The sequence below is a fragment of the Schistocerca nitens genome, chromosome 1 (assembly GCF_023898315.1).
Source record: "Schistocerca nitens isolate TAMUIC-IGC-003100 chromosome 1, iqSchNite1.1, whole genome shotgun sequence".
Taxonomy (NCBI): domain Eukaryota; kingdom Metazoa; phylum Arthropoda; class Insecta; order Orthoptera; family Acrididae; genus Schistocerca; species Schistocerca nitens.
In genome coordinates, this window is record NC_064614.1 from 120015638 (window position 1) to 120087726 (window position 72089).

Below are 72089 nucleotides of genomic sequence, written 5' to 3' on the forward strand. Positions count from 1 at the left end.
GGCGTTACAGTCTCACTACAGTATCCATGGTTACTTCAACGATTTTGCTTGTGTTAGAGAGTGTTTTCAGCCGTGTCATGGTGCGGCATTAAATGTAAAACATGTTGTATTTCGTAGCTGCACTGGATGGTGGATCCTTACGAAGTACGAGAGCGAGACAAAGTTGAAGGTTTTACGTGCTGTGACTTGTTTACGCCAGGTGTTCACACGCTGTCACGCTCGTGACCCTCAGAGCGCCTGCCGCATCTTCCGGAAGGAAGGGGCGCCGGCCAGCGCACGCCGGCACGCGAAGCGCTTTCACTGAGCGGAGAAAACAACGGCAGGGGCTCGGCTGCCAGCTGGAGGGCCGCGACGCCAAACGTCACGTCTCCAGGGCGTGGCCGGCGCCCGAGCAGGCGCTCCACGCTCCGCGCTCCTTCCGCGTTCCCGCCAGACAGCCCCGCGACCTTCCAGCACCTCTGGAGAGTGAGTCCAGCAGTTTAGTGTATGTCTGCCTGGGTTTCTCCTCCCACATCTCGCCAAGGTGCTCACTACATCAGCAGCATGTGACCAAATGTATCAGGTCACCGATTACTGGTGTGTGTGTGTGTGTGTGTGTGTGTGTGTGTGTGTGTGTGCATGTAGTGTCCCTCAAGGATCCGTCTTGGGTTCGTTGTTTCTTCTTGTGTACGTGAATCACCTCTTGTCTGTTACATTGCCAGATGCTAAGTTTATTTTGTTTGCAGATGACACAAACACTGCAATAAGTAGCAAGTCAAAACAGATTAGAAATAGCTGCTAATCAAATTTTCACTGACATTAATAAATGATTTAAAGTTACTTCACTGTCATTAAACTTTGAAAAGACTCACTATATGCAGTTCAGAACTTGATAGAGATTTCCTTCCATTACGTGTAACATATGAAGACATACAGATCGAAGAGGTTGACAGTGTTAAATTTCTGGGATTACAACTCGATAATAAATTCAATTGGGAAAAGCATGCCACACAGTTGCTGAAGCGCCTTAACAAGTCTGTATCTGCAGGTAGAAAGATAACAAAAAAATGGCTCTGAGCACTATGGGGCCGGGCGCAGTGGCCGAGCGGTTCTAGGCGTTTCAGTCTGGAACCGCGCGACCGCTACGGTCGCAGGGTCGAATCCTGCCTCGGGCATGGATGTGTGTGATCTCCTTAGGTTAGTTACGCTTAAGTAGTTCTAAGTTCTAGGGGACTGATGACCTCAGAAGTTAAGTCCCATAGTGCTCAGAGCCATTTGAACCATTTTTTTTTTTTTTTTGAGCACTATGGGACTTAACATCTGAGGTCATCAGTACCCTAGAACTTAGAACTATTTAAACCTAACTAACCTAAGGACATCACACACATCCATGCACGAGGCACGATTCGAACCTGCGACCGTAGCAGTCGAGAATGATAACACATGTAGGAGATATAAATATAAAGAAAACTTGTTTATTTTGCTCACTTTCATTCATCACATGGGATCATATTCAGGGGTAACTCGTTAAAAGTTTTGAGGAAGCAAAAGCGTGTAATACGACTCATTTGTGGTGTAAATTCAAGAACCTCATGTAGAAACCTGTTCAAGGAACTTTGTACTCTAACCACTGGTCCTCATTGTGTTATTCCTTAATGAAATTTATTGCGGGTAATGTACCTCTATTTCCACCCAGTAGTTCAATGCATAGTGTCAATACCAGGAGTAAGAACAATCTACATAAAGATATAAAATCGCTTACCTTGGTCCAAAAAGAGGTCCAATATTCAGGAACACACGTTTTCAATAAATTGTCAGCAACCCTTAAATTCTTGCTTCCAGAAGGACAGCTTAAGCAGTTTGAAAGGCCTTTTTGATAAGCAACTCCTTCCACTCTATAGATGAATATCTTAATAGAGACTGTTACACCAGATTAAGCAAAAGTGTCTGTTAGATTTCGATTTTGACAGCACCTGATGACAACACTCATGATGAGATCTTTTTTGTGTATGATAAATTAATTAAAAGTGCATAACTACAAGGGCGTCCAAAAAGTTTTGCACAGTCATCTCTAAGTTTTTTTTATTATTTGCAGGAGGAGAATGAAAATTTTTGTGAACATAGTTGTAACATTTAGCTATAAGTTGGTATATACAAGTATTTTCTTTTATTTATAGGTGAGCCGCAATGGACTGTGAAGTAGATGTCAGAATGCGACAATGTTCGGTGATGGAGTTCCTCTTTTAAATTGGCGAAGACTCTGCCTCATCGATTCACACGAAGTTGCTCCCTCTTTATGGGGAGAACACAGTGGATCGCAGCAGTATCCATCGGTGGTTGCAGAGGTTATCTCTACTGGACAATCCACGATGCGGTAGACCATCGACGGCAGTGAATAATGTGAATAAAGAGATCATTGATCAAATCATTCAAAATGAAAGATGTGTGACGACACGACAGCTTGTTGAAATGACTCGTTTGTCATTGGGTAGTGTGGTATCACCGGTACAGTCACTAGAGTACAGAAAAATATGTGCACGTCGGGCGCCTAGATTATTGGCAAGAGAAATGAAAACGATGAGGAAGAATGTGAGCGAGGGTTTCATGAAGACCTTTACTGAAGAGTGGAAACAGTGTTTTGACGGCATCATTATCCAGGATGAAACATGGTAGTTTTTGTCCGAACCTGGGAGCAAAACCCAATCCATGGAGTGGCATCATCCGGGTTCCCCTAGGAAGAAGAAACCAAGACTTTCACGAACAGCAGGCCGAATGGTAATAGCCTCCTCCTTCTGGAATCACTGTGGTGTAATTTTCATTGACTTTGTGGGACCTGACTCAACAATTAACCGGGACCGTTGTAAGTAGCGTGAATAAAAGGACGCTATGTGCAAGAAGCATGAAGCGCCCTTTGAATGTATCCTGATAGCTAAAAGAGCCACGCGCACTTTGAATAAGAAAATGCTATTTGACACTGAAATCAATATAAAAGATAGGGTCGCCACCATCTCTAGCCACACGACAAAGAAGAGGTAGCACTGAGTCGGAAAATTACTTAATTTATTAATAAGAAAAACTCACAAAAGAACATTCATTGTAAAGTCATTGATAAAGAATGGGATGTAGTTATTAATATGATCCAGGCATTCTTCCCGTGAATCAAATATTGAGTAAAGTAAATAGGGCGTGAACACCATGCGTAAGTGCAGCCTGCAGCAAGATTCGTGAAAACACGATCTATTCCAGAGCATTTGTTTCAGATAAAAAAGGGACACTAATCACTACACCTGTGCACATGGAAACGCTATAGGTGGGCCAACAAGGAAAACTACAAGGTAAAATGGCGAAGGTAACGGCGACGTAACATCGGTACACAAGATAAGATTGAAGGCAAAATTATTTATTCCTTAAAACATTGATGTAGTGCATCTATAGACTGCTGTTGCATGCTAACTATGTACAATTGCTTGTGAAATACTATACGTTTCATAACAGACTCGCGTGCCCACTCGGTCCGCGGAGACAATTTCTATGGACCGTGGCCAAATTTTAATCACATGAGACAAAGAAAATTCACAAATACACAAAAATTACCAAGATCCGGAAAAGATTAGAAGCATACACACACAGTTGTAGGCCATAAACATTCACACTGAACCGAGGGCACTTCAACATATGCGACTCCTTTGTGCTGCGTTCCTCTCACGGATCAAAGTCAAGACTGCATTGGGAATCAAACTGAAAGTCTACAAAAGCCTTGCATTCCCTGCTGCAACCCAGCAAGTAAATCTTTATAAGACGAAATTCGAGACCAAAAGCTAAAAGCTCCCCTCTCTATTGACAACGCGCCACGCGGTCAGTCCAACTCACCCTTCTTCGACTGGAGCACAGCTGTGTACGCTTCCCGTACCGGCGGCAGACTGCCTCCCGCTTCTCCAGCCTCTTCCACGCTCCGCGTGGACCGGAAAACCCCAGGATGCCATTTCCGCCACCAACCTAACGCAGGTGGATTTCTCACAAGTAGCGGAAACCTCTTTGCCGACTTGACCACTACGAGAGTTGGCAATGAAAGGTGGCTACAGGACCCTTTCACCGTTACTGTTTGTCACTGGAAAAGCTGCGACGTGCCATCAAGACCCACAGACCACACCTTCAGCGTCAGCTCATCAGTCTACACCATGACAATGCTGAACCCCATACAGCCCTTGTGGCGCAGGATAAAATCAGGAAAATGGGTTGGAAAATTGTTCCTCATCCTCCCTACAGTCCGCACTTGGCTCCGTCTGGTTTTTACCTCTTTCGTCGTCTGAAGGCCCACCTGCGCGGTGAAACATTTGATAGTGAGAAATACCTTATTTCCTGTGTCAAACTATGGTATAAAGTCACTCCCCACAATTTATCAAAGTGCATTTACATCCTGGAAAGAACGTTGGGCCAGGTGCGTCACAGCCGATGGAGGCTACATTGAGTAGGCTCAATGTATAGCGAAATGTTCCAAGTATGTTCACAAAAAATTTCATTCTCCACCTGTAAAAAATAAAAAAAAATGGAGACGACTGTGCAAAACTTTTTGAACGCCGTTTGTATGTTTCAATCTGACAATATAATAATTCTGAAAGAATTGCAGTTCACTGTAGCGTAATCACCTAGCCCGCAGTCGTGGTCTCGCGGTTGCGTTCTCGTTTCCCGAGCACGGGGTCAGAGATTTTCACCTGCCTCTGGATGACTGGGTGTTTGTGTTGCCCTCACCATTTTATCTTCATTCATGAAAGTGGCGAGACTGGACTGAGCAAAGGTTGGGAATTTGTACGGGCGCTGGAAACCGCGCAGTTGAGCGCCCTACAAACCAAACATCATCGTATTCACGTATTTTGACAATTTTCTGACAAATGACCAGCGCTGTGAGTATTACATTGAAATGTTTTTTGTTTTTAATGTTGTTATTTCTGCCTTGTTCAGCAACCACAAGAATCATCTCATTTTTGGATCTATGGACCAAAAACTGAATCTAATCTGCAGTGACTGCTTGTGTACTCTTTAGAATCGTTACCCTTCAAATGATGATGATGGAGATGATAGAGAGTTTTGTATGGGCGCACGACGGCAAGATCTTCAGCGCCCGCTCAATAACAGATTGAGACGGGTGTCAAGAAAATACCCAGAACACTAAGATAAAACAGAACGAAAAACACAGGTAACAAAGGTTGGAAAACTATGTGCGTACCCACACCGAAGCATGGGATGAAGTATGGCATCAGTAGTAAAACAAGAACAATACAGGGAGAGAGTGGTAGAAGGAGCTAGGACAATACAGCAGATGGAAGTGGCTGGCTGACCGCAAGGAAAAAAAGGGAGGAGCCAGCCACTCTGCAATACACTAAAACCTCCAGCCTAAAAGTTTAGGCCAGAGTCGAGACACATAGCAAAACTTTAAAACCCTAGTTACACTCGTCTCATCATCAGCTAAATTAGAGGGCAGATCCCCATCAACTTAGTGCTTCTGTCCCTGCATCACGGTATAAAATGCAGTCTGTTAAAATGTCGCGGGCAGAGATGTGCACACCACAAGCATCACAAATCGAAGGATCCTCCCGCCGTGATAGAAAACTATGTGTGAGAGGACAGTGCCCAATCCGAAGACGCGTGAGGGTCACTTCATCCTGCCTGACCAACCGGCAGGAGGAACGCCACGACCGAGTTGTTGACATCACCAATCGCAGCTTATTGGCCGTCACCGCCAGCCATTCTTCATCCCACAACAGCATGCACTTCCTGTGAAGTGTAGAAATGACAGACTGCAAGGGAACAGGACACTGGACCACATCCTGCCCTCTGCAGGCCTCCTTGGCAGCCCGATAGGCGTGTTCATTGCCCCATATTCCTACATGACCAGGCACCCAGCAGAAGGAAACCTCATTACCCCGCCGTTGGAGCAAGCACATTTGGTTATATATCACCTGGACAAGCTGCTCAGCTGAGTACAGATTCTGCAACGATTGTGAGGCACTGAGGGAATCGGAGCAGATGAGAAACCGATTGCCCCGAACACGAGTCACCTGCTAAAATGCCTTCAGCATCGCGTGGAGCTCCACTGAGAAAACGGTATATTCAACAGGCAGCCGAATCCTGGTGACATGATCAGGTGATGATGATGATGATGATGATTTATGATGGAGGACGCTAAACAGCTAGGTCATCAGCGCCCTTACATTAATGGAAAACTACGTTTGATCCCACCACAGGAAACGTAAAGCAACAACAGGAAGGTGAGGTTCAGAAAAGCTCGTAATAAGACCCCAGCGAGACACAGCTGCATAACTAAATAAAATCATGGAGAAAATACCTGTGGCCGGATGACGACTTAGAAATAATACGTGACCAAGCCACTTTGTCATACATTAAGATTGCACCCCAAGTATTTTGGGAAAAATTCCGGACACCGCACAAAATTTCAAGACACGAACAACACTCGCCTCGTTATTAGTTAAAATAGGGGGAAGATCCTGTGGGAAACCCAGTTCAATCCTCACGTCGTCATATAAAACGCACTCATTTCAAATACGTCGTATTGACAGCTGTGTCCCGCATCTCTGCCATACTGGCGGCTCCTCCCGACGTAACAGGAAGCCGTGTGTCAGTGGGCAAAGTCCCACTGTAAGCCGAGTAAGTGCTACTTCTTCACACCGTCGCAAGCGAAAGGAGGTGATCCATGGTCGCACTGAAGCCTTGATGGAACGTAGTCTATTGTTTCTCACTTCCAGCCACTGAGACTCCCACCAACATATGGCCTTCCTGGTCACAAATGAAGTGTGAGCCCGCAGAGGGATTGAACAGCTGACAGGAGGAGGAAGGGAGCAGCCTCCTTAGCAGCAGCAGCAGCGAGTTCGTTTCCCCGGATGACTATGTGCCCTGGAACCCAGCAAAACATGATTTCGTTGTTTTTCCTGTGCAAGAGAAGAAGAGCGTACTGTATCTGTTGCACCATCCGATCTATTGGGTACATCTGTCCAACAGCGAGAAGGGCACTTTGTGAATCAGAGCAGATGCTAAATTTTTTGTCACGATGCCTTCTCATCTGCTCCATTGCCCCCCAGGATAGCAAAAAATTCCTCGTAATAATCTGAAAACTGCTCTGGGAGCCCTTTCCTGAGGACAGTGTCGGGGAACACGACAGAACAACCGAAAACATCTCCCTTCTTAGAACCATCCGTGTAGACGGTAGTAAAATCTAGATGGCTACGTAAAATTTCATTAAATTTAATTTCAAAACATGGTCTGGGGTACAATGCTTCTTGTAAGCAGCCAGTTCTAAAAGCAATCTAGGCCTTGGCAGTAGCCAGGGGGAGGCCCTACTCACCCCTGGCTTTTAATGCCCCCCACCTGTAATAACTCAAGGCTCTCCTTTGCACGGATCCCGAACGGCCGTGTTGCTTGCGGTCGATGATCAAACAACCGTTCCAGTGGCGGCTGAACAACGTAACTGGATGCTGGGGATGTAGGGATGGACAATGTCATATATGGTTGGCGTACCAAGAGAAGAAGACGTCGAACAGACATGATAAGGGAAGACTGTAGAACAGCCAAGGAAATACCCGTGAAACACCGAATGTACACAACTGCAAAAGCTTACAGATGATGTGTGATGGATGGAGAGGGTTTTATGGGTGCACGACGGCAAGGTCTTCAGCGCCCGCTCAGTAACAGACTGAGACGGGTGTCAAGAAAAGACTCAGAACAATAAGATAAAACAGAACGTAAGGCACAGGAAACAAGCTTGGAAAACTATGTGCCTGCCCACACCGAAGCGTGGGACGAAGCATGCCGCCAGCAGTAGAACATGGACAACATAGGAAGAAAGTGGTAGAGGGAGCAAAAGCAATATAGTAGATGGTAGTGACTGGCTGACCGCAAGGAAAAGGGGAGGAGCCAGTCACTGTGCAATACACTAAAACCTCCAGCCTAAAAGCTTAGGACAGAGTCCAGACACATCATAAAACTTTAAAACCCTAAACACACACGTCTCATCATTAGCTAAAACACATGGCAGATCCCCATCAACGTGTGCTTCTGTCCTTGCATCATGGTATAAAATGCAGTCTGTTAAAATGTGCCGGACAGATATGTGCACACCACAAGCATCACAAATCGGGGGATCCTCCCGCCGTAATAGAAAGTTATGTGTGAGAGGACAGTGCCCAAGCCGAAGACGCGTGAGGATCACTTCTTCCCGCCTGAGCAACCGGCAGGAGGAACGCCACGGCCGAGTTGTTGACTTCACCAACCGCAGTTTATTGGCCGTCACCGCCAGCCATTCTTCCTCCCACAACTCCATGCACTTCTTGTGGAGTGCAGAAATTACTGCTTGCATATGATGACCTTGATGGCTTTTAGAACAGAGACATCTTCGTATTTTAAAGTCATTTGATTCGGGATTAGCCGTTCCAGCTGGACTAGTTTCCTTGATTGTGTGGTTTACAGGTTGTTACATTTCCCTTTGTAGGCAGTTGGTGCGCTGGTTTCCACCTACACTTCAGGAAGACAACACGCCAATGCAGAACTAAACTGAGATGGTTCACAGACTTGTGGGACACACAGTGTAGCTTGAGGTGGCATTTTTATCACAGTGGTGGAATCTAGAGAAACAAAGTAGCGATAAGTTGGAGATGAAACACTTCCCATCAAAGTTGAATCTAAGAAAGATTCGATAAATAGCTGTGAATGACACAACCAGCCACAAATACTTTTTAAACGTTTTTGGCAACCGTGTCCATCTTCAGATTGTTAATCAGCAGCAAGTCGTCTGCTCCTACACTGCACAATAATATTTGAATATTTAGTGTCATATCATAAGTTGTTTAGTTAAAAAAATACGCTTTAGATATAATATGATATACTTGTATTCACTTACAGAAGTTTCAGTAGACGCCGATTTATTTTGTTGTGGTCCATGTGGTTTCCCCCAGGTCGATGTTTATGTTGGTGAATTGCAAACAGCACACATGTAGCAAAAAATGACTGTAGCAGACTTCATAATATTGTTAATGTCAGTGTTAAGCATCAAAAATGTGCTACACAACTGATGTTTCTGCTTACACTGCTAATATTATCATTACCCAAAGATACAAAGATATCGTTCATCTTCTATTGACCAAGCATGTAAACAGAGCAAAGGTGTTGAGTGGAATGTGCAAAATGCAGTATGTTAATACGAGAAAAATGTTTCCACTTTAAGATTAAACTTATTTTAAAAGATAATAGGATAAACTCTTTTTAGTATGTCAGTGTTTTTACTGTAATTATTAGCGAAAATTTTGACGAAACACTTAAAGCCAACTGATTTCTGATATTTTCCATATATTTGTGTCCTTTTGTGGTAAGTAGTCCCATTGATGACATCTGTTCCGGGACATACTCCTCTTTCCTAGCCAGGACTTCCACCTCAGACCATCCTTCCCTTTGGTCCCTCCCTCTTTCTCCACATCACTGACTTTTAGTCGCTACCTGCAGTTCCACAGCGTCCCACAGTCGTACTCATCGTTCGTTCGACCTCCATCATCACCGTGCTCATTTTCATGCATTACCAGACCAACATCACCATTATATCCTAGCAACATTATCATTACCATCAGTGATTTCATTTTTAATGTCAAGTAAAATCATCTAAAATATTTTACTAATCATAAGTCCTGTCCATGTTTTTTATTTTTTATTTATTTACTTTTTAACGTCAATTGTTTTCATCTGTATTTACTGTAACTTAAAGCAAATTTTAAATATTGGTCCGCACCCCTGCACGGGGAATTGAGATAACCATTAACACTAGATGCAGGCAAAGTACTCAAATAGGGATGTGCATTTGCAAACTGCGAAGTGTTGTTGACTTTTTTCCGCCATTGAATGGCCGTGATTTCTTTCAACTGTTAGAGCAATGAAGCGGAGAATGGAGCGGCGACCACTGAAGCGTGCTGAGTCAGAAGGAAGGCGGAACGAAAGCGTTGCACGCGAAATGATTGTCAGGAACTCTGGAGCACGGTCGGCGCTGCACTTCAAGGCCAGCTGACGCATTCTGGGCAAGAAATTAAAAGTTTTCACCAACGCATTGTTCATCCTGCGGTAGTGGCTTAACTGGTCATTCTGTATCTACGCTATTACAAAACATTAAAGAGTTGCAATCTTTAACTACAGGATTAATGGATTACAAATAGGGTAGGGCACGTAATACAGATATTCAGGAGTGACAATGTAAAGGCGAATCTGATTGCTTGCAAGTGAAGAAAATGGCAGGTTACACTTCTTCGGTAGGATATTGAGAAACTGTAGTTTGTCTACAGAACATTTGCATGGTCATTACTTTGGTAACACTCGAACGTATGCGGCCCTTATCACGCGAGGGACATCGCGATGGCGTGAATGGTCATAGCCTTGTTTCAGTGGTGGGACGGCCGAACGGAAATGTTTAAAAAAATGTTAACCTGGTGGACATTTGAAGAACGGTGTCGTAGATGCTGGGAAAATTTTGATCAGAAAACTCCAAGAACCGTGTTTCAGGCAATCAACTCTAATCAGTCTTCAGCCTCCTATTCACCTGTACAGTAGAATAGAAATCGTGCGGATAAAATTAGGCGAATAGTAGTACACGCAGGGACTCATCAAAACATCCTGAGGAAGACCATTTGCAACAGTGGTCGAAAAGTCGGAATATTTGACTTACTAACAATTCGGTCTGATACCCTGCAGAATTTTATTGACAGTGACGAAGGCAGCGGAAGCCCACGCTTTGTGGGCCTTGTATATCTGCCTACTTGTTCCTCTGCAGTCTTTACTGAATCATCTTTCAAAGCTACCAATTTGCCTTCTATTCTGTTCCTTTTCCTTCAGTCAATATTTGCATAGTTTTCCCTTCGAAACTTCAGTTTATTCAACTCCAGTCTCCTTAATTTCTTACTTTTCTGTTATTTCTTCAGTTCTAGTCTGCAGTTCATAACCAATAAATTCTGATCACGGTCCACTTCTGCTCTAGAAATGTTTTACAGTTTACAATCTGTTTTCTAAAGCTCTATCTTTTCGTTACAGTATCTAACAAATCATCCTGTGTCTTCAGGTCTCTTCTACATGTACAAACGTGTTTCATAAATCTTAAATCAGTGATTACATTGTGCTCTATACAAAATTCTATCAGGCAGCTTTCCTCCAGGGCATGTTCTACTAATTTCTGCTATTTCTCCTTATCTTTATTTTTCCTTTCTTCTTTTTTCTCCATAGAAAACCAACTCTCTTGTCAAAATTAAATTTTGTTTCCTTTAACAGTCTGAATAGTTTCTTTCATCTTATTATACATTCCAGAATCTATTACTCATTTGTGGATCTACTGATCTTGTGTAAGCTTGTATTACTGTGATGGATGTTGGCTTTGTATCTACCTTGGCTTAGATAATGCGTGCACTTTGTCGTTCACAGATGCTTATCCATAAGTACCTTATTAACTGTATTGTGATGAAAGAGATTTTCCGATTTGGTTTCTGTTTCATAATGCGTGTCTTCGGATTTTTAGCTACGTATTACATAATTTCTGTGTGCCACTTATGCTATAATTAACATTTACCGTCCACTGTTGCTACATTTTGTTCGAGAGTCATTCTTGATTAGTACTGCAAGTCGCTGTACACTACTTACCGACAGGAACCTAATACCAGTCACAGTCACTACTTATCCTGTTCCATGCACAAATGATCGTGAAGGTGATAGAGAGTGGGGAGTTAAAATCATCCTCATAATCTTCCTTTCACGATTGCTGCCTGAAATATGCCATTCACGCAGCCAAACAGATGGGCAGTATACTCCGAATATTGATCTTTCAAATTTATTTAACAGTCTTGGCCGAGAAATACTCTACGTTGCTTCAAATGATTCCCATTTAACTATCCTGAATATCTGTGTTATGTTACTGTTCCACAAGAACTATATCGGTCAGCTGGAAAACTCTGAAGAAATACATCTTAATGCAACATACCTGATTCATTATCGTTTGCAGGATGATATTTGTATTACTTAACCCTATGAAATATTAATTGCAAAAGTTATGGAAGAACTTAATAAAGCAAATTTATAAGTGGGCCTAAAATCAATTTTAACGAAACAAAAATAATGTGTGAGCAACCTATGGAGCAGAAAGTGGTATAAATTATAACTGAAGCCAAAGAACCAGTTAAGGTTTTGTATTTACTGCAGTTAAATACAAAGACTGGATGGGTTTCTAAAGAAATAAAAAGTGGCCTGAAGTGTTTTTACTATTCTTCGCCATCTTTACTCAGAATGCTAGGCTCCTTGTCATATAGCAAATTTCTCCTGCCATCTTTTCATTGGTCGACTTAACAATTTTATAACGTTGCGGTGCTCCTCTAGCATAGATTTTAGACTCCCCTCAATGTTGTAAATGTTTTCTCCAATTGTTTTGGTATGTAATGAGTGATGAGTTCCATTTTAAGTTCGTTCCACATATCGTGACCTTCTGATCCCATCTGGTGTAACCAGCTGTTTGTGTCAAGAACATCATTTTGCAGGCTGTTAATCTTTTGACATCTGCCGCATTTATTGTTGAGGACAAACTGTCATGGCACAGCTCAGGTATTAATAAAGTCTTACAAAGACGTATTCTTGTCTGAGTCTAGACTACGAAGCTGCTGTAATAATATAATACTGTTGACTACTGTTTTGTTTGTTTATCACCGAACATTTATACTCAGAATTTCTAAAATCTTGGAACATATTGCATTGCCGAACGCTTTCTCGAGATCGACAGTTTCTACGAACGTGCCTCCACTATCAGTTAGAATGTCAGAAGTGCCCCTCTGGTACCTTTATCCTTACGACAGCCAAACATCGTCATCTAACAGATCCTGAGTTTTGTTTTCCATTCTGCTATATATTATTCTTGTTACCAACTTGGATTACTGGATAGCTCTCGCACTTATTTGGCTTTGCTACCTTAGCGATTGTATTGGATGGTATCTTTTCGAAAGTCTGATGGTACGTCTCCAGACTCATACAAATCTGTTACTCACGACACACTCTGGTGCCAAAGTTGTTAATGTTTGGCAGCTGGAGCGACAATAGCGCTCCAAACTGTAAGAAAGCAGACAGTCACATGCACCGTAAGGATCATAGTAATTTTTCATTATATGGTTGGTTGAGTTGGGGAATGAAGGGATCCAAACTACAGGCTCATCAGAACTTTTTTGCCGACGCAAACAAGGCGCAGGGTAAGTGAGAAAGTAAACGGGGTTAAGAGGAAAAGGGAAACGCAACGAAAGAGAAACCGAAAGAAATAAACAAGAAAGGGGGAAAACGTACACCACAAGGAAAAGTAGATGAAAGTATGAAAACCAGAAAGGAGTTAGTTTGCGCTAGCTGATCACAAAAATGAAAGAGGATGACCCAGCCTCTCTGCAACACACTAAGATGTCCACCAAAAAACACAAAGCGAGGCGAACACACATAGGGAAAATACGAATACCAAGGCAAATAAATGCAAAGAAAGAGTGACAGAGAATTAAACTGGAGGGAGGGTAGAGGCCTCGGAAAGAAAACCAGACGCCCACCCTTGGATGGTACGATAAAACCCCCCTCACGAATAAAACGTGAAACTAAATCTGCTGCGGAGGCATCGTCGCCAAACACCATAGGTAGTGGACAGTCCAATAAGATGTGGACGGCAGTCATAGGGGAGCCTTAGTGACACCGAGGTGGGTCTTCGCGACGGAGGACGTGAGGCACGTATGACCAATGCGGAACCAGCAAACGACAAAAGATTCCCTGCGAGTGGCTCGCCTGGATGACTGCCACACGTTTGTCGTCTCATTGATAACAAGGAGGTTATTTGGTGTACTCAGCGTGCGCCATTCAGCATCCCAGATCGCGAAAACTTTGCGGCGGAAAATGGATCACAGATCGGTCTCCGGCAGGCCAATCTTCAGTGATGTTTTACTTGTAGCCTGTTTGGGCAGGCAGTCAACAAGTTCGTTGCCTCGTATCCCGACAAGTCCTAGGTCCCAAATGAAGGTCACGGAATGTCCACTGTTGCAGAGGACATAAAGACACTCATAGATGGTCATTGCCAAAGGATGCCGATGGAAGCTCTGGTCAACAGCTTGTAGGCTGCTTAAGAAGTCACTACAGATGGCAAAGGACTCGCCAGCGCAGGTGCGAATATGCTCAAGAGCGCGATAAATGGCTACCAACTATGCAGTGAAAACACAGCAGCCATCCGGCAAGGAGCGCTGTTCAGTATGTCCAGTGTGAGTGTAACTGAAGCCAACAAGATTGTCGACCGTTGATCCATCGGTGTAGTCTATTTCTGAGCCCTGGAACTCGCTGAGAAGAGAGAGAAATTGCCGTCGGAGGACGTCAGGTGGAACGGAGGCTTTTGGTCTTTGTGATAGCCGTGGCCGAGGTATGGACCATGGAGGTGTACGGAAGAGGACCCGCAGGAAAGGTGGTTGGGGGAAAGCGTCAAGTTCATTAAGAAATGATCGGACACGGACGGCAAGGGGATTCCCAGTGCTGGGCTTCCGTTGCGGGAGATGGATCGCCGAGTTAGGAAAAAGGAGACGGTGATTTGGGTGGCGAGGCGAACTGCGAATGTGGGCAGTATAATTTTCAAACAATAGTTGCCGCCGGAGCCACAATGGAGAACGCCAGCTTCCACAAGGAGGCTGTTCACGGGGCTCGTTCGGAAGGCTCCAGTCGCGAGCCGAACTCAGCAGTGGTGGGTATGGTCCATAGTCAGTACGGGGTTGTACGAGCGCTTTATGCAGCTGCAGCAGTGTACGACGATCAGCGCCCCCGTCGTTGTGGCTCAGGCACGGTTTTTCATTACTTTCTACTAAATTAAAGAAATGATTGCTATACTTCTGTGTCCCTGTTTTAGCAAATTACCAAGAGACTCGAATGACGTAAAATTCACGTCGAAAGAGCTGAGTCACACTGATTCAGTGTCATAAGCCACAACTTATTCATGAAGAAAAACTTCCGAATATTTGTGTATTTGCAGATTGCTCCCCTGAAATCAAAGAGAATATAAACACATATTTCATGCATTAGAAGTATGTATTTCTATTCTTGTCTGTGTTTATTATCATAGGCATTTTCCTTGACACTTAAAAAAAATTTTATGGGGTGTAATGATTCGCACGTTCTTACGCTTCACTCGACTTTCTAATGCACGAACATTTTTATCAATGTAATTATTTTTGCTTCAGCAGCGAATGTGTTGAAGATCCTTGCTGATTGTTTCCCAGATTTTGTAACAACAGTTAAACTGGTTTCTTCCATGTCACAAAAGAGTTTTTTGCTCTTGGCGATTTATTATCACGTCCGTGTGGTTTGCCCTTTAAGTTACAAGTGTGATGGTTTAATTGGTACGTTAAATAATGTAGGTATTACATTCCGTATAGGTTTCCTACGTTCCACACCCACTTATTTGGCTGAAAGTGCAACGAACAAAATTCTGTTTTGTTGGGTAGATATATGACGATTTTCTGCAAAATATCAGCTCTTGTGGTGTTTAATAGCATTTTTTTATTAAAGGAAAACGACATTAGCTAGTAAATATCTGTACGCTACAAGAGAACCGTAAATAAACTGTCGTGTAATGTGCCGTTTTGTACCACTCAGAGGTTCATAGGAAGCTAAGGAATGACAAATGAGCTGTCACTTTTTACTTACTGTCAGTTTTCAAGACAATAGATACGCTATCTATTGTGAAAATCATTATAAACGATAGTGTTCGCAAACATCCGACATAGTACTCCAAAGTGTCACATATACTGGCCGCATGGGGCGCTATTTTCGCATTGGGTAACAGAAACGAGACGGAGTGTCGCGACTGTTGTGTTATATTGTGTTTGTATCTTATTCAGATAACGCACTTTGCTATACCTTTATCTCTTATAGTACCTACATCTCTTATAGTATCCTGACGCGCTGCAAGCGCGGGCTATTTGTAAGTCTGTGACTCTATTTTACAATCTACTCACTGAAATAATACTTAATAAAAATGTCTCTAGGGGCTGTGGATAGTAATCCATTACAGAACCCCATTTTGTTCGGTATTCTTCGAGTGACTGCTTGGGAAGGAAGAGTTACTGACGTTATATTGTGTAATAAATGAAATAATCAATTAAAATAAGTGTAATCAATTGCGTAATTTAAATAAAGTTCGGTCACCGATATTTAAATGAAATAATTAAGTAAATGGCTTTTGGATGTCACAGAATGAAAGAACTGAGCGTAGAATTATATAATAGGTAAGGCTTTTCGGCTTCTGTCTGGTTGGTCTTATTAATCGGCATACGATCTTTTTTACCACGGCGAATTTAAGAGCCTGATACTTCGAGATAGTTTTCAAAGATTAAATTTTTCATTTGCATACACAGATGTCAATGTGCGATTGCACGCGTTCTCTGCGTACTTCAGCTATGAAACCTTCAAGGGTTATCAGCCGAGTGGCGTCGTCTTCTAGTCGCAACGTTTTAATGGAATGCGTATCCATCATCTTCACCTGAAGATATCTTTTGCTTGACGATGCATGATATATTATAACTCTGCACACCAACCTGAATAGTCGCTTGGTTGCCACTTCCCCCCAACGCTTTCAGAAATTCCGAAAGAATGTTATCTACTCTTTTTTGCCTTATATGGTCACAAGTCTTCCAAAACTCTATTAAACTCTGACTCTAATACTAGATTTCTTCCTCGATCACGTCATCGTAGTCCTCTAGTTCGTAGAGCCTTTTGACGTATACTTTCAACCTACCTGCTTTCTCCTCTCCGCTTGAGAGTGAAATTTACTTTACACACTCAATCTTCACACACTTCCTTTTACTTTCACTGAAAATTGTACAGGGATTAAAGTACACTGTGTGAGAGAGAGAAAGGGAAATGTATCTTTTGGAAAGAACAAGTAGAGATCCTGCGCGCTACAAAAACTACTCAAAATTATTAAGAAAATTTATTAAAAATCAATGAACGGGTACATTTTGTCAGAAATCAGTAATTTCGACAACAGACGTGAGGCTATATGGAATGTTGTGAAACTAGAGACAGGAGAACCGGCCAAGAGCAGGATGTAATTATTGAATTAAATGGAAGGGCTATAAACAGTGTCACAGACAAATGCGTTTTATAATCTTTTTCTAAATATATTAGAAAATATAGGGACAAACAGCTCAAGAGAAAAATCACCGTAGCATCCTGAAATAACAACTCTCAAAAAATTCAATCATGTGATCACCATCTTTTCACTCTGAAATTAAAAAAATTATATTTTCTCTCAAAAATAAAAGCTCACATGGTTCTAATGGTGTTTCCAACAGAACACAAAAGATTTTGTTTCCATACAATAATGAATAAAAAATACGAGTACGGGTAAGCTACTACAAACAGCATAGAGAACGAATTATTGTGGCCAAGATAGACACGAAGCCCACGCCTACTGCAGTAGTACAAGTCTGTATGCCAACTAGCTCTGCAGATGACGAAGAAATTGATGAAATGTATGATGAGATAAAAGAAATTATTCAGATAGTGAATGGAGACAAAAATTTAATAGCCATGGGTGACTGGAATTCAAGAGTAGGAAAAGGGACAGAAGGAAATATAGTAGGTGAATTTGGATTGGGGCTAAGAAACGAAAGAGGAAGCCGCCTGGTAGAATTTTGCACAGAGCGTAACTTAATCATAGCTAACACTTGGTTCAAGAATCATAAAAGAAGGTTGTATACATGGAAGAATCCTGGAGATACTAGAAGGTATCAGATAGATTATATAATGGTAAGACAGAGATTTAGGAACCAGGTTTTAAATTGTAAGACATTTCCAGGGGCAGATGTGGACTCTGACCAGAATCCATTGGTTATGAACTGTAGATTAAAACTGAAGAAACTGCAAAAAGGTGGGAATTTAAGGAGATGGAACCTGGATAAACTGAAAGAACCAGAGGTTGTACAGGGTTTCAGGGAGAGCATAAGGGAACAACTGACAGGAATGGGGGATAGAAATACAGTAGAAGAAGAATGGGTAGCTTTGAGGGATGAAATAGTGAAGGCAGTAGAGGATCAAATAGGTAAAAAGACGAGGGCTAGTAGAAACCCTTGGGTAACAGGAGAAATATTGAATTTAATTGATGAAAGGAGAAAATATAAAAATGCAGTAAATGAAGCAGGCAAAAAGGAATACAAACGTCTCAAAAATGAGGTCGACAGGAAGTGCAAAATGGCTAAGCAGTGATGGCTAGAGGACAAATGTAAGGATGTAGAGGCGTATCTCACTAGGGGTAACATAGATACTGCCTACGGGAAAATTAAAAAGACCTTTGGAGAAAGGAGAACCACTTGCATGAATATCAAGAGCTTTGATGGAAACCCAGTTCTAAGCAAAGAAGGGAAAGCAGAAAGGTGGAAGGAGTATATAGAGGGTCTATACAAGGGCGATGTACTTGAGGACAGTATTATGGAAATGGAAGAGGATGTAGATGAAGATGAAATGGGAGATACGATACTGCGTGAAGAGTCTGACAGAGCACTGAAAGACCTGAGTCGAAAGAAGGCCCCGGGAGTAGACAACATTCCGTTAGATTACTGACGGCCTTGGGAGAGACAGTCCTGACAAAACTCTACCATCTGGTGAGCAAGATGTATGAGACAGGCGAAACACCATCAGACTTCAAGAAGAATATAATAATTCCAATCCCAAAGAAGGCAGGTATTGACAGATGTGAAAATTACCGAACTATCAGTTTAATAAGTCACAGTTGCAAAATACTAACGCGAATTCTTTACAGACGAATGGAAAAACTGATAGAAGCCGACCTCGGGGAAGATCAGTTTGGACTCCGTAGAAATGTTGGAACACGTGAGGCAATACTGACCCTACGACTTATCTTGTTGTTGTTGTCTTCAGTCCTGAGACTGGTTTGATGCAGCTCTCCATGCTACTCTATCCTGTGCAAGCTTCTTCATATCCCAGTACTTCTGAATCTGCTTAGTGTATTCATCTCTTGGTCTCCCTCTACGATTTTTACCCTCCACGCTGAACTCCAATGCTAAATTTGTGGTCCCTTGATGCCTCAGAACATGTCCTACCAACCGGTCCCTTCTTCTTGTCAAGTTGTGCCACGAACTCCTCTTCTCCCCAATTTTATTCAATACCTCCTCATTAGTTATGTGATCTACCCATCTAATCTTCAGCATTCTTCTGTAGCACCACATTTCGAAAGCTTCTATTCTCTTCTTGTCCAAACTATTTATCGTCCATGTTTCACTTCCATACATCGCTACAGTCCATACAAATACTTTCAGAAATGATTTCCTCACACTTAAATCAATACTCGATGTAAACAAATTTCTCTTCTTCAGAAACGCTTTCCTTGCCAATGCCAGTCTACATTTTATATCCTTCTACTTCGACCGTCATCAGTTATTTTGCTCCCCAAATAGCAAAACTTCTTTACTACTTTAAGTGTCTCATTTCCTAATCTAATTCCCTCAGCAGCGCCCGACTTAATTCGACTACATTCCATTATCCGCGTTTTGCTTTTGTTGATGTTCATCTTATATCCTCTTTTCAAGACACTGTCCATTCCGTTCAACAGCTCTTCCAAGTCCTTTCCTGTCTCTGACAGAATTACAATGTCATCAGCGAACCTCGATGTTTTTATTTCTTCTCCATGGACTTTAATACCTACTCCGAATTTTTCTTTTGTCTCCTTTACTGCTTGCTCAATATACAGATTGAATAACATCGGAGACAGGCTACAGTCCTGTCTCACTCCCTTCCCAGCCACTGCTTCCCTTTCATGCCCCTCGACTCTTATAACTGCCAGCTGGTTTCTGTAAAAATTGTAATAGCCTTTCGCTCCCTGCATTTTACCCCTGCCACCTTTAGAATTTGAAAGAAAGTATTCCAGTCAACATTGTCAAAAGCTTTCTCTAAGTCTACAAATGCTAGAAATGTAGGTTTGCCTTTCCTTAATCTATTTTCTAAGATAAGTCGTAGGGTCAGTATTGCCTCACGTGCTCCAACATTTCTGCGCAATCCAAAATGATCTTCGCCGAGGTCGCCTTCTACCAGTTTTTCCATTCGTCTGTAAAGAATTCGCGTTAGTGTTTTGCAACTGTGACTTATTAAACTGATAGTTCAGTAATTTTCACATCTGTCAACACCTGCTTTCTTTGGGATTGGAATTATTATATTCTTCTTGAAGTCCGAGGGTATTTCGCCTGTCTCATACATCTTGCTCACCAGATGGTAGAGTTTTGTCAGGACTGTCTCTCCCAAGGCCGTCAGTACTTCTAATGGAATGTTGTCTACTCCCGGGGCCTTCTTTCGACTCAGGTCTTTCAGTGCTCTGTCAAAACCTTCGCGCAGTATCGTATCTCCCATTTCATCTTCATCTACATCCTCTTCCATTTCCATAATACTGTCCTCAAGTACATCGCCCTTGTATATACCCTCTATATACCTCTTCCACCTTTCTGCATTCCCTTCTTTGCTTAGAACTGGGTTTCCATCTGAGCTCTTGATATTCATGCAAGTGGTTCTCTTTTCTCCAAAGGTGTCTATAATTTTCCTGTAGGCAGTGTCTATCTTACCCCTAGTGAGATAAGCCTCTACATCCTTACATTTGTCCTCTAGCCATCCCTGCTTAGCCATTTTGCACTTCCTGTCACTCTCATTTTTGAGACGATTGTATTCCTTTTTGCCTGCTTCATTTACTGCGTTTTTATATTTTCTCCTTTCATCAATTAAATTCAATATTTCTTCTGTTACCCAAGGATTTCAACTAGCCCTCGTCTTTTTACCTATTTGATCCTCTGCTGCCCTCACTACTTCATCTTTCAGAGCTACCCATTCTTCTTCTACTGTATTTCTTTCCCCAATTCCTGTCAATTGTTCCCTTACGCTCTCCCTGAAACTCTGTACAACCTCTGGTTCTTTCAGTTTATCCAGGTCCCATCTCCTTAAATTCCCACCTTTTTGCAGTTTCTTCAGTTTTAATCTACAGTTCATAACCAGTAGATTGTGGCCAGAGTCCACATCTGCCCCTGTAAAAGTCTTACAATTTAAAACCTGGTTCCTAAATCTCTGTCTTACCATTATATAATCTATCTGATACCTTCTAGTATCTCCAGTATTCTTCCATGTATACAACCTTCTTTTATGATTCTTGAACCAAGTGTTAGCTATGATTAAGTTATGCTCTGTGCAAAATTCTACCAGACGGCTTCCTCTTTCATTTCTCTCCCCCAATCCATATTCACCCACTATGTTTCCTTCTCTCCCTTTTCCTACTGACGAATTCCAGTCACCCATGACTCTTAAATTTTCGTCTCCCTTCAGTATCTGAATAATTTCTTTGATTTCACAATTTCATCAATTTTTCCATCATCTGCAGAGCTAGTTGGCATATAAACTTGTACTACTGTAGTAGGCATGGGCTTCGTGTCTATCTTGGCCACAATAATGCGTTCACTATGCTGTTTGTAGTAGCTTACCCGCACTCCTACTTTTTTATTCATTATTAAACCTACTCCTGCATTACCCCTACTTGATTTTGTATTTATAACCCTGTATTCACCTGACCAAAAGTGTTGTTCCTCCTGCCACCGAACTTCACTAATTCCCACTACATCTAACTTCAACCTATCCATTTCCCTTTTTATATTTTCTAACCTACCAGCCCGATTAAGGGATCTGACATTCCTCGCTCCGATCCGTAGACCGCCAGTTTTCGTTCTCCTGGTAACGACGTCCTCTTGAGTAGTTCCCGCCCGGAGATCCGAATGGGGGACTATTTTACCTCCGGAATATTTTACCCAAGAGGATGCCATCATCATTTAACCATATAGTAAAGCTGCATGCCCTCAGGTAAAATTATGGCTGTAGTTTCCCCTTGGTTTCAGGCGTTCGCAGTACCAGCACAGCAAGGCCGTTTTGGTTAGTGTTGCAAGGCCAGATCAGTCAATCATCCAGACTGTTGCACCTGCAACTACTGAAAAGGCTGCTGCCCCTCTTCAGGAACCACACGTTTGTCTGGCCTCTCAACAGACACCCATCCGTTGTGGTTGCACCTACGGTACGGCCATCTGTATCGCTGAGGCACGCAAGCCTCCCCACCAACGGCAAGGTCCATGGTTCATGGGGGTAGGCGACTTATCTTAGAAGAAAGATTAAGGAAAGGCAAACCTACATTTCTAGCATTTGTAGACTTAGAGAAAGCTTTTGACAATGTTGATTGGAATACTTTCTTTCAAATTCTAAAGGTGGCAGGGGTAAAATACAGGGAGCGAAAGGCTATTTACAATTTGTACAGAAAGCAGATGGCAGTTATAAGAGTCGAGGGGTATGAAAGGGAAGCGGTGGTTGGGAAGGGAGTGAGACAGGGTTGTAGCCTCTCCCCGATGTTATTCGCTCTGTATATTGAGCAAGCAGTAAAGGAAACAAAAGAAAAGTTCGGAGTAGGTATTAAAATCCATGGAGAAGAAATAAAAACTTTGAGGTTCGCCGATGACATTGTAATTCTGTCAGAAACAGCAAAGGACTTGGAAGAGCAGTTGAACGGAATGGACAGTGTCCTGAAAGGAGGGTATAAGATGAACATCAACAAAAGCAAAACGAATATAATGGAATGTAGTCGAATTAAGTCGGGTGATGCTGAGGGAATTAGATTAGGAAATGAGACACTTAAAGTAGTAAAGGAGTTTTGCTATTTGGGGAGCAAAATAACTGATGATGGTCGAAGTAGAGAGAATATAAAATGTAGACTGGCAATGGCAAGGAAAGCGTTTCTGATGAAGATAAATTTGTTAACATCCAGTATAGATTTAAATGTCAGGAAGTTCTTTCTGAAAGTATTTGTATGGAGTGTAGCCATGTATGGAAGTGAAACGTGGACGATAAATAGTTTAGACAAGAAGAGAATAGAAGCTTTCGAAATTTGGTGCTACAGAAGAATTCTGAAGATTAGATGGGTAGATCACATAACTAATGAGGAGGTATTGAATAGAATTGGGGGAAGAGTAGCTTGTGGCACAACTTGACTAGAAGAAGGGATCGGTTGGTAGGACATGTTCTGAGACATCGAGGGATCACCAATTTAGTATTGGAGGGCAGCGTGGAGAGTAATAATCGAAGAGGGGGAGCAAGAGATGAATACACTAAGAAGATTCAGAAGGATGTAGGCTGCAGTAGGTACTGGGAGATGAAGAAGCTTGCACAGGATAGAGTAGCATGGAGAGCTGCATCAAACCAGTCTGTGGACTGAAGACAACAACAACAATAAGCCCTGTCGTATCGGAAATATGTAATACATCACTAACTCAATCCTTTTCTCTAAAGAGGTCGAAATACGCCATTGTTACACCCGCTTAAAAAAGGCGATAGTAGGGATGTTAGTAACCATCGACCTGTTTCACTACTGACATCATTCTCAAATAATTTTGAAAACCGGTGTAACCTAGAACAGTATTCCACCTGAGCAATAGTACTACCGTCAGTAAATCGCCGCTTAGATTTGAGAAGAGTTGCTCTACTGAATAGCTGGCATTTACATGTTCACTCACCAAATGCTATAAACATTAAATAACAAAATAGCAACAATTAGTATTTTCGGTGACCTATCTAAGGCATTTGACTGTTGAATCACGGTATTCTCCAAGATAAACCTATGTTTTGTGGAATTTATTGTATAACCAAACAACGGATAATATCGTATATAACTAAAAGAATGCACAACGTTGTATTTAATAAGTCAACCAATGCAGTGAGGAGAGATTCTTCTGAATGTAGAGAAATCACATTTGGGGTTCCCCAATGTTCAATTGTAGATCTGCCGCTATTCTTCATATATAAAAACGATTTATCGTCTAACATACAATAAGCAGTGTTAGCTTCTTTTGCGGGTGACACTAGTATTGCAGTCAATCCAAGCGTAATACAGAAACAGAAGAAACGATAAACAGTGGTAAACAGCTTCCTTAACAATATTATTAACTGGTTTTCTGCGAATGGTCTCACTCTCAGTAATAAAAAGACACATCATATTCAGTTCTACACATCTAGTGATACTTCACCAAAGGTAACTGTGGAATATGGCGAGGAAATAATAAATAGGATGGAAGCTTCAAAATTTTTAGCCATCCATATTGATGAGAATTTAAGCCGAAAAAAGTACTGTTTGTAACTCCTGAAACCACTTAGTTCAACAACGTTTGCACTTAGAATCATTGAAATTCTTGGAGGAGATAAATATTTCGCACTTTCCCTTCAAACATGGCATATGGAATAATGTTCTGGGCTAACTCATGTTTAAGAAAGAAACGCTTCATTGCTCAAAAATGTGGTATAAGAGTAAAATGTTTTATAAGAGTAACATGTGAAGCTCATCCACGACTATCTTGCGGTCATCTGTTTGAGGGGTTGGGCATTCTGACTACTGCTTCACAGTATATTTATTTCCTCATGAAGTTTGTTATAAATAATCAACTGCAGTTCTAAAGGAACAACGTTGTACATAATTACAATACCAGAAGAAAAGTTAATTCATTGCTTCATATTAAGGTTGTCATACCACAAAAAGAGGTGAACAATGCTGCATCTAAAATTTTTGATCGCTTACTCAAGCATATCAGACGTCTGACAGACAGTAAAGTAAAATTTCAAAACCAACTGTAAAAGCTTCTCCTTAACATCTCCTGTTCCGTAGAAGGATTTCTACTACTGTAAAAGGTGGTCGGTAGGAATTACTGACTCATATCTGTATATTCAAATGAAAGACTTGTAAATATTCAGCAAGCAAATACTTACAAATTAGTTATCGACATGAATGTAAAATGACTAGTTCCACATCTACTATTTAGCGCAAATGATTCTTGGAACATGAAACTAACTATCTGAGTTTCCTATTTTTCCAGCAATCATTTCTTTTTCGATTTTTCCACTTATTTCCTACAGCTATTTCCCCTTGACCAACTTGCAGTTAATATTTATGTCACCCCTAATTGACTTGTGCTGTTGTATTCCCTTCTTTACTTGAATATTTTTGTACTAACTTTTTTCATTAATCAGTTGAAGTGTTGCTTCTGTTACCCAAGGTTTCTTCGCAGTTACCTTCCTTGCACCTATATTAGTCCACCCGGCTTCCGTGGTGATCCTTTTTAGAGATGTCTTTACCCCTTTAACTAAACTTCCTATTTCGGTGTTCATTGTCGCAGCATCTACAACCTCAGGTAACTTCAAACGTCATTATTCCCCAGTATCAGTATCCCACATTATTTGCACTTTGGTTCTACTGAACGAGTCTCTTAAACTTGAGCCTACTCTTCATCTTTACTAAATCTGAGTCTGTATCTGCTCCTGCATACGGTTACACTATAATACTGGAGTTCAGAATGTCTGGTCATGATTTAATCCAGCTGGAATCTTCCCGTATCTCCAGACCTGTTCCAAGCACGTCGCCTCAACTAAGGACAGTTGTCATGCGGTACCCCAATTAGAACAATGTTTAACGTATTCTGAGCTTCCTTCCAGTTCTATAACGATGTTACTGTTGACTATAACATTGGCAGTCAAAATCTACGTTCTTTGATATATTTATGCATCTGAGAACGTTATCGTTCCGCACAGTGTTTTCTGTGTATCCTCGGAGGATTTTTCTTTGTACTGGACATTCGTAAAAGTGAGAAGGTCCAGGGCTCCCAAGTGTCCATGGAGAATGCGAGATTGTGTCCTAGGGCGGGAAATTTCTTTTTTTAAAAAAAAAAAAAAAAAAAGAAGAAGAAGAAGAACGGGTCGGCCTCTGCGGCCACTTAGGTCTGGGGAACTTTAATGGCTTCCGTCCGGCGCTTTAACCCATTATAACGCTTCGATGCGTGCATTAGCAGCGGGGATAATCCAGCGATAAAGTCGCTCGCTTAAAGAAAGTCATTCCACGCGTTGGGCGAGCGCGTCCTCCGAGCAGGGGACTTCACCGTGTACTTTATTGATCATTGCTGCCAAAGTTCTCTTAATTCACCCAACGTGTGCACCCGAACAGATGCACACTAGAGAGAAGTGTCCATATCTCTTACATCTCACATTTTGACTTCTTTTTTCTGCGGAGGTGCTATTTGATGACTAATTTTGACTGACTTACCGGTTTCTTTATATTAGTTAGTTAAGTAATTAGTCTTATGTTCCACGGATCATTTGCACGATAATTCGTAACGATGTGGAACGGGTAATTTTACATAGAAATCAAAACCTAATTTTAAAATATTTCTACTTGCTCTAAATGTTATTATTTATTAGTTTTTAATTATTAAAAACATCTGCATATGTGAGTATTTTCTACCCACTACCTTGTACACATTACGGTAATAAAAAAAATCTTTATAGAACCGAAGGAGCTGGCAACGAGGAACATTTTTAGTTAGTTTTCAAATTTTACTTTCCTATCTGTGAGACACTCTATGTCGCTGGGTATGTTATCAAAAATTTTTGTTGCAGCACTATCCTAAAGACAACCTAAACATCGAGTAATGAATGTTATTTTTCCTTCTCGTATTGTAATTATGTACAGCATTGTTCCTTTTGAACTGCAGTGTATTATTTACAACAACCTTCATAAAGGAATGAATAAGCTACGAAGCAGTAGTCAGAATGTCCAACTTCTTAAACAGATGTCTAGAAGTAATCGTGGGTGAGCACCACACATTACACTTGTAGCGCTGTTTTGAACAATGAAGACTTTATATCTTAGAGATAAGTTATCCCAGAAAGCTATTCCGTATGACATTATTAAACGAAAAAATGCAAAGTATGTCGACTTATTGATTTGCCTCTCCCCAAGATTTTGAATGATTGTAAGTGCAAATGTGTCTCAACAAAGTTGTTTTAGGAGTTCCAAAACGTGCGTTTTCCATTTTAAAAGCTCTTGAATATGAACACCTGAGAATTTTGATGTTTCCCCCTTATTTATTATATCCTCATCATGTGCTACATTTACCATTGGTGTAGTATCCATAGGTGTGTAGAAACGAATTATTTGTGTCTTTCTGAAATTGTGGGTGAGGCTATTGGCACAAAACCAATCAATGACACTTTTAAAAACATTGTTTACCATTTCTTCTGTTTCTGTGTGTGTGCTCGGACTGATTACAATGATGGTGTCTTCTGCAAAAGAACTAATTCTGCTTTCTCATCTACATCTACAGCTGCATGGGTACTCTGCAAATCACATTTAAGTGCCTGGCAGAGCGTTAATGGAACCATCTTCACAATTCTCTATTATTCCAATCTCGTATAGTGCGCGGAAAGAATGAACACCTATATCTTTCCGTACGAGCTCTGATCGTTCCTCCTTATGTGGGACGGTGTCAAAAAAATATTTTCGCATTTGGAGGAGAAATTGGTGACTGGAATTTCGTGAGAAGATTCCGTCGCAACGAAAGACGCCTTTCTTTTAATAATTTCCAGCCCAAATCCTGTACCATTTGTGTGACAATCTCTCTCATATTTCGCGATAATACAAAACGTGCTGCCTTTCTGTGAACTTTTTCTATGTACTCCGTCAGTCCTAACTGGTAAGGATCCCACACCGTGCAACAATATTCAAAAAGAGGACGGACAAGCGTAGTGTAGGCAGTCTCCTTCGAAGTGTCCTGACAATAAAACGAAGTCTTTGGTTAGCCTTCCCCAAAACATTTTCTGTGTGTTCCTTCCGATTTAATTTGTACATTAGATGGAAGTTTTACGTGTGAGGAACAATAATTGACCTAACGTTAAGCCGTTGCTTGGACCTCATTGGTTGACTTAATAAGCACAACTTCTGCATTTTTGGGTTAGATATACCATTATCCACTGGTTGGCTACACAACCAATCCCATAAAATTTCAATTTATCTCTTACAGAACACTGTGGTTCGACAGTCAAATGTCTCCGATAGGTCACAGGAAATACCAACCGGTGCTATTTTATTATTTAATGGTTGTAAAATTTGATGAGTGAACATTTAAGTGGCATTCTCAGTAGAACCACTCTTCTGAAATCCAAATTCCTGAGGCTGTTGTCATTGCTTAGGTGGGATATTATTCTAGAATATATCATATTCCGAAAAATTCTGGAAAAACGTTATCAGCAATGGAACAGGTTGATAGTTATTGATATCTCTCCTATCACCTTTCTTGTGAGTGGTTTGACAATGGCGGCTTTCAGTCTCCCTAAAAAAAAAATACCTTGCGTTAGTGATGCACTACTTATTCCAGATAAGACATGGCTTATTATATGGAAACAAACTTTAAATACTCTATTGGAAACACCATTAAAACCATATGAGCTTTTATTTTTGAGGGAATGTATAATTTTCTTGATTTCAGAAGGAGAAGTTGAGGATACATTCATTCGATTCAGTTGTATCAGAGTTTTTTTTTTAACATACTGCTGTGATTTTTCTCTTGAACTGTTGACTCCTATACTTTCTACTATATTTAATAAATGATGGCAATCCGGTCTGAGCTGCCGGAGATGGCAGTCATGTGTGCATGAGCTGTGCTTGCATGTGTAAATCAATGCGCGCGCGCGCTAGCGCGCGCGTTTGTATGTGTGTATGTATTTCCTTTTCTGATGAAGGCTGTCATCTAAAGCTAATGTGTAAGTATCCTTTCGTTGTGCATGTCTGCAGCTTAACCTCTCATCTTTACGGTAAGTACACTCATGCTCATAAATTAAGGATAATTGCAGAATGTGGTGCCAACCAACGAGGCACTACATAAAACTGGCGCTAACAGCATAGGCACTTAGGGAACACACACGACACAGATCTGTAAGTCCACGGTATTGGTGATAAGTTGAGAAAACTGTCCCGAAACACATGTGCTACTATTTCCTGCATGTGCTACTATTTCCTCCGCATGTACCCCGACATCCACTATGCCACACGTACACCGGCCGCACAACGGGTTGGCATACTCTGGATCAGGTGGTCGAGCAGCTGCTGGGGTATAGCCTCCCATTCTTGCAATTCTTGCACCAGTGCCTGTCGGAGCTCCTGAAGTTTCCCAGGGGTTTGAAGACGTGCACCGATACGTCGACCTAGAGCATCCCAGACGTGCTCGATGGGGTTTGGAGATGAAGAACAGGCAGGCTACTCCATTCACCTGATATCTTTTGTTTCAAGGTACTCCTCCACGATGTCAGCTCGGGGAGGCCGTGCGTTATCATCCATCAAGAGGAAGGTGGGACCCACTGCACTCCTGAAAAGGCGGACATACTGGTGCAAAATGACGTCCCGATACACCCGACCTGTTACACTTCCTCTGTCAAAGACATGCAGGGTGTACGTGCAGCAATCATAATCCCACCCCACACCAATAAACCACGACCTCCATACACGTCCCTTTCAAGGACATTAAGGAGTTGGTAACTGGTTCCTGGTTCACGTCAGATGAAAACCCGGTGAGAATCACTGTTCAGACTATACCTGGACTCGTCCGTGAACATAACCTGGGACTACTGTTCCAAAGAGCATGTACGGTGTTCTTGACACCAGGCTTTACGGGCCCTCCTGTGACCAGGGGTCAGTGGAATGTACCTTGCAGGTCTCCGGGCGAATAAACCATGTCTGTTCAGTCGTCTGTAGACTGTGTGTCTGGAGACAACTGTTCCAGTGGCTGCGGTAAGGTGCCGAGCAAGGCCACCTGCAGTACTCCGTGGCCGTCTGCGGGCACTGATGGTGAGATATCGGTTTTATTGTGGTGTTGTACACTGTGGGCTTCCCGTACTGTAGCGCGTGGACAGGTTTCCTGTCTGCTGGAAATGTTGCCATAATGTTGAGATCACACTTTGTGGCACACGGAGGGCCCGTGCTACGACCTGCTGTGTTTGACTAGCCTCCAATCGCCGCAGTATTCTACCCCTCATAACGTCATCAGTATGTGTTCTTTGAGCCATTTTCAACAGACAGCCACCATTATCACGTCTGAAAACGTCTGCACACTTACTCGTTGCAGCGTACTCTGACATGCACCGACACACCTCTGCGTATGTGGACTGCTGCCAGCGCCACCGTGCGACGACCGCAGGTCAAATGCACCGCATGGTAATACCCCGAGATGATTTAAATCCGCAAACTGCCCACCAGTGCGTTGTTTCACCATGTATCAGCATTATCCTTAATCTATGAGCATGAGTGTAGTAATCTACCTTTTCCTTCTAGTGCTGGTATTCCAACCTGTAGGTTCCATTACTTAATTTCAATGTAATTATCAGGTCCTTTCCGGCTGATTAGAACTTAGACGCAGATGCAAGTTTTTGTTAACCTGCACGTGTTGATTAACTTGATGAGATCTAGCCACAACAGCGAGACGAACAGTGGACAGTCGAGTCACTTTTACCGGAATTCAGTAATTTCAACACTTCATAGTGATGGCTTGCTTGCTTTCAACTAAAGCCACAGGCGCAAACACATATCATTCTATAGAGTTTTCTGTCTTCAAGCACTAACCCTTCGGCAATCACGGTACGACTTCCGGAAAAGTAATTGTTTTATCCTGATACGCATTCACAGAAATCACATTCCAGACCCTTCTGCAGACTCGCCAAGGCATTGCTTACCTTTGTCGAACCACTTATCCAGCACTTTAATATAATAAACTGAGTTAATTGTGATTATTGTTTGATCTATTAGATAACGAGGTCTTAATGTTTAGTCTGGTGGGCAACAATTGAATTATGTCATATAAACAGGGCCACTCTGTACATCTATAATTATCATAACAAGCATCCTCCTCCAATCAGCCACCGACCACTTACAAAAAGACATGTGGTTCGCTGAAGGTTACTTGTACGTTAAATGTGACCTTTTTTATTTATTTTCTGAACAATATGTGTCCGCTGCTCATGTAATTTGCTATTTGTACGAACTTATTTTTCATTCCTCTGGTCTTTATCCAAACCTTTAGATGAGTTCACTTAAGAAGTACTTTCTCGATCGAGCAATGTATGGCATTAGTCATGTTTCAAGGAGAGAGAGTATAAACTTCCTGCGGCAGTGGTCGCACTTTCTTATTTTTAAACAAAATTTTCAACTAGTCAGATACACTCGTGTTGAAGTGGAACTTAAGGCACCTGTTAGCAACGACGTACACTTCGATTTGTACTAACAAATTAGCTCAAATCTTTTCAGGTTATTACGTGATTTACAAAAGGCAGTCAACTGAAAAGGAAGCAGGTGGTAAAAAGTAAGTAAAGTGTTCATTATTTCAAATCTAATGGCCATAACAGTTAACAAATTTATCCCACTGTGGGACAAGACGGTCAATGCCTTCACGGAAAAATGCTTGCGGTTGTCTGCGGAACCGTGATTGTACCCTCTTCATCTGAAGAAACTCGACGGCCAAGAATGTCTTTCTTTAGGACGCGACTGCATGTTGCCAAGATCCTTTCGAGTACGCTGCAGAATTTTCGCTGGGAGCCCTTACACATCCTCCATACAGTCCTGATCTCTCTCCATGCGATTTCCGTATTTCTGCAGCCCTGAAGAAAGAAAGATATTAGTGGTCATCGATTTCCTTCAGACGAAAAAGTGAACGCCTGGGTACAATCCTGGTTCCGTAAACAACCGCAAACATTTTTCCATGAAGGCATTGACCGCCTTGTCTCACAGTGGGATAATGTACGAGGGGCGTTCAGAAAGTAAGCTCCGATCGGTCGCGAAATGGAAACGACTATGAAAATCCGATAAAGCTTTGCACAGATGTGTTGGGTAGTGTCTCTAGTGTAACCCCAGTTAGCATCACGTCGCTCTTCTCATTTCTGAGCTCGCAGTGAGTGCGTAAAGATGTCTAGAAAATAGTGTCTGCCGCCAAGTACGAGGGCCTGGTGAGAAATTTCGCCTGAAGCTATGCAGCTAACATTACATAACTGTCGTGCTGTTTCTTCTTCAAGACAATTCTCAGCCGCATTCTGCAGGGGCAATGAAGATGCTCCTGCATCGTTTTCAAATGGAAATATGAGATTACCCACAATACAGTCCGCAATTGTCTCCCCCTGAGTTTCATCTCTGGTCACATGAACCGCTGTCTTTGAAGACAACATTTTGACACAGACAACGAGGTGTAGGCCAGCGTGGAGAATTGGCGGAAAGCACTGGCGGCTGCCTTCTATGATGAGGCTATTGAAAAGTTGGTATAACGCTATGACAAAAGTCTAAGTCAGAACGGCGACTACGTAGAGAAGTAGCTGAAAGGTGTAGCTAATTGTTACAAGTAAAACATTTCTGATGTTCACTGTGGTTTCAATTTGGCAATCAATCGGAGCTTACTTTCTGAACAGGCCTCGTAGTAATAGTTACGGCTATTACTTTTGAAACAGTAAACAGTTTGCTCACTTTTTCTATCTGTCTCGCTTTCATTTCACTACCTCTTATAGTATACCTAGCACTGCTCAAATAATACCTGTAATGTGCAGTTCATAGACACAGATAGAGAGTAGCTATATGAATCTACTGTAAGGATTAGGATTCTAGTTTTGTCTTTGTTTAGCTTATATGAAACCTTCATTCCCCCCACCCCACACCCCTCTCCCTTTAGTTATTCCGTTATCCTATGAGAACGTTTCTTGTCACTACAACATCCAAAACAAATTTAGAGTGCGTTTGTTCACTCATGGGTCACATTTCATATAAAGGGGAATGTCTCAGGGCGTCGAAAACTGGGACCAATGGCTCCTCTGAACGCACAGGTTAAAGCATAAAACAGTGATAGGCTTTCAACAATTTTCGTAGCCAATTGGAGGAACAAACAACTTGTACGGTGTGACGGGGAACGTCCGGCAATTATATTACGCAAAAAGTGTTGCGACAGCAGTAACGGTCAATTTTAAACACTTACCATGACTTTCCCGTTCATGGTTCGTTTCTGTTCCGCGTAATATTTCAACATTCACCTGATTAGAATTAAAGCCAGCTTTCTACAGTGTATTTATAGTCTCTTTTTCTTATTTTATTAATATCTGAGCGGGGCAGCAATTTATTTCAGTCTACACTTCAGCCAAAAATACAGAGCACCCGAATGAGGACAGCGTTTTCCTACTTAGTCTCTGTTTATTTAGACTTCTACTTAGACCTACATCTAGCTTCAGCTTTTTAAGCCATTATCAGGTGTTTAGCTAGAACTAAAGATGCAATGCGTCTGACAACTGGTGTATAATCACATGATTTGTTCCAGTTATTTTGGTTTCTCAAATTTTACTGTTTCTGGTGGTTCTGACGGATAGTTGGTACACGTAAGGTGCGAAAAAAAGTTCGCCGACTATTTTCCAAACAATATAAAGCAGTACTGTTTGTATACCAAAACAAACGGAAGATCATGTGATTACGCTGTCATTTGTATACGAAGATCCCTCATTCAAGCTAAGCACTTCAGAATTGTTCAAAAAACCGTAACTACAAATGGAACGAAGAAATGTAAATAAACACAGCCTAAGTGGAAAAGATGCCTTCATTTAATAAATTTATGGCAGTGGTGTCCATTATTTTAGTTGATGTATAGCAGAGCACCTGCTTCAGTATATTCCAGTATATTTTATTGTTTCTGTAAGTGTATCCTTCTTAGTATGCTAAGAATGCCAACAAATTATCTGTGGGAGTGACATTTTAACATTTTAGCTTGGTTCGAACTAGCTTCTCACTGTAGACATTAACTGTTTTATTTCTTGCTTGAATTATCTGTGATTGTAGTCATACATCAGGAGTATCTATGGTGTGAACCTCTCATACTGCGAATGTCGTCAACGTCAAATCGAATTAGTCACCTGACGTTTTTTTGATGATGTTGTCTATTCTGTGGTGAGATCTAAAGCTTAATATCATCCGTACTTCCTCTGTTTTCGCACATTTATTTATTAGTGACAACAATGGTGCTTAATTGTTGCTTGTAATCACACAAATCGTAACTGGTCAAACGAGGAAACGTTACTTTTGATAGGTAAGTACCACAAAGATTTGACTATAATTATTACATTAGTAAGATGCACTTAGTTATTCATTAATATCGAGACACAGTATAGTGAACGCGTAAAATCGTAGTGTTCATTCATGGCCATATATTTACGAGACGATTGCTAGATAAATTCTGTAGTGTGAGAGTGTGCCGCTAGTCAATCCGATGATGTCTGCAGCTCGTGGTCGTGCGGTAGCGTTCTCGCTTCCCGCCCCCGGGTTCCCGGGTTCGGTTCCCGGCGGGGTCAGGGATTTTCTCTGCCTCGTGATGACTGGGTGTTGTGTGTTGTCCTTAGGTTAGTTAGGTTTAAGTAGTTCTAAGTTCTAGGGGACTGATGACCATAGCTGTTAAGTCCCATAGTGCTCAGAGCCATTTGAACCATTTGAAGTCAATCCGATGAATGTATAAACATTTCGAGTAATTTTCACCTGCAGATAGAATTTATTTATGACGGTATGAGCAATCATTTGCAGATTATTCCGATGTACAAACCGTCACGTTCGTTTTAAAATAGTCGCAACAGAGCACTGTAGCGCTAGTATTTCTATTTATGACTTAGAGAATGAGTATGTGCGATTAAATGGCTAAGACTAAATATTTGGTACTACAAAGTCAAACGAAAGAATTTCGTTCGTACATATATATATCACAGTGAGATACATAAGTAATTCGCTGCATGTCATGCCTCCAAAATCGGTGTTTTCAAGAGACTTTCCTTTTGATGAAATAAGAAGACACTTCATCAACCCGGCGCTCCATAATTTATTAAAAGAGAGACCAGGATATTAGGTCACATACTGTAAAAATTATTTAAAAATCGCGATGTCTATATTTCCTTTTCCTATAAGAAAAAGAAAAGAAAAATAGTCACATACGAACGATGGCACTTGTGGCAAACAAGTGAAATGCTGTTGCGTTTGTCTCTTCGTAGCTTGAAGCCAAGTTAATTCCAGCTGTGGACTGCTAATTATTAAAACGGGTAAAAAACGCTTCTACAGAACTGACTGTTCTTTCGAACAGGTTATCTCTGCACTACCGATGTCTTGATAGGCCTATTCAGAATCTGCATGGACAAAATTCTATTCTTTGCATCTAAAAACTCACTTCATAGATATTGCTATTCTGTGATTATGACTTTACGTAAGCTTTGTGGTTGTTGAAGTTTGGGAATATTTTGGTTTCTGCTCTTCAGATTAATCATAACAACAGTAATTAAATTTCAACTGCTGTGCTTAGCTACTTCGAAGAGTTTTTCAAATGCAAATTATATGATTTGCAATACTGTTTTCTTATTTATTACGTAACATAACCTGAATCTGAATTTTTTCTATAAACCACAGCCATATCTGGAAAAGTAGTTGTTTCTGAAGGAACAACTACTAGACGATCTTTCACTCAACCAGTTTCAGTTGCTGACAGCTGCAGTTAGAATTTTTTAATTGCTACATCCAGGTGGCTGTGATTCAACAATTATACGAACATTTAAAGGTGAAAGCCGCAGTGTCCCACGGCATGCTATAAGCAGTTCGAAAGTGTTCCTGAAAGCCTCTAGTTACTTCATTCCTGTCCATCGCATAACTATAGCTCACAACAAGAGCTTTGCCCGCTGATTTCCCCATTATCCGTTGGGAAACCGTTGCGTTGCCTCGAGTTAAAATTCCGAGTCCGGTGCCCTTTGTCGTACATTACCACATCGGAACGTTGCTTTTAAATCACTCTAGAAACCACTGCTCAGTGTCCTAAGGCAGTGTGATCTTTATGATTTAAATTGCTGACATATCACTGTTAAAAAGAGTTAGTGGCACCAGTTCGTAGGTGGAACTTTTTCAGAGATTAAAATTTCACTGTACGCACTACTAAGCATACAGAATTCAGAGGTCTCGAAGTCTACCTGTTGCCGTAAAGCTCTCATTCAGTACTGAATAACTGTAAAAACACTGAGAAAACAGATTTTTTTTTAACATGATACAAATAGGGCTGGTTATCAAGTGCTGTTCGAGGAGCAGAGATTGCTTCAAGCTGTTGAAAGTCATCCACAGGGTCTCACAAAGTTAAAGTTTGGTCCTTGTTGCTCCCTAATGCCTTGTTAATTTTCCTTGAATGCCTCTTAATGTTCAAATACAGGAGTCAGTACATTTTACAGTTCGTGCAATCGTTAGAATTAATTCCTATGAGCCGGCCGGTGTGGCCGTGCGGTTCTAAGCGCGTCAGTTTGGAACCGCGTGACCGCTACGGTCGCAGGTTCGAATCCTGCCTCGGGCATGGATGTGTGTGATGTCCTTAGGTTAGTTAGGTTTAAGTAGTTCTAAGTTCTAGGGGACTGATGACTCAGTAGTTAAGTCCCATAGTGCTCAGAGCCATTTGAACCATTTTAATCCCTATGAACACCGAGCAACAGCAGTTCCTTAATAGCATGCTGAGGTCTTTAAAGAGTTCTGTGTGGTATCCTGCAAGTGTGATCTTTGTTAAATTCTGTGTACTCATTTCAGACAATAAATGGAACAACAACAAAATATATGCAACTCCTGCACATTAATAAGTAAACAGGGTGACATCATGCAAATTTTTGATAGTACACGTTGCTGAGAATCAAATTACGAATAAGCAACTCTGTCCAGCAAGTTTTACATTTTGCACTATTGCTAGTCTAGGAAACAAGCAAATTAGGACATTGATGTATTTTTCACCTTTCACATCGTTAATGTCATGTAGCGTAGAAGTGAATAGAATAATTGGTTTCTAGCCATTGTTACAAGTAACGTACGGGCCTAACTTCCTGACGTTAGATTACTCAAGTATGTTTTCAGAATCCTTACATCTACCAATAATATTTGTCGTAAGTAATCACCCCAGTTTCAAAATAATGATGTTGTTGTAGTTGTTTCAGTCCGAAGCCTTGTACGATGTAGCTTTCAATGTCCTGTGCAAGCGTCTTCATCTCTGCAGCCTACAGCCATTTAAAACAGCTTACTGTATTCAGGCAATGTTCTGGCTTTACAATTTTCACCCACACTTCCTTCCAAAACCAAACGGAGTCCCTTGACACCTCAGGATGCGCCCTATCAACCGATCCCTTCTCTTAGCTTCGGCCATAAATTTCTGTTTCGCTAATGTCATTTCAGTACCTCTTCCTTACTTATTAGATTTACCGACTTAATTAACAACCATCTCCAGTAATGCCGCATTTCAAAACAGTCTATTCTCTTCTTGTCTGAACGGTTTACCGAACATGTTTCACTTCACTGCAAGGCTGGAGGAAGAGGAGGAGATTAGTGTTCAACGTTCCGTCGACAACAAAGCTCGAATTAGGAAAGTATGGCGAGGGAAATCGGCTGGGCCTTTCCAAAGGAACCATCCCGGCATTTGTCTGAACAATTTAGAGAAATTTCGGAAAAAGTAAATCAGGATGACCGGATGCGGATTTGAACCGTCGTCATCGTGAATGCGAGTCCAGTGTGCAAGGCTGTGCTCCAGACAAGTAACTTCGGAATTTTTTTTCTAACACTGATATTTGTATTCTGTTTGAGCAAATTTCTGTTCTTGAGAAAATCCTTCCCTGCAGCTGATAATCTGAGGTTCATATCCTCTCTGTTTCAGTCGTTGACAGTTCTTTTGCTGCCCTAATTGGAAAACTCGTTTACTTATTTTCGCGTCTCATTTCCATTTCTCTCGTTTCGCTTTTGTTAATGTTCATTTTATATCCTCCTTTGAAGGCACTGGCCATTCCAATCAACTGCTCTTCCAAGTCCTCTGCCGTCTCTAAAAGAGTTACACTGTCATCGGAAAACATCAGAGTTTAAATTTCTTTTCTCTGAACTGTAATTCCCTCTGCAAATTACTTGGTGAAGATCTTTGATGTGGTGCCTGGGTTTTGGCTATTAAGGAAACGTTCCAATTCGGATATCACGTCGTCGTCTTTCTGGAAACAACTTCCACGCAATACTGTCTTCATTCGACGAAAGAGGAATAAATCACCGGGTTTCCAGAAGTAACTCCAACCAGTCACCGTTTGTGATTCTTCAATTTTTATTTACCTTATTTTTATTTACCTTGACCGGTTTCAAAGTGGCTAGCAGTTCACCAACAGATGGTACAATTTAATGAATGATTGGAGCATTTTGGGGGTCGTGTAGATGTGGCATAAAAACGAAATAGTGAGATTGTCCCGCGAAAGGCAAAGGTCCCGAGTTATAGTCTCGGTCAGGCACACAGTTTTAATCTGCCATGAAGTTTCAAAACGAAAGAAGTAAACACTGAATGTGGTGAGAATTATTTACTTCATATCGACTTAAATGCCTTACTTGCAATTTATTGGCGTATGCTGGTTTGTTGCTGGCGCACTCATTTCTCAAAAAAATGGCTCTGAGCCCTATGGGACTTAACTTCTAAGGTCATCAGTCCCCTAAACTTAGAACTACTTAAACCTAACTAAACTAAGGACATCACACACATCCACGCCCAGGGTAGGATTCGAACCTGCGACCGTAGCGGCCGCACGGTTCCAGACTGTAGCGCCTAGAACCGCTCGGCCACCCCGGCCGGCTCTCATTTCTCAGGAAAACATAATGTATGTTTCCCAGTAACGTTAAATCCATAGCACTATACAAACTTTGACACAGGTAGTCACTTACGCGTAATTTACAGAATATAAATAAACAAAAGAGCGTGACTAAAGTTATGTTCAAAGAATTTCATTTGGGGCAGATGCATCCTTTGCTTAACATTCGCATTGTATATGAGAGAGATTAATTATTACAAAAGTAACATATATTCACATTGAAAAATTGGCATATCCTGTAAGCAAAGTCTATCAAATTGAGAGCTTAGGATGATATTTCGTCTACAATAGTTAAATTACATTTGACATTGGTTATTGTTTATAAATTGAACATCACAGATTAGCATGTGGATACTTTTAATGGAATGTTATGTGGGCTTTTGGGAGGGAGATATACTGGGTTTCGTGTGTGTGTGTGTGTGTGTGTGTGTGTGTGTGTGTGTGTGTGTGTGCGTGCGCGTGCGTGCGTGTGTGTGTGTGTGTCCTGGATATTTAGCTATAGAGTAACTGTTTAGTTTTTCAAGTTTAAAGATTCTTTAAATTTTGAAAGAATGGTGGGTTATTTGCATGTCAAGAGTAGCCCAAAGAAACAGCTTGTGTGTCTGTGCCCTGCGCAGAACGATCTGGAGCGTTGTCGTGGGGCAGAAACACCGCCTTGGACAGTTTCCCGCCTCGCTTCGTCTTCACAGACTCCAGGAATAATGTTAGGAAATTTCGGTAGTATGCCCTTGTGACGGTTTTCGCCTTACAGACATAATTTGTTCGCACCCTACGATGACTCAGCGCCTGAGGGTTAGGCATCACCTTCGACACTCCTTATGTGGGATTTGCCTACCTTCGGGCAGTAGAGCAACGATGAGGCTGAGTGGGTGTATTAATTACTGAGACGCATATTTAACGCGTTAAAAAAAATGCGTAGGTGATACAGAAAATGTTGTCCAACTGGGAGTTCTTAGGACTCTTTGTCGTTTTGTTTACGCAGTTGTTACTGTTGCACTCCCCTGTTTTCATGCCACGTGAGGGCGCAAAATAGGAGGGCTGAAAAATCATAAACACCTTTTACTGCTTTGGATTACGTTCTAATTTCGTCGAATGGTTTTGAACGTCCCCTGTTGTATCCACCATGTAGACTACAGCAAAAAATGCGGTCGTACTCTCCACAAGTGGCCAGATTAGGTTCAGTGGGGATGTCGTTAGAGCAGGTTTGAAACTTGTAGGAGTGGCAGCTGCGTCGAAAATAGTCAAAAATGTCGCCCTGTAGCTCATCGAAATCCAACCTGTCGTTTTCGAATCAACGCCACAAGGGAATGCAGGGGAATGGGTGCTTTCGATGACGCCCTTTATACCAGCTCCTGAGGCTTTCCGTATCGATTCTGAGCGGCGGTGCGTCTGAAATGTTTTACTCGGTCACCCTTAAGAAAACCGCGTCATTTCAGTTCTGACGTCTATCGCAGCGGCCTGAAAAGAAGTGGTGGAATGTGGGTAAGAGGGGGTATAACCACCTTCACATCGTGTGACACACCGTGGCATTGGGCAGAGCTGTGATATTTGGTGCCAATTTGACATCATTAATCCACCTTACAGCTCAGAAGGAGTGGTCCGACGTAGTGCGATCGACTTTTTGAAACTATCTATTTGGTGATGTTGATGTAGGTTAAGATACCAGGTATAACACACTGTAGCCATTCACCCTGGTGGGCCCACGTTTGCGAATAATTGACGAAAAAAAATTCAGAATTTTATGTGGCACGCCGTAGCGTTAAGAAAATAGTATGGTGCAATGAATAGGCTAACAACGTCTAATGCTGGAGGTCGTGGGTTCTTTGCGCGCGCTGTAGGAGTCTAGAATATAAGAGAATTGTGAAGATGGTTCGATGAACCCTCTCCGAGGCACTTAAATGTAATTTGCAGAGTATCCATGTAAATGTAGATATAGATGTAGATGTAGACTCTCTTCTGGTGTAGTAAATTTTCTTCTTTGAACATATTTTTTATTAAATTAATCCATTTAAATATAAATTTTTAATTTCGTTCCTTTGTCACATTATTTTGATCCCCACATGAACTTTTTCATTTGTTTCATTTTTTCTTCATATCATTCTTTTTCCACTTGAAATCTTTGTTCATAGGTTTTTAGTTAATTTTATGTATTAATTTCGATTTAATTTCTGGCGTTTTATCTCCCTGTTCTTTCTCCCACATTATTCCGTTCATTATCTCTATTTTTCATTTTGTTGGAATTTCGTTTTACTGATAAACCCGTCTTTAATTTCAGTTTTAGCCTGCACAATTTTTTCCATAGTTCAGTCGGTATTTAGGTAAGGTTTTAAATTTTTGTATGACGGTTACCGTGCTAAAACTTGCAAATCTGGTAAACAAATACATTTTCTACACCATTGCGCAAATATAAACAGACTATTTGGTTTTTTTTTATTTGTTTTTAAATTGACAGTTCGGAATTTTCAAATAATTGAGTATAATAATAGATAAATTAAATTAAATTCATACTCCCAAAAATTCCGACTGGAAAAATAATGATACAAAGAAAAAATGAAACAAATGAAAAAGATCAAATGGTGATCAAAAATCCGTGACAAAGAAACAGAATTTGAAAAATTACATACAAATCAATTAACTGAATAAAAAAATGATCGACAAAGAAAAAAAATTTAGTGCACCAAACGGGATTCAAACCCACGACCTCCCACACGTGACACTGTCATCCTATCCACTACACCACACAACTTTCTGAACGCTATTGCGTGTCACCAAAAATTCAGATTTTTTTTTCATCAATTACTCGCAAACGAGTGCCCACCAGGATGAACGGCTGCAGTGTGTGATAACTGGGATCTTAAGCTTCATCACCATATAGATAATTTCAAAAAATCTATCGCACCGCTGGCCACCTCTCCTTGACAGATGAATTTCTGAGCTCTGGCTTTTTTTCCGCGTGTGTCGACATCTTGTTGTCACCGAGCCCGAGAGTGACGTCACGGGACATCACGCTTTTGCACCATTACAGAGGAAGGTTGTAGGCACCTTTCAGCCAAATTTTCAACTTATGCGTCAGAACACAATTACTTGGTTTGGAAAAAGTCGTCCTTTAATTTTGTTGCGTAGCGCGTACTGGCCAGACACACTACTGGCGCGTTTCGGTGGGTTTTTTGGATAGCTGTGAGGAGTCGCGGAACTTATTGGGCGACAACCGTCATCACGTTAAAAATGTCGTCCATGATGTTGAAAAATGATTCATGACTGGTTTTTACTTTCTTGATTATCGCCTTCGTTGGGGCGCACTGCTCTTACAAGGAAACATCACCAACTCGTGGAGAGGGTTTTAAGGGCGCACGCCGGCAAGGTCTTCAGCGCCCGCTCAGTAACAGATTGAGACGGGTGTCAAGAAAATACTCAGAACATTAAGATAAAACAGAACGTAAAACACATGTAACAAGGTTGGAAAAATATGTGCCTACCCACACCGAAGCTTGGGACGAAGCATGTCGCCAGCAGTAAAACATGGACAACACAAGAAGAAAGTGGTAGAGGGTGCTAAAACAATACAGCGGATGGTAGTGGCTGGCTGACCGAAAGGAAAAAGGGAGGAGCCAGTCGCTTTTCAATACACTAAAACCTCCAGCCTAAAAGTTTAGGCCAGAGTCCAGACACATCACAAAACTTTAAAACCCTAGACACACTCGTCTCATCATTAGCTAAAACACAGGGCAGATCCCCATAAACGTGTGCTTCTGCCCTTGCATCTCGGTATAAAATGCAGTGTGTTAAAACGTGGCGGGCAGAGATGTGCGCACCACAAGCATCACAAAACCGGGGATCCTCCCGCAGTAATAGAAAGCTATGTGTGAGAGGACAGTGCCCGATCCGAAGACGTGTGAGGGCCACCTCTTCCCGCCTGAGCACCCGGCAGGAGGAACGCCACGGCCGAGTTGTTGACTTCACCAACAGCAGTTTATTGGGCGTCACCGCCAGCCATTCTTCGTCCCACAACTCCATGCACTTCTTGTGGACTGTAGAAATGACAGACTGCAAGGGAATAGGACACTGGACCACATCCTGCTCTCTGCAGGCCTCCTTGGCAGCCTGATCGGCCTGTTCATTGCCCCATATTCCTACATGACCAGGCACCCAGCAGAAGGACACCTCCTTACCCCGCCGTTGGAGCAAGTACAGCTGGTTATATATCAGCTGGACCATCTCCTCAGTTGGGTACAGATTCTGCAATGATTGTAAGGAACAATAAATCCCGCGTTAAAATTTGGGTTATTGTCCCGACAGTACGTAGTTGTGACCTTCTGGAAGTGCAGCTTTTAAAGTTCCACGCTCACTCTTTGTCAATTGCTCCGTCCCACTGCTGTCGCCTAATGCTGGAGCGCGAAGTGCTGTACAGTGGAATGACAACCAGAGACCTCCCATTCGTAGGATGGAGGTGGGGAAGAGGAGGGAGGTGGACACATCTGCCCATATGTTCTGAAAAGTTGTCGAAGAACACATATTATTCCCCGCGAAATATACTAATATGAAGACGTATGTATCAACCTGACGGATACACACTTTCAATATTATTTTAACAAAATACGACTGTTCGCATTGATATGCCGCAGTTATATACGGAAGTGTCCCAGAAATGTTACGACAAACTCCGAGGGGCTGTAGAAGGTGTCTTGAGGAACAAATAGAGGATAGGAACCCGTGTCCGGAAACGTCACTCAACCACGCTACAGAGCATGGAAGTTACAGACGCCAGAACTTGCCACTAGGCCACCCCTCAGCAACTTCCACGCAGTTGGATAACGTTTCCGGTCACTGGTTCCTGATCTTGATTTATTCTTCAAGACACCCTCTACACCACCTCAGAATTAGTCGCAACATTTCTGGGATCCCATGTATATGGATCAAAATCAAACTGAATAAATCTAAACAACTGAAGAAATTGTGTAAAATGAGAATGATTTTCTATTTATAGTATAATCATGCCAATCACATTCAAGAACAACGCATCTGCAGCAGATGTACTTCGCCTTAACAGTGCCAGCTTTATAATCCGAAGTAAACAACGCACAACAGCGATGTTAGTAATTAAATACCAGTAAACCACGTCTTTAATGATAAACTTATTCGTTTCATTCACTAACACTGCATTTGTAAACCGCAACATAAAAATGTTCAAAGCAAAGAGATCGCTGATACCAACTACAGGCTAGAAACGGCACACTTGACTCAGTGAACAAAGCATATTACCAGTGTCACAGCAGTACTTCACAAACTTGCTATTCATTCCACTGTACAGTAATTGGCGCTCGGACTTCTGGGGGCTGCAGTGGGGCGGAGAGAACCGGTGCACGTGAAATTTTAAAAGCTGTGCTTTCAGAAGATCATAACTGCGTACCGTCAGAGAAATGGCCCAAATTTTCTCGTGGGATTGATTTCTGTGGCTGTGCTTTTTTCCTCCTGAAAATATGAGGACAAGTTGGTGATGTTCGCTTGTCAGAGCAACAGAGCCTCCACTCTTCTTGAAGTTCCAGATGATTCACAGAGAGACAGCCTACCACTTCGGTTTTCGTCATCCAGATTTGACTGACCTCAATTTGAAGCGTCAGCCCTAACTTGCCACTGCATCACATGATGGTGCATTGCCCTCGTAAACTTTCACCAACACTGCATGGATTGTTGCAGCGGTGTTCGCCTTCAAATCCAGAACACGAATTACCACACGATACTCTGTTTAACAGTGGACTGCAATACTTCGACTCCCATATCGGCGTCCAGTCGAGCAGGGACTTCAACGCCTAGAATCTCTGCTGCCGTTTTGTGTCCCCTGCTGTCGATAATAGTGACCGATTTGATTCGTACTTCCGCTAAGTTCGCCGAACAATAAAATCCGTGTTGACTTATAACACTAGCCTGTCGTGACACACACTAATATTACCCTCTGAGAGGATTTATAATTTTTACCGTGCGTGTATGTCTAACGAATAAAGGTATCGGACAGTAATTTTGCATATGGTGAATTTAACAGAAAAACTATACAGGCTTTAAACTTTGGGGTTTGATGAAAGAAGTAAATTTCGTATACGAATGAAAAATGGACGATCGCCAGCCCAGCTAGGCACATGAATTTGGATATATATGTTTAAGAAAATTAAATACTAGTTATTGAAGTTACTTTCATTAATATTTCCCTTTGAATAGTACACAGGATACAAACAGACACAGGGCACACTGAGTTGTGTGTAGCAGCAGTCACCAATACTGCACGTACTAGTAATCGTAGAAAGCAAAATTTGTACCAAACTCACTCTAATAACAGCTATACTCAAGACTGTTACTTGAATCAGTGCTGAAATGTTACTGCGAGGAGTACAGAACTGAAATTGGCCGGGAGGGGTTTCTGACTTAACTGACATATAAATACCGCAAATAAAAATAAATAATAACACAATTACACTGTTTATATTCCCATTTATAGAAATGTGTCAGATTTTCTTAGTAGCAATAATATTTCAATTATCTTTCTAATATGAGAAGAATATGGTGGTGACCCATAAACTGATATTGTATCGCTAGTCTTACCCTATGGTTATTTCAGTAGCAAAATTCAATTCAAGTAAATTTAATTCTTAGCTTTATTTGGGATAGTTTATGTTTTTACTTTTCAAGGCAAATTATTCAACACCGAGCTCAATTAACTTCAAAAATTCGTTCATGATAGTAATCAAAGCTAAATTAAGTTTCAAATGAGTATAACTTATTTGCCTTTTTTTCATCACCTGTGAAACAGGTATTGTAGACAGTAACATTTACACGGTCTGGCACTGAATTTTCGCAAAACGATACTTTGCAATAAGTTGAGAGTATTTTAGTAAAATTCTAACTACCTTCACTTTTAATAATCCTTGCACATCTGACAAACATAAATAAACAATAATAGTGCATTTGAAACAGGATACTCAGTTTTATGAGCACTTAGGAGGGGATCCTGCATAGGTTCACGATCAGGATAAAAGTTATGGCTCTAAACACAGGTTTATAGCACTTGGTTTATTAATAAAATCACTCACACAAATTAACTGGACCATGCTCTGATACATATCTGTATGCAAGAAGTTGGTGGAGCAGTGGCGAAGTAGTGGTGGCAAGCGACTTGGCGGCTAACTGTACTCACAGCTCTTGATGTTTGAATGTTCTATAAAATTTCTTATTGGCGACGCATTTTTAATGTGTTAGAGCCATTCCTTATTGCCGAGAGTACCATGCGACGGCCAAATCCACATCCGAGGCACAATTCCTTGCAAAGCGGCCTCCAATTGCCTTCCTTGGCACTGTCGATGTGTACCGTGCAACGGCTAGCCTCTGACTGCGTACCGTTCACACCGAGGAGCCACCCAGTTCGACCACCAAAATCACCTTTTACACCGGACCAAGCCACTTCCGTTGCGGATGGACTTCCCAACATCTTTTACATTATACAGGGTGATTCAAAAAGAATACCACAACTTTAAAAATGTGTATTTAATGAAAGAAACATAATATAACCTTCTGTTATACATCATTACAAAGAGTATTTAAAAAGATTTTTTTTCACTCAAAAACAAGTTCAGAGATGTTCAATATGGCCCCCTCCAGACACTCGAGCAATATCAACCCGATACACCAACTCGTTCCACACTCTCTGTAGCATATCAGGCGTAACAGTTTGGATAGCTGCTGTTATTTCTCGTTTCAAATCATCAATGGTGGCTGGGAGAGGTGGCCGAAACACCATATCCTTAACATACCCCCATAAGAAAAAATCGCAGGGGTAAGATCAGGGCTTCTTGGAGGCCAGTGATGAAGTGCTCTGTCACGGGCTGCCTGGCGGCCGATCCATCGCCGACAGTGCTTGAACCAATTTCAGACGATAAGGTTTCATAACTAACCTTTTTCGTAGGACTCTCCATACAGTTGATTGTGGAATTTGCAGCTCTCTGCTAGCTCTGCGAGTCGATTTTCCTGGGCTGGGAACAAATGCTTGCTGGATGCGTGCTACATTTTCATCACTCGTTCTCGGCCGTCCAGACCTTTTCCCTTTGCACAAACACCCATCCTCTGTAAACTGTTTATACCAACGTTTAATACACCACCTATCAGGAGGTTTAACACCATACTTCGTTCGAAATGTACGCTGAACAACTGTCGTCGATTCACTTCTGCCGTACTCAATAACACAAAAAGCTTTCTGTTGAGCGGTCGCCATCTTAGCATCAACTGACGCTGACGCCTAGTCAACAGCGCCTCAAGCGAACAAATGTACAACTAAATGAAACTTTATAGCTCCCTTAATTCGCCGACAGATAGTGCTTAGCTCTGCCTTTTGTCGTTGCAGAGTTTTAAATTCCTAAAGTTGTGGTATTCTTTTTGAATCACCCTGTACAATAAAAGTGCCCTAAGCATGAACCAGTTTCCAGTAACATTGTTTTTCTTTTGAATATACACATATTATAAAATGTCATTATTTTAAACATCATTTAGTTTTTTCCATATATACCTTACAATACTTTAAATTTCCTGTCACAATTCAATGATCTTAATCAACAAAGAATACACACTTCGTAATTACAAATATACAGTTACATAATATAAATCTATTTTACGTATATGGCCAGCCAGTGACAATTTCCTGTGGCATCCTTGACGCTCGTTTCTCGCTTTCCTTACGTTTTATTTTCTTATACAGCATTTTTCATCTTTTCTCGCTTTCTTTGCGTGTATGCTTCCATTTTACTAAATTTCTCCACATTCGTTTCTTTTAATGTGTGTCAGAGTGCTGATGACCTCGACGTTGAGTGCTGGTAAGCCCCAACACACACACACACACACACACACACACACACAGGCGATATAAGTGTTACACACTCCGCTAACTTTTAGCGGACTATGTCTCAGAGATGTAGTCTGATGTATTGAGAAGTAAAAATTGCAAGAAACAATTGGCGACAGACGTTTATGACAACTGTTTCCATAAGTGTCTCGTCGATGACGGGGAATATGAAAGTGTTTTATGAAATTAAATTCTTTAAATTGTATTATCGGTTCGCCGTTAAAGCATAACCATGAAGAGGATGGCTCTGGTATATTAAACCGACAGAGAGTCAGTAGTATTGTGAAGAGAAAGGTCGAAGACTTTTTCGTCTGCGCCCACGAAACCTATACGCTTCGAGTTAGCTAATGGTGATATTGACATTCTCACAACTCAGGATTTGGTTAGAAAAGGGAAAAAAATTAACGCCACTCGATTACGCAAACTTCCGAAGTAGCCCAACAGATGAAGCACCTGTGACAAATGTTTTCCACACAAACAAGTGATTAATTTCTTTTCTTTTCTTTGTAAACTACTCGTAAAAGAATACTGTGGGTTTCTCATTGCAAAATAATTTGAATTTTCTGAAACAGTTGAGAACTTTATCTATACATGTAACTTTCAACAGTTGTGTTACGCTGTTCCACCGTAGATTTATAATTCATGGGGTTGTGGAAAAAAACTGTTTTCCATTGGCATTTTTTGAGGTCCCTTAACAAAAACAAAATGAAACAAATAAGGCAGCTTTGTTCTTAATTCCAAACGACACCAATCCGGACGTTCTATACATTGACTGTGAGACAGCGGTTCAGCAGGCAATTTCTTACTTTTGACCCATAACGAGTGTAAAGGGCGGCAGGTTTCACCTCGGGCAGACATAGTGGAGAAAGGTTCAATCACTGGGGTTACCAAATAATTTTAAGTTAAAGTAATCTGAAATTGTAGAACTTTTGAAAACTTTCTTTGGACTGCCTCTCCTCCCAAACTGAAGATCGGTTCGTCGAATACCTAACGACCCGCAAACCTAGCAATGAAAATCTGGACGAGTTTCTGATTATTTATTTCATACGTATATTCTTGGAGATAGCAACTTTCCATTCATTATGTGGGCGGACTGAACAGACTACTAACTTCTGTGAGGCATTCCAGTTTAAAGTGAATGTTCAGTTTTACTCTTCCCATCCCAACTTACTGCATTAAAGAGTCTTCAAACTGAAACTTACGTTAAAATGAGAAGCGATAAGAAAACTGCTCCCCAAAAGATGCGGGGCGAACAAAACTGCATAAAATAACAAATGGAAGGGCTGTCTAAATCAAGCATTACCCGATATGAATATCTTCAAAACGTCTGCTACAAGTTTCTTCCCCTCCACGTAATTTCATTATTTAAGTTTTTCATTATTTAAGTTTGACAGTTGCAACTTTACTTGTAATGTATTTACGTCATTTTAATATCAAAAATCCAAACTTTTTAACCAGAGTTACTGCACATAGTCAGTGCTAAGTCCGTGTAAAATGATGATGGAAATGTTATGGCACTGTTGATAGCTTTTAGGAATCAACACGTATGTTACGGAAAAGTAAGATGACAACTAGTGAATTAATATGTCCACTGTCGGATTAATACGGTCACAGATAATGAGAATCAAGATAGCGTTTTGGAATCGATTCGGCGTCAGCCTCTACAAGGACTACAAACTTGTAGCTGAAAACAAAGGAGTAATTACCTAACTTTATTTTTTATAGACGATGATTAAATATAAATATTATATTATTCAGGGTGTACATTAAGTCCGGCAACACTTTCAATTGTATATTGCACAAGAACTAAACATTGTATAGATGTCATACATATTGCATTTTGAAGAGAGACTCTGAAAGGTTTTTTTTTTTTTAACAAGCATTCGATGTGCGAACAATGAGTGACCCGGCAGACGTCATTACGGTAATCGAATCCTAACCATATCCTTCCCAGCATGGCATCGTTGACTATGGCAGTCGCTTCCCGTGTACTCTCCTGGAGTTCTGCTACATCACGTGGTAGAAGCGGTACATACACCACACCTTTAATGTGTCCCCACAGGAAAAAGTCACACGGAGTGAGATCTGGTGATCGGGGAGGCCATTTCATGAAACAGCAGTCCCCTTCTGCAGCACCGCCATGTTTGCGACTAGCGCTGACTATCGGCAAATTACCAAACTACGCTGCGGCGGCATACATGAAAAAAAAACTGACATATGTATGATATCTGTATAATGTTTGGTACTTGTGCAAAAACTAATTGAAAGTGTTCCCGGACTTTATGTACTATGACTATGAATAACGCTCATACGTGGATTATTTTCGATATGCTGACTTACAAACTTTTCAGAGTGAAGCTTTTCAGTCATAAGAATTACACATTAACAGAAAACGTATAGGAAACTGTGAACAGAATGACACAGTAGAAGAAATGATAGAGATTTATACACGTTTAAAAGCCCTCCTGTACTGATCGTCAATCTCGACTGCGATTGATCGATCCGACTGTTTGGCCGTGTCTCTTGGACGGCAATAGCGTGTGACAGGAAACCGCTTAACTAACTGCGCTGGCGAATCCGATTAAGGGAACGGGCAGACTTGCAGCTCGAGAGGGGGTTGGGGGGGGGGCGTGGGAGTGGGGGCAGGGGGGCTGCTTTAGTGGTCGTCCGGCAGCCGGTGGCCGGTGGACGCGGCTTTTCTGGGGGACCTGCGGTCTGCGTAGGCGGCTTACTGCAAAAGCCGTCCTCCCGTCCTTCCAGGGGGCTTCCTCTTGTCCTGTTCACTAACGCCCATGTCTCCCAGCAGAAGGGACCAATCTCCTGTACTGTTTAATTTCTCCGAAAGATACAAGACAACGGAAAGATCAGTGTCAAAGGCACATGTTTCTGTGTAACGTCTACGACGAGCAGAGGCCAGCAGAATGTCAGCCACCGCTCTGCAAACTACACGAAGCTAAGGAAATATATTCTCTGACCGGCAAAGAACGACTATGATTATTATTGCTTTCAGTAATTATACAATCAGATTATTTAACCGTATCGCTGCAGAGAGCGCCGAATCAGCGCCAGATATGTTGGTTGGTTTGCGGTATAAAAGGACCAAACTACAGGGTCGTCAGTCCCTTTTTCCTCATGCAAACAAGGTTCAAGATAAAACAATTTACAAAAGGAGCAGGCGAAAGGAAAAGGGCAGAAACTAACGGGGAACCACAATGAAAGAGAAAACAAAAGAAGCTAACGAAAAGGGGAAAACGCACATTAAAAGGAAAAGCAGAGGCAGGTATTAAAATAATATAGCAGGCAGTCGAGGCTGGCTGATCACAGGAATAAAAAAGGATGAGACATCACTCTGCAACACACTAACATCTCCAGCCTAAAAGGGAAGGCGACATAGTGACAAGAAGAACACCAAGCCAAATGAACAGCAAAGAAAGAGTGAGGAAGAGTTAAAATGGAGGGAGAGTGGGGGCCTGGGACAGATAGCCAGATGCCCACCCTTAGATTGTGTGATAAAAACCCACCTTACGAATGAAACTTAAAACAGCACCTGCCATTGAGACATCGTCGCCCAACACCGGAGAGAGGATGCTGGGAAGGTTAAAAGTCCGCCATAGAGCGTCTGAAATTGGGCAGTGCAGTAAGATGTGGACGACAGTCATATGGGAGCCACAGCGACACCGAGGTGGGTCCACGCGACGGAGGAGGTGACCATGTGTTAGCTAAGTATGGCCGATGCGGAGCCGGAAAAGGCCAACGGAGTCCTGAGAGTGGCTTGCATGGATGACCGCCACACATTCGTTATCTCCTTCATAACATGGAGTTTATTTGGTGTACTGAGAGTGCGCCATTCAGTATCCAAGATCGCGGAAACTTTGCGGCGGTAGACAGATCGAAGCTCAGTCTCAGTTTACTGATAGCCTGTTTGGCCAGGCGGTCAGCAAGTTCATTGCCCGGGATCCCGAGATGTCCTCTGCTCCAAATGTAGGTCACTGAACGCCCACTGTTGCCGAGGGCATAAAGAGACTCCTGGATAGTCAGTAGCAAAGGATGCCGAGGAAAGCATTGGTCAAGAGCTTTTAGGCTGCTTAAGGAGTCACTACAGCTGACGAAGGACTCCCCAATGCAGGAGCGGATATGCTCAAGAGCGCGATAGATGACTACCAACTCTGTAGTGAAAACACTAGAGCCAGCCAGTAAAGAGCGCTGTTCAGTATGTCCAACGTAAGCGTAAGCGAAACCAAAAAGAACGTCGACCATTGACCCATCTGTGTAGACTATTTCTGAGACCTGGAACTCGCCGCGAATTGTCGGTGGAGGGTCTCAGGTGGAACTGAGCCTTTTGGATGTTCCGATAGGCCCAGACGAAGCTGTGGCCGAGCCGTGTACCACGAAGGTGTACGTAATTGCTCGGACTTGTTGTCATCACTGACTAGTACCTGTGGATGTGAGGAAGATCTACAGAACCTGTTGAATGGAACGTACGTTCTACACAGCCAGAATATGAGTGATAATATATCAACGAAAGGTGCTCAGGGACAGTAGAATTGAGATTAACGACAAACAGAACATCAAGGTTAACGACTACGCAGTAGATGAAATTAAAGAATCCTGCTATTCTGGAAGATCAATAATTCATAACGAACGAACCAAGGAAAACGCAAGAAGCAGACTAGCACAAATCTCCTCGGTCTGAACAGGAATCGCAAGGCCCACCGTTACCGACCGACCGCCGTGTCATCCTCACCCAATTGGCGTCACTGCATTCTGATATGGAAGGGCTTGAGGTGAGCACACCGCTGTCCTGGGCGTTTTCAGTTTTCGTGACTAGAGTCGCTGCTTCCCAAACAAATAGCTCCTCAATTGGTCTCACAAGGGATAGTTAAAAGTGTGCTCCTACTATCATAGGAAATCGCACCCCCGGTCATAATTCCAGATGTACCTCCGGTGTACTTAGCGCACAGACAGGTTGGTTTAAGGCCCTCAACTGACCTCCTCAACCAATATGTGGCCATCACTGGCGCCAAGGCAGAATCAGCTTTCATCATAAAATACAACGATCCTCCAACCTGCCCTCCAGTGAGACCTCACATGACACCACTGACGTCACAAATGACGGTAGTTTGGGTCAGTGAGATGCTAGGTACAGGGCGTTTGGCTCGGAGATGTTCTTGAAGCAACCATTTTGTTAAGTTCGTTGCGTCACTTTGGTACCAACTGCTCCTCAGATTGCTGCTGCAGATGTTCTACGATGTGCCTGAGTCGTACGCGGCACACGATGGTCTTCCGTCTCGTTTGCTCCACGTGGCCGTCTGTAGCCCGGTCTCCTACTGACCGCAAATTCTCGTGACCACCGCTGCCAGCAATCACGTACAGTAGCTACACTCCTGGAAATGGAAGAAAGAACACATTGACACCGGTGTGTCAGACCCACCATACTTGCTCCGGACACTGCGAGAGGGCTGTACAAGCAATGATCACACGCACGGCACAGCGGACACACCAGGAACCGCGGTGTTGGCCGTCGAATGGCGCTAGCTGCGCAGCATTTGTGCACCGCCGCCGTCAGTGTCAGCCAGTTTGCCGTGGCATACGGAGCTCCATCGCAGTCTTTAACATTGGTAGCATGCCGCGACAGCGTGGACGTGAACCGTATGTGCAGTTGACGGACTTTGAGCGAGGGCGTATAGTGGGCATGCGGGAGGCCGGGTGGACGTATCGCCGAATTGCTCAACACGTGGGGCGTGAGGTCTCCACAGTACATCGATGTTGTCGCCAGTGGTCGGCGGAAGGTGCACGTGCCCGTCGACCTGGGACCGGACCGCAGCGACGCACGGATGCACGCCAAGACCGTAGGATCCCACGCAGTGCCGTAGGGGACCGCACCGCCACTTCCCAGCAAATTAGGGATACTGTTGCTCCTGGGGTATCGGCGAGGACCATTCGCAACCGTCTCCATGAAGCTGGGCTACGGTCCCGCACACCGTTAGGCCGTCTTCCACTCACGCCCCAACATCGTGCAGCCCACCTCCAGTGGTGTCGCGACAGGCGTGAATGGAGGGACGAATGGAGACGTGTCGTCTTCAGCGATGAGAGTCGCTTCTGCCTTGGTGCCAATGATGGTCGTATGCGTGTTTGGCGCCGTGCAGGTGAGCGCCACAATCAGGACTGCATACGACCGAGGCACACAGGGCCAACACCCGGCATCATGGTGTGGGGAGCGATCTCCTACACTGGCCGTACACCACTGGTGATCGTCGAGGGGACACTGAATAGTGCACGGTACATCCAAACCGTCATCGAACCCATCGTTCTACCATTCCTAGACCGGCAAGGGAACTTGCTGTTCCAACAGGACAATGCACGTCCGCATGTATCCCGTGCCATCCAACGTGCTCTAGAAGGTGTAAGTCAACTACCCTGGCCAGCAAGATCTCCGGATCTGTCCCCCATTGAGCATGTTTGGGACTGGATGAAGCGTCGTCTCACGCGGTCTGCACGTCCAGCACGAACACTGGTCCAACTGAGGCGCCAGGTGGAAATGGCATGGCAAGCCGTTCCACAGGACTACATCCAGCATCTCTACGATCGTCTCCATGGGAGAATAGCAGCCTGCATTGCTGCGAAAGGTGGATATACACTGTACTAGTGCCGACATTGTGCATGCTCTGTTGCCTGTGTCTATGTGCCTGTGGTTCTGTCAGTGTGCTCATGTGATGTATCTGACCCCAGGAATGTGTCAATAAAGTTTCCCCTTCCTGGGACAATGAATTCACGGTGTTCTTATTTCAATTTCCAGGAGTGTACATTCCTGCCAAGTCTGTCTGCAGTATCACAAAAAGAACGTCCACCTTCTGTCAGCCCTATAACACGACCTTGTTCAAACTCAGTCCGATGTTGATAATGGCGTCTTTGTCGCCTTAACGTATTCTTGGCTAACATAAACTCACCTCGTCCAATTTCAAAGGTAACTAACGTTCACGAGCGTTACAGCGCGTAAATCCTCTTATACGAATGGCGCTAAATCTGACTAGACATCATATTTCATATGTAGAAACACGTCTACCAACTTTTCGTTGCCGGCCGGAGTGGCCGAGCGGCGATTCTAGGCGCTACAGTCTGGAACCACGCGACCGCTACGGTCGCATGTTCCAATCCTGCATCGGGCATGGAAGTGTGTGATGTCCTTAGGTTAGTTAAGTTTAACTAGTTCTAAGTTCTAGGGAACTGGTGACCTCAGAAGTTAAGTCCTATAGTGCTCAGAGCCATTTTAACCATTTTGAACCAACTTTCGTTCATGTCACACAACTCCCTTTTGGTCTTGCGTTTTTTTTTCCGTCAGTGTATTTTATTACATCTTTTCTCTTTCCATTTATAAAATTACTACGCTGCTATTTTCTTTTCGTATGTCTGGGCTCGTCTCAGAAACTGCTTTGGGGTTTTAATTACGATTTTGGAATTCCCGGGATCGATATGATGCTAGTATCGATACAGATAACAGACAAAAATCGTCGAGTTTCTTTATTCCTGGAATGTATGAGCTATAGATACTCAGAATTAGGTTTGTACGAAGTGTGAGTCCTACTCCCATTTTGGCAGTTTTTAATTTATTTATTGCACTATCTTTAAGTTCATCGAAATAAAAAAATAGCTTTCATGGTGCTATGATGGCTATGAGAGCTATGGATAGCCAAAATTACGTGGAAAGATAGATATCTGAATATATTCAACAAATAATTAACGACATTGCGTGCAAATGCTGAGGTGAAGTGAAAAGATAAGCAAAGAGGACATGACGGTGGCCAGCTTGAAACCAGTCAGAAAATAGTGACCTGAAAAAAAGATCTCTTATGCTGGATACGGTTGGAATTTAAGAAGAAAGGAAGAATGAAGACTAGTGTTCATCGTCCTGCCGACGAACCAATCATTAGTGACTAAGCACAGTCTCGATTTGGAGAAAGATGAGGTAGGAAATCGGCCATGCCCTTTCAAAAGAACCATCCGAGCATTCGATTTAAACCATCTAGGGAAACCGTGGAAGCCGGACTTCTGGTTGGCCGAACAGAGAGTTCGGCCGATGTCTTAACCGTTGCGCCACTTCACTGAATTTCACCGAATGGCAAATGCAAGTGCGGATGTCGAAGTCTCAAACGATGTACGACCACGCATTTCAGCTCAAAAGTCCGTCGACCATGCAGAATGGCGTTGCTGGAAAGTTTGATCACAAAAGAGGAATTAACGATGTCCTGGAAGTGGCGACAAAGTGGCGGTTTCGCTAATGGAGCTCGGAGCGTGATAAGATAGTCTACTCGTGCTCGTCGGCAGCGTGTGGGCATCCGCGGAGGCGGCAAGCCTGGCCAGTTAGCCGGTGGTCTGCTGACTGCTGACCCTATCTCGGGGACAGCGGCTCCTTTTGTGCTGACTGCGCGCTGATAGCTGGCCGAGTTGTGTCGAGCGCCTGCGCGATAGCGGACACCCGCCTCTGCCGCTTTCCGCCCAGCACTCACCGTGCAGCCTGGTAGCCCAGTCAGATATGCAGCTCCTAGCAACGTCCACTAATAAATTTGGCTGACTTCGACGAATTAGCAGCAAAGTTACTCTATACGCTTAGCTGTTTGCAGGCACGGCTCTGCATCGGTTTTGTGCAAACTTTCAAACAGGTGAAAGCCAAGGTTGCTTGTACCTATGTCAAGTGGTCGGTGTCTCACATTTCATACAAATACACAAAAAACAGGTGTCAAAACCTGTGTTTGCACTCCTTAATATCTGGGTGGTATCACCAGTTTATTAATTTTTTAAGGTACAAGTGACTTTCGTAGGAAACCACCGACGTTCTTGCAAGACACAGACATCTAGTGGTATACTGAGGCACTTCTACGAAGGTAATGTATTGTAGCAGTCACTTACGTTATTCAAAGCAACAATCGGCGCAGAGATTGTGTCATGTGATTGCAGGACATTGTGACACCTTTTTTTTCAGTGATCATATTGAGGTGTTCACTGACGCTGAAAGTAAGTTACTGTAATATAAATTTGAGTTGGCACTAGTGCTATTATGAGTGGTTTAGACATGAAACCATTGGAGTAATATGCACTTTTTATATAAATTCAATAAATGTTGCTTGTTATTTAGGACTGTAATATGTTTTAGGCATTGTGGGTTCACGGAAGATTCGAGATGTGGCACTGTGTCTAAGAAAAATGCGAAATTTCTTTCAAATATATCTCGTCAAATGACAGGTTGCTGAAACGTCTGTGTCCCAGTGGTTCCAAAGCGAAACCACAACTTTAAAACAACTGATTGTTTACTTTTTGCCAATTTCATCTTGTAGAGGTAAAGGTGGATAAATGGGCCCCCACTTTGTCTTTTTATATAACACCTTTTATTTTTAGTATAATCACCTGAAATTAACATAAAGCATTTCTCTAGTATGTCCTGCAAATAGTTACATGTTTTGGCTGAACTTTTTAATAGTTAAAACAAAATTTTATTTTTCCTGATAGTCTGCATTTTGTTGCGTCAAGAATTTGTGCTGGTAATATGGGCCCCAAGGTAGTTTGAAATAAAAAGAAACAAAAATTTGAAAAAATAATTTTATTTAATTTTTGTGCATAATGAAAGAAAGATTCACTCTGAACATTGTTAATTAGTCCACTGGTGGGATGATTTTCACAGCCTGCGCCTAGGCTATTCACAATAGTCACACACATAAGCATCTTTAAGCATCTTTTTACACGTTACAAGTGATCCTCTTTCAGCTGCAGATAATGCACCAACTTGCCTTTTTCCCCTCAGGCCGATGACACGAGAAATTTTTCTTTGATCGACACTAAGACCTGACTCGTCTGCCGGCTGGGGTGGTCGAGCGGTTCTAGGCGCTACAGTCTGGAACCGCGCGACCGCTACGGTCGCAGGTTTGAATCCTGCCTCGGGCATGGATGTGTGTCATGTCCTTATGTTAGTTAGGTTTAAGTAGTTCTAAGTTCTAGGGGACTGGTGACCTCAGCAGTTAAGTCCCATAGTGCTCAGAGCCATTTTTTGATTCGTCTACATTAAAAACTCTGTCTGCAGGATATTTGTAGTTACTGAACGCAGCTTCAAGTAAACTGAAGAAATTGTCGACAGCTTGTTTATTAAACTCATTAGCACGTGAAATCGAAGTTGCGGATGGCTTCAAAATAGACGGAGTATTTTTGTGCCGTGAAATAAAATGGTCAAACCAAGTTCGACCAGAAACTTCGCCCTTTACAAATGGATGAGGGATTTTATTTCTTGTGCAAAGCCGGTAGGCCATGCCCCTGACGTCATTTTTGGTAAGGCTGTAGAATTTGGATTCCATAATGAGAGGATATTTAACCAGTTCGTCCTAAAGTCCCTGTGGTAAAACCGGTGGACGGCCCAGTTTAATATTAACTATTTCTTCGACCGGTTTATCGATTCGTGAAAGCCTTTGGAGCGTATAACGAGGGACAGAGTAAACTTTAACCGCTTTTTTCAACCCCATTTTTTTCTCTTTAATAGCTACAATAGCATTTGACATATTTGCTTTGTCCCACGATTGCGTTTCGATTTTTTTGGTGGTGCAAGATGTCTTTGAGGCATCTGAAACATAAAGAGTAGCAATATTTGTAAATGGTCCCATAAAATCTGATTGGTTTTACGGGATCCATAATACCAGCAGCAAAAGGGGCCCATATATCCACCCTCGACATCTTGGGAAAAACGATTTTGCCTACGGTTAGTTTGGTTTGCAACCGACGTTAATTAATGTAAAACGGCATCCCAACAACAAGCCAAATACGTACCTTACCTTAGTTTTAGTAACAACAAGTTAGAAATTTGAGTTTTATTCAAATAAACACTAACCTTTCAAACTTTTGATGACAGCGAAAAAATTCACAGCACAACTACTCACAAACCTTGACAGCTACTACGTCTGCACACTCTACAGTGAAGTTTGGCAACTAGTTGTAGTAGCTCATGTGCTCTCCGCTAGAATTCATGGCCTGTACTTCCAAATATGTAGGGGGCCCATAATACCAGCAGGGGCCCATTTTTCCACCTTTGCCTCTATTAGTTGCTTACTATGACACTAAACGTTAATATTTGGAAAAATTTCACAATTATATTCCAAAAGTGCAACCACCTTCTTAAAATAATTGTTAGTTTCTGCCAATTTCTTCTTGTATTCGTTGCTTACTATGATGATAAAAATCAATTTTGTGAAAAATTTTAAGATAAAATTCTTTTATATTTATTGGCTCCGAGAAGAATCCACTTGTTGTGGTTATTGTATTGACGCTTTTCGAGCATGAGCCATCACCAGAATATCACCGAGCACTGACGTTAGAGTTATCACTTACGTTTTTTATTTCTTATAGGGTGATGAAGGTCCGCGCCAGAAACCCATCAAAAAATTTTTAATAAAATACATGTTATTTAGCGACCTACAGCTCTGTAAAGGTGCGTTCAATTAAGCAGTCCTCTATCTTTGGAGGGGACACGGGATTGGTGGTTATAGAGCGGACGTACATCACATTCCCTTCTGTACATATCCCTTACTCCTACCCATTCTCCCCGATTGATTCACGGGTGGTACAAAGGCAGGAACACTGTCGTTACAGCTCACTACAGTTTACCTATTTTAGACATGTGGTCACTGCACGAGCCGTACGTTGGAGGAAGTGTTTCGTTTCTTTGCCCGTAACGTGGAGTCTCGGAATTTCGAAACTAACGTTCTCCACTATGCGCATAGCCTTTTTTAAATAGTGACGCAGACTCAAGTTCCTTAAGCGTTCTTTGAGGTTTGTAAGCGATATACTGTGGTACAAGAATGAGCTACTTCCATCAGTAGTTACGTAAGGCCCTGATCTATTGAGGTATGTATAACATGAGTGTTTATACCACTGTATTCAACTGAAAACGCCACCTGACCACATTAATGAAGTGGCACACAACACACACACACTTATGTGGCCTAGGCGCAACGGTAATGAATATGCACAACTGTGTATTCTAGCGACAGATCAGCATTTATCAAAGACCCGGCCAAAAGTTATATAATATGCAACATTTCAGCTTATAGCCAAAAGCGGTGTGTGTGTGTGTTGGGGCTTACGGTGGCTCAACGACAAGGTCATCAGCACCCTGACACACATTAAAAGAAACAAATTTGGACAAACTTAGTAAGATGGAAGCATACATGCAAAGAAAGCGGGAAAAGATGCAAAATGCTGTATAAGAAAATAAAACGTTAGTAAAACGAGAAAGGAGCGTCAAGGATGCCATAGGAAATTGTCACTGGATGGCCACTTACGTAAAATATGGGCGAGCCAGTCATCCTGTGAACAGACTAAACCCTATCCCTAAAATCTTTGTAAAAACATTTGACATGGCACTGAGCTTTAAAACTTTAACCACATTCGTCCGAGTATTGCCTAAAAGAGATGGCAGGTCCGCTGGCAAGTCAGCCGCGGCCCGCTGGTCAGAAAATAAAACGCAATCCAATAAAACGTGGAGCACAGTGACCTGGACGCCACAAGCACTACACATTGGAGGGTCCTCTCGCCGGAGCAGGAAGTCATACGTCATAGGACTGCGGCCTATCCTAATTCGAGTGAGGACGACCTCGTCACGTCTACGTGGCTGGAAGAAAGTACACCAGACACGCGTTGTGGGCTCGGCTAAACGGAACTTATTGTCAGTCACTTCCAGCCACTCATCCTCCCACCGACGCATGACTCGCGAGCCCAATAGCGAGGTGAGTGCGTGCAGGGGGATGGCACACTGAAATACACTCCTGGAAATTGAAATAAGAACACCGTGAATTCATTGTCCCAGGAAGGGGAAACTTTATTGACACATTCCTGGGGTCAGATACATCACATGATCACACTGACAGAACCACAGGCACATAGACACAGGCAACAGAGCATGCACAATGTCGGCACTAGTACAGTGTATATCCACCTTTCGCAGCAATGCAGGCTGCTATTCTCCCATGGAGACGATCGTAGAGATGCTGGATGTAGTCCTGTGGAACGGCTTGCCATGTCATTTCCACCTGGCGCCTCAGTTGGACCAGCGTTCGTGCTGGACGTGCAGACCGCGTGACACGACGCTTCATCCAGTCCCAAACATGCTCAATGGGGGACAGATCCGGAGATCTTGCTGGCCAGGGTAGTTGACTTACACCTTCTAGAGCACGTTGGGTGGCACGGGATACATGCGGCCGTGCATTGTCCTGTTGGAACAGCAAGTTCCCTTGCCGGTCTAGGAATGGTAGAACGCTGGGTTCGATGACGGTTTGGATGTACCGTGCACTATTCACTGTCCCCTCGACCATCACCAGTGGTGTACGGCCAGTGTAGGAGATCGCTCCCCACACCATGATGCCGGGTGTTGGCCCTGTGTGCCTCGGTCGTATGCAGTCCTGATTGTGGCGCTCACCTGCACGGCGCCAAACACGCATACGACCATCATTGGCACCAAGGCAGAAGCGACTCTCATCGCTGAAGACGACACGTCTCCATTCGTCCCTCCATTCACGCCTGTCGCGACACCACTGGAGGCGGGCTGCACGATGTTGGGGCGTGAGCGGAAGACGGCCTAACGGTGTGCCGGACCGTAGCCCAGCTTCATGGAGACGGTTGCGAATGGTCCTCGCCGATACCCCAGGAGCAACAGTGTCCCTAATTTGCTGGGAAGTGGCGGTGCGGTCCCCTACGGCACTGCGTAGGATCCTACGGTCTTGGCGTGCATCCGTGCGTCGCTGCGGTCCGGTCCCAGGTCGACGGGCACGTGCACCTTCCGCCGACCACTGGCGACAACATCGATGTACTGTGGAGACCTCACGCCCCACGTGTTGAGCAATTCGGCGGTACGTCCACCCGGCCTCCCACATGCCCACTATACGCCCTCGCTCAAAGTCCGTCAACAGCACATACGGTTCACGTCCACGCTGTCGCGGCATGCTACCAGTGTTAAAGACTGCGATGGAGCTCCGTATGCCACGGCAAACTGGCTGACACTGACGGCGGCGGTGCACAAATGCTCCGCAGCTAGCGCCATTCGACGGCCAACACCGCGGGTCCTGGTGTGTCCGCTGTGCCGTGCGTGTGATCATTGCTTGTACAGCCCTCTCGCAGTGTCCGGAGCAAGTATGGTGGGTCTGACACACCGGTGTCAATGTGTTCTTTTTTCCATTTCCAGGAGTGTATTTGCGGACCGAGACATGCCTCCTTGGCTGCGAGATCTGCCCTTTCGTCCCCAGCAATGCCGACGTGCCCCGCAACCCAGCAGAAAACAGCCTCCTTCCCCAGTCGTTGTAGTTGGAGGAGGGCATCCTGGATGGTCTGGACTATTTTATCTGCTAGATACAAATGTTGCAATGATTGAAGGGCACTTAGTGAATCGGAACAGACAAGAAATTAAGGACGGGAAGAACGTCTCATCTGCTCCAGCGCCGGCAAGATCGCAGATAATTCTGCATCAAAGACAGTAAACGCTTGAAAGCGGTGCAGTGCGGCCGTTTCCCGTATCTGTAATCACTGAATTTGGGTTCGATAGGAAAGTGTATGCGACAGGTGAAATACCCTCAGACTTCAAGAAGAATATAATAATTCCAATCGCAATGAAAGCTGGTGTTGACAGCTGTGAAAATTACCGAACTATCAGTTTAATAAGTCACAGCTGCAAAATCCTAACGCGAATTCTTTACAGACGAATGGAAAAACTGGTAGAAGCCGACCACGGGGAAGATCAGTTTGGATTCTGTAGAAATGTTGGAACACGCGAGGCAATACTGACCATACGACTTACCTTAGAAAATAGGTTAAGGAAAGGCAAAATTTACGTTTCCACCATTTGTAGACTTAGAGAAAGCTTTTGACAATGTTGACTGGAATACTATCTTTCAGGGAGCGAAAGGCTATTTACAATTTGTACAGAATCGAGATGGCAGTTATAAGAGCCGAGGGACGTGAAAGGAAACAGAGGTGAGGAAGGGAGTGAGATGTTATTATGTCTGTATATTGAGCAAGCAGTAAAGGAAACAAAAGAAAAATTCGGAGTAGGAACTAAAATCCATGGAGAACAAATACAAACTTTGAGGTTCGCTGATGACATTGTAATTGTGTCAGAGACAGCAAAGGACCTGGAAGAGAAGTTGAACGGAATGGACAGTGTCTTGAAAGGAGGATTTAAGATGAGCATCAACAAAAGCAAAATAAGGATAATGGACTGTAGTCAAATTAAATCAGGTGATGCAGAGCTAATTAGATTGGGAAATGAGACACGACGAGTGCCGCGCGGGATTAGCCGAGCGGTCTTAGGCGCTGCAGTCATGGACTGTGCGGCTGATCCTGGCGGAGGTTCGATTCCTCCCTCAGACATGGGTGTGTGTGTTTGTCCTTAGGATAATTTAGTTTAAGTAGTGTGTAAGCTTAGGGACTGATGACCTTAGCAGTTAAGTCCCATAGGATTTCACACACATGATGAGCTTTGCTATCTGGGAAGCAAAATAACTGATGGTGGTCGAAGTAGAGAGGATATAAAATGTAGAATGGCAATGGTATGGAAAGCGTTTCTGAAGAAGAGAAATTTGTTAACTTCGATGATGATGATGATGATGATGATGATGATGATGATGATGATGATTAGTGTTTTAGGGCGCACAACAACGAGGTTATCAGCGCCCGTTCCCAAAATGAATGTTGACGAGTGCAGCCAAGATCTGTTAAACAGGGATCAATTCAGAGTCGATCTCTGCGAGAATTGTAAATGTTCAAATTTCAAGATTGGAGTACAGGTTTAGGTGACAGGAAGTACTTTCTGAAACTCTTTGTATGGAGTGTAGCCATGTACGGAAGTGAAACAAGGAAAATAAACAGTTTATACAAGAAGAGAATAGAAGCTTTCGAAACGTGGTGCTACAGAAGAATGCAGTAGATTAGATGGGTAGTTCACGTAACTAATGAGGAGGAACTGAAGAGAATTGGGGAGAAGAGGAATTTGTGGCACAACTTGAATAGAAGAAGGGATCGTTGGTAGAACATGTTCTGAGGCATCACCAATTTAGTATTGGACGGAAGCGTGAAGGGTAAAAACCGTAGATGGAAACCTACAGATGAATACACTAAGCAGATTCTGAAGGATGTAGGCTGCAGAAGTTACTTGAAGAGGCTTGCACAGGATAGAGTAGCATGGGGAGCTGCATCAAACCAGTCTCTGGACTGAAGAGCTCAGCAGTAACATGAATAATTAGTGAAGTGACTCATTAAACCAATGAAATCATAACTTAATTTCAGAACAATATCTGGATGTGCAATAGGGAGCCCCTAATTACCAAGTGTCCCACGAAAGATTTAACTTATATATAAAAACAATGCCTACTCTTCAATAATCATCAGCATTCCATAACAGCCTTCAGTGTCTGACTTTGCCGGCCAAAGTGGCCGAGCGGTTCTAGGCGCTTCAGTCTGGAACCGCGCGACCGCTGCGGTCGCAGCTTCGAATCCTGTCTCGGGCATGGATGTGTGTGTTGTCCTTAAGTTAGTTAGGTTTAAGTAGTTCTAAGTTCTAGGGGACTGATGACCTAAGATGTTAAGTCCCATAGTGCTCAGATCCATTTGAACCATTTTGTCTGACTTTCTGTGCCTGTAATCTGATTCATACAAAGAACCTGGTATTTATTATTAATGGACTTCAAGAGCATTGTAGGATTTGTACTACTATTTGTAATATGACTGGTCGTTGATATGACGAAGCCTGTAACAACAGGTGTGGGCAAGATGGTGGCACGACAGCTAGGAACTATTTTATATACGATAATAAATGAATGACTTGGGCTCAGAGAAATAATTCAGACACCTCGTCAATAAAATTCTTTAGGGTATGTGACGGCATTGTCAATATGTAAAATTGTCCGACGACACTGCCACTGTTGCAAATGGACTCCCTCAGGGTGTTTCCCTGAAACTGACCGCAGCTACAGAAACCTACACTTACACTTTCTACATCTACATCTACATGGATACTCTGCAAATCACATTTAAGTGCCTGGCAGAGGGTTCGTCGAAGCATCTTCACAATTCTCTATTATTCCAGTCTCGTATAGCACGCGGAAAGAATGAACACCTATATCTTTCCGTACGAGCTCTGATTCCCCTTATTTTATCGTGGTGATCATTCCGCCCTATGTAGGTCGGTGTCAACCAAATATTTTCGCATTCGGAGGAGAAAGTTGGTGATTGGAATTCCGTGACAAGATTCCGTCGCAACGAAAAACGCCTTTCTTTTAATGATGTCCAGCCCTAATCCTGTATCATTTCTGTGACACTCTGTCCCATATTTCGCGATAATACAAAACGTGTTGGCTTTCTTTGAACTTTTTCGATGTACTCCGTCAGTCCTACCTGGTAAGGATCCCACACCTCGCAGCAGTATTCTAAAAGAGGAGGGACAAGCGTAGTGTAGGCAGTCTCCTTAGTAGGTCTGTTGCATTTTCCAAGTGTCCTGCCAATAAAACGCAGCCTTTGGTTAGCCTTCCCCACAACATTTTCTGTGTGTTCTTTCCAACTTAAGTTGTTCGTAGTTGTAATCGTATTTAGTTGAATTTATGGCTTTTATATTAGACTGATTTATCGTGTAACCGAAGTTTAAGAGACATGTTAGAAATATGAGACCTGAGTTTCTCCTGGCGTATACAACTTTCAAATAATTTCCGGGAATTCAACCAGGTAACACTTTAAGCGACCGTCGATATTTCGGCGGGAGAACACCCCGCCATTTTCAAGGTAAACTGCAACGGACAGGCGGCGTACATGCAATCTTTCCTGCTTCACTCCGAGAACCGAGGTTTTAAATTTGCATGTACGCCGCCTGTCTGTTGCAGTTTGCCTTGAAAATGGCGGGGTGTTCTCCCGCCGAAATATCGGCGGTCGCTTCAAGTGTTACCTGCCTGAATTCCCGGAAGTTATTTGAATGTTAGAAATAATTTATGCGCTGTTCTCAAAGCGGTACAGACGAATCATTAAGATCACGTGGCTTCTCATTGTATGTAACATGAAGTGAAATTGAAGAAACAGCTACGAATACATAAATTTTCGAGATAGGTCTTCCAGCAAGAGACTTCATAATGCAACTTACTGAAAAGACACTACTGGGTCCTATAAAGAAGCTTCCGTATCGCGATAAGCGAGCAAACTGGTCCTCACGCGCAAGGATACCGTTTCATGTTATAGAGGATGTGTGTGTGTGTGTGTGTGTGAGAGAGAGTGTGGTAGTGGAGAGGGTTTTAAGGGCGCACGACGGCGACGGCAGGGTCTTCAGCACCCGCTCAGTAACAGATTGGGAGTGGTGTCAAGAAAACACTCAGAACAGTAAGATAAAACAGAACATAAAACACAGCTAACAAGCTTGGAAAAATGTATGCCTACCCACACCGAAGCGTGGGACGAAGCACGCCGCCAGCAGAAAAACATGGATAACACAGGAAGAAAATGGTAGAGGGAGCTAAAACAATATAGCAGATGATGATGATGATGATGATTAGTGTTTTAGGGCGCACAACAACGAGGTTATCAGCGCCCGTTCCGAAAATAAATGATGACGAGTGAGGCCAAGATCAGTTAAACAAGAATCAATTCAGAGCCGATCTTTGCGAGAATTGTAAATGTTCAAATTTCAAGATTGGACACAGCACGTCAGAACAGGTAGATAAAACTAAAAATAAAATACCAGTACAAAAGAGGTAAAAATAATTAACTGTGGCTGGGTGACCACTTAACAAATAATGGGTGACCAAACCACTTTACAGCACATTAAGATCTCAATCCCAACATTTTGGGAAGAAGTCCAGACATCACACAAAAACGTAAAACTCTAGCCACACTCGCCTCATTATTAGTTAAAATAGAGGGCAGGTCTGGTGGGAAACTTAAATCTCCCCTTAAACCCGCATATAAACCACACTCAGTTAAAATATGTCGTATCGACACTTGTGCCCCACATGTCTGACACGTTGGTGGCTGCTCACGAATTAACAGAAAACCACGTGTCAGTGGACAATGTCCTATTCGAAGCCGTGTGAGGGCTACTTCCTCAGCTCGTCATTGTCGGAAGGAGGTAAGCCAATGGAAGCGGCTGGCTGACGGCAAGGATAAAAGGGAGGAGCCAGCCACTTAGCAATGCACTAAAACCTCCAGCCTAAAAGTTTAGGCCAGAGTCCAGACACATCACAAAACTTTAAAACCCTAGCGTGTGCGTGTGTGTTTGTGTGTGTGTGTGTGTGTGTGTGTGTGTGTGTGTGTGTGTGTGTGTATTGGGGCTTAGGGTGCTCAACGTCGAGGTCATCAGCGCCATGACACACATCAAAAGAAACGAATGTGGACAAATTTAGTAAAATGGAAGCATACACGCAAAGAAAGCGGGAAAAGATGAAAAATGCTGTAATAATTTGCTGAAAGTTCTGTATGCGGAATGATTGTAAAAGAACTGTGCGAATGTGTAGATTACGTGACTGAAATAATCGAGCTTATTAGTCACAACGGCAGGTAGCTGTAAAGATCTCACCCAGAATTTTCATCATTGCCGGACCGCGCACGCCAAACACAGTAGCAGAAAGCAGATCAGCCGAGAGCAGAAATCAGGACACGATCGCGACTGCCCGCTCGATATACACTGATGGAAAAAAATCGCAACACCAAAAAGCAATTAATGTAGAGTAATGAAATTTCGAGAATACATTTGTCTACCCAACATATTTAAGTGATCACCATTGCAAGATCACATGTTAATAAAAGTGCGAGATAAGTCATTGAAAATGTGAAATGCTGGTACACTAATAACCGATGAAACAAGAAGACTGTTGAATGCAAGCTTGCCAACGTGCTGTGGGACGGAGTTGCATGAATTATTGCACTTGGTCGGCCAATGCAATGGCAGTTAATGCTACTTGTGGATATTACTGAATCTGTCGTCCGATGGTGTCCCATATGTGCTCGACTGGAGATAGAGCAGTGATCGAGCAGGGCAAGACAATATGTTGACACTCTGCAGAACATGTTGGGTTACAACAGGGTATGTAGGTGAGCGTTATCCTTTTGGACAACACCCCCTAGAACACTGTTCTTGAATGGCAGCACAGCAGGTCGAATTACCAGACTGATGCACAGATTTTCAGCCGGTATGCGTGGGACAACCACGGGAGTGCTCTTGCTGTCATACGAAATCGAACCTCAGATCATGACTGCAGGTGTAGGTCCAGTGTGTCCAGCAAGCAGACAGGTTGGTTGCGCGTCCTCAACTGGCCTCCTTCTACCAGCACTCAGCCATCATTGGCACCGAGGCAGAACCAGCTTTCATCAGAAAACACGACAGACAATTGACATCACTGAGGTCGAAAATGGTGGTGGTTAGGTGTCAGTGGAATGCACGCTACAAGGCGTCTGGCTCGGAGCTGTTCTGCAAGCATCGATCTGTAACAGTTTTTTGACTCACTGTGGTGCCAGCTTCTGTTCAGGTTACTCCTGCAGATGCAGTACGATGCGGCAGAATCACATGGCGGTTAGTGCCACATGGGCGTTCGGAACCTAGTGTCAGTGAGTTGTTGATAATGGCATCTTTGTCGCATTAAAGCCATTCTTGTGTGTGTGTGGTTAGAGGTTTTCGGGCGCTAAACAGCGTGGTCATCAGCTCCCAAACGCATAGAAACAGGAACACATGCGTTCAAGCGACAAAGACGGACAGCGAACAAGGAGAACGGCTAAAGGACACAGACCTGACGCAGTTCCAAATCCTCACATACAGAGGCTAAACAAGAGGAGAAGAAACACACTAAAAAAGGATAGGAAACAAAGGAAAAGAGAACAGAAATCGAAGTGAAACAAGTAGGTAATCGTGACTGGCGGACCTCTTACCTAAAACCTGTGTGAGCCAGTCACCCATCAGCACATTAAAATCCTCTCCCTAAAATCCGAGGCAACAAATTGGACAGGACACAAAACTGTAAGACCTTAACCACAGTCGTTGCGTCGTCTTGCAAAATAGAGGGCAAATCCTGTGGCAAGGAAACCACCGCCCTCTGTGTGTGTGTGTGTGATTTGAGGTTTTCGGGTGCTAAACAGCGTGGTCATCAGCGCCCAAACGCATAGAAACAGGAACACATGCGGTGAAGGGACGAAGACGGACAGCGAACAAGGAGAACGGCTAAAAGACACAGGCCTGACGCAGTTCCAAATCCTCACATACAGAGGCAAAACAAGAGGAAAAGAAACGCACTAAAAAAGGAAAGGAAACACAAGGAAAAGAGAACAGAAAGTGAAGTGAAACAAGTAGGTAATCGTGACTGGCGGACCTCTTACCTAAAACCTGGGTGAGCCAGTCACCCAGCAGCACATTAAAATCCTCTGCCTAAAATGTGAGGCAACAAATTGGACAGGACACAAAACCGTAAGACCTTAACCACAGTCGTTGCGTCGTCTTGCAAAATAGAGGACAAATCCGGTGGCAAGGAAACCACCGCCCTCTGGTCAGAGAATAAAGGACAGTCAAGTAAAATGTGGCGGACAGTAATCTGGACGCCACAAGCACTGCAGATTGGGGGGTCCTCCCGCCGGAGTAAAAAACCGTGCGTTAAGGGACTGTGCCCGATACGGAGGCGAGTGAGGAGAACCTCATCCCACCTGAACGACTGGTAGGACGTACGCCATGGCCGCGTGGTGGCCTTGACCAGACGCAGGTTATTTTCACCGACTGCCAGCCACTCCTCTTCCCATTGACGCAAAACACGAAAACGCAAAAGGGAGGTAAGAGCATGGAGGGGGACCGCACATTCAACAACGTGAGGGAGGGAACATGCATCTTTGGCAGCCACATCGCTTGAATGACACCAGCTCACGACGTTCAGTCTCAAAGGTAACTAACGCTCACGATCGTTACAGCGCGTATTTAAAGCAAACCTGATTCTCGTCTCCATACTGACACTACTAGCGCCACTCTTACGCAGCTGACGCGAAGTTTTAATAGACATCATTTTTAAGATGTAGAAACAGTCTACCAAATTTCGTTTAGCCTCGGTGTTGCGGTTTTTTTTTTTTCCCTTCAGTGCAACTGGCTTGTGGCTAAACGCCCGCGAACATTTCCCATGGGCTGAAATTCCTAGCGGTATTCCGAAGGTACAAACATCCTCCCGTGGTGCCACAAAGATATAGCTCAAACAGTTTGGCTCGATTAATTTGAATCTGACCACAGGATGATCGAATACAACATTTCAAAGATAAAGCCGCGGTTTTAGAAGTCAACAAACACTGTGGGCGAAATGAAAGTGCAAACTCAACAGGCAGCGTTCAAGTCCTCTTAGTCGATAAATATACACTCCTGGAAATGCAAAAAAGAACACATTGACACCGGTGTGTCAGACCCACCATACTTGCTCCGGACACTGCGAGAGGGCTGTACAAGCAATGATCACACGCACGGCACAGCGGACATACCAGGAACCGCGGTGTTGGCCGTCGAATGGCGCTAGCTGCGCAGCATTTGTGCACCGCCGCCGTCAGTGTCAGCCAGTTTGCCGTGGCATACGGAGCTCCATCGCAGTCTTTAACACTGGTAGCATGCCGCGACAGCGTGGACGTGAACCGTATGTGCAGTTGACGGACTTTGAGCGAGGGCGTATAGTGGGCATGCGGGAGGCCGGGTGGACGTACCGCCGAATTGCTCAACACGTGGGGCGTGAGGTCTCCACAGTACATCGATGTTGTCGCCAGTGGTCGGCGGAAGGTGCACGTGCCCGTCGACCTGGGACCGGACCGCAGCGACGCACGGATGCACGCCAAGACCGTAGGATCCTACGCAGTGCCGTAGGGGACCGCACCGCCACTTCCCAGCAAATTAGGGACACTGTTGCTCCTGGGGTATCGGCGAGGACCATTCGCAACCGTCTCCATGAAGCTGGGCTACGGTCCCGCACACCGTTAGGCCGTCTTCCGCTCACGCCCCAACATCGTGCAGCCCGCCTCCAGTGGTGTCGCGACAGGCGTGAATGGAGGGACGAATGGAGACGTGTCGTCTTCAGCGATGAGAGTCGCTTCTGCCTTGGTGCCAATGATGGTCGTATGCGTGTTTGGCGCCGTGCAGGTGAGCGCCACAATCAGGACTGCATACGACCGAGGCACACAGGGCCAACACCCGGCATCATGGTGTGGGGAGCGATCTCCTACACTGGCCGTACACCACTGGTGATCGTCGAGGGGACACTGAATAGTGCACGGTACATCCAAACCGTCATCGAACCCATCGTTCTACCATTCCTAGACCGGCAAGGGAACTTGCTGTTCCAACAGGACAATGCACGTCCGCATGTATCCCGTGCCACCCAACGTGCTCTAGAAGGTGTAAGTCAACTACCCTGGCCGGCAAGATCTCCGGATCTGTCCCCCATTGAGCATGTTTGGGATTGGATGAAGCGTCGTCTCACGCGGTCTGCACGTCCAGCACGAACGCTGGTCCAACTGAGGCGCCAGGTGGAAATGGCATGGCAAGCCGTTCCACAGGACTACATCCAGCATCTCTACGATCGTCTCCATGGGAGAACAGCAGCCTGCATTGCTGCGAAAGGTGGATATACACTGTACTAGTGCCGACATTGTGCATGCTCTGTTGCCTGTGTCTATGTGCCTGTGGTTCTGTCAGTGTGATCATGTGATGTATCTGACCCCAGAAATGTGTCAATAAAGTTTCCCCTTCCTGGGACAATGAATTCACGGTGTTCTTATTTCAATTTCCAGGAGTGTACATATCATCTGAATCCACATCCTACTAAGCAACCCGTCTAATAACGTGTGGCGGACGGTACTTTCTGTACCACTAAGCTACCCTTCCAGCCCTGTTCCACTCGCTAATGGCGCATGGGAAGAATGATTGTCGGAAAGCCTCTGCATTAGCTCTACTTTCTGGAATGTGGTCGTCGTGATCAGTTTTATGTGGGAGGAAGTAATATGTTGTCCGGCTCTTCCCTGATAGTTCTCACTTGAAAACCTCTTCATGATGTACAACGCACCTCTTATAAGGTCTGCCGCTAGAGTTTGTTGAGCATCTCAGTAACGCTCTCGCACAGACTAACCGAACCCGTGGCGAAATGCACCGCTTTCCGTTGGAACTTCTCTCTCTCTTCCATCAGTCGTACCTGGTAGGGATTCCAGATAGATGAACAATACTCAAGAATCGGTAGAACAAGCGCCTTATAAGCCACTTCTTTCGTTGATGAGTTACGTTTCCTTAAGATTTTTCCTACGAATTTGTGTGCGGCGTCTACTTTTACCACTATTCGTTTGTTTGTTGGTCATTCCACTTAAGGTCGCTCTGAATAGTTACTCCAAGGTATTTTACAGCAGATAATGTTCCCAGCAATTTGTCATCGATAGTGTAGTTGTAGAGTTGAGGATTTCTTTTCCCATGTATGCAACATGATACATTTATTTATGTTCAGGTTCAACTCCCAGAACCTGCACCATCCATCACCCTTCTGCAGGTATTTCTGGAAACCGATACTGTCTTCCGGCTTTGATACCTTCTTATAGACAGTTGCACCATCTGGGAACAGTCTTAAAGAGCGATAAGACACGATACGATATTGCAGAGCCT